The 55,358-nt window shown below is 46.8% G+C and overlaps 2 protein-coding genes across 4 annotated transcripts in view; one reads left to right on the top strand and one right to left on the bottom strand.

Moving 5' to 3' along the window:
• Positions 1-1,332: 1,332 nt before the first annotated feature.
• LOC116840153 (ADP-ribosylation factor 2) lies at positions 1,333-33,383 on the bottom strand. 3 transcript variants are annotated; one of them, XM_032806571.2, is made up of 6 exons: positions 30,804-31,005; positions 29,685-29,826; positions 14,375-14,538; positions 7,070-7,180; positions 5,213-5,337; positions 1,333-3,098 (listed from the first exon to the last, which is right to left on the bottom strand). In XM_032806571.2, the coding sequence occupies exons 3-6, from the start codon at positions 14,520-14,522 to the stop codon at positions 2,937-2,939; spliced, it is 546 nt and encodes a 181-aa protein (XP_032662462.1). In that variant the 5' UTR covers positions 14,523-14,538; positions 29,685-29,826; positions 30,804-31,005; the 3' UTR covers positions 1,333-2,936. The 3 variants fall into 3 exon arrangements, with proteins under 3 accessions (XP_032662462.1, XP_074915672.1, XP_032662461.1); XM_075059571.1 differs by lacking the exons at positions 29,685-29,826; positions 30,804-31,005 and adding an exon at positions 33,200-33,383; XM_032806570.2 differs by lacking the exon at positions 29,685-29,826 and having other exon boundaries at positions 30,804-31,004.
• A 21,814-nt stretch (positions 33,384-55,197) lies between these two features.
• The window catches only part of NSF (N-ethylmaleimide sensitive factor, vesicle fusing ATPase), a 177,736-nt gene continuing 177,575 nt past the window's right edge, over positions 55,198-55,358 (top strand). Inside the window, exon 1 of the mRNA XM_032806572.2 lies at positions 55,198-55,289. Within this exon, the coding sequence (XP_032662463.2) occupies positions 55,213-55,289 (77 nt within the window). The 5' untranslated portion in view covers positions 55,198-55,212. The remainder of the gene's footprint in view (positions 55,290-55,358) is intronic.

Genomic DNA, 55,358 nt, shown 5'->3' with positions numbered 1-55,358 from the left:
AATGCTTGTACTCCTTAGTCCTCCAGCAGCACACCCTCTCACTCCCAGCTCCTCATACACACTTCCTCTCCTCTGGCTCCTCCTCAACTGGCTGGAGTGAGCTCCTTTTTAAAACCAGGTGCCCTAATTAGCCTGCATTGATTGGCTGCAGGTGATCTAATCAGCCTGTCTGCCTTAATTGGTTTAACAGGTTCCTGATTACTCTAGTGCAGTCTCTACTCTGGTTACTCAGAGAACAGAAAACTACTCATCCAGTGACCAGTATATTTGCTCTCTACCAGACTCCTGTACCCCACTGGTCTGGGTTTGTCACACATTTGAAGAAAAAAAAAAATAAAAAAAAAATGAATTCAGACTGGAAACAGGTGCAGAAAAGGGCTACTAGGATGATCCCAGGAATGGGTTTTTGTGTTTTTCCTTCCTTTGCAGCGTGGAGTGTTGTTCACCTGGGAATCTCTCACCTAATCCATTCCCTGTCACTGGCCTTGGGCAGTGGTGGTCTCTTCTGTTCTTGACACAGCTTATCTCCTGAGGACTGAAAAGCTTTAGTTTAATGGAAGTTTTTTGTGCTCAATACAGCAGTTTCAGGGTAAAATGTAATGGCCCATCAGACCCAGGAGGTCAGACTAAATGGTATATTAGTGGCCCCTTCTGGCCTTAAGCTCTGAGAAATAAGATCCAGCAGTGGTCAGCACAGCGTGCAAGCAGGCAGAGTTCTTCAGAGCCCTTCTTGCTGTCTGGCTAGGTCAACAGGTGAACCATCACTACAAACACCAGCTGGAGAAATGGAAAAGGGAGGCAAGAAGGAGCAGAAAGCAGCCATGGTGGAAATGACAGCGTATGCGCTGTATCCTGGCACCACAAAGCAGTTGTCTCCCCTTTGTCCTACAATACTGAAATTGAAGCTCTCCAAGATGAATCCCAGCTCCTCTGCTGGGCACCGAGGGAGCAATCTTTCACAAGGCAGCAGCTTCCTCCAGCCCTCCCAAATGCATTTTCTATTGTCTGTCACACTCCTTGGGCTGGGGCAGTGCAGAGCACAAATGCTCTACTGTACACGCAAACCCCATTTCCAGTCTTGCAGCAGGAACAGACAAGATACCAAAGTTCTAAGATCATGTTTCCAGAGCAAATCTGTGTCATATTCAAGAACTTTGTACCTACTCGCTCCCTTGAGCACAGCATGAGGAGAACAGGACAAGCGGGTGGGGTTTCCTTGATCAGTAGATAAGAAGGAACTGCAGGAATGAGATCGGTGTTCTTAGTTTGGACTGCTGACAGGGATCCATGTGTGCAAAAGCACACAGCTACCATCAGTCACAAGCCCATTCCTTATTCCAAGACAGATTCTCTTTATTACAGTGCACTTCTGAGAAGTTACAACATGGTTCAAAAACCAAATCCACATTTGGCTTGTATCTGATTTACACTTCACTTCCCTCTCCACATTGTATTTTTATAGACATACACTTTTGAACATGAATATATGAAACTTTTCTATTAAAAAGATATTTCTGCTTCATTTTCTCAATAGTCTCAGTAGATTTCAAATGGTTAAAAGACTGACATTTTCCCCTTCCAAGAGCTAGAGGGTTTTAAAAAAAATTTTTTAAAGAGGTAAAAGAGTAACGGGACATTCTGTTCACTGAGCCTGTGCAAAGCATTAGTGTCAATGGCACAAGAAGGGCACCAGCCTTTTCTTCCACAGTGTGACCAAAAGGGGTGAGGGGATAGTGGAGACTGGTAAGAGCACCTTTGACCCCCCCAAATGACAACAGACAGAAGGACTATCCTATACAGAGCAGTGTTTGCCAAATCACATGTTTTGCTGAAACTGGAATGGATTTTTCAGACATGAGAATTGCTTACACAGCACTAGCCCAGGCTGCTCCAGTCTAGTCTCCCAAATCCCTTTTATCATTAGATTCCTTTCTCCCCCTTGACACCAAATTATTGACGTTCACAGACTGATCAGGTTTATCTTCATTGCAGGAACCCTACTGCTTAGTTAGAATAGGTAACCGTACAAGACACCCCTATCCCTTCCCAGAGAGCGTAGGATGTTTTGTACAAAGCAGGAGTGGGAGCAGTGATCTCTGAAGCCTCATTTCCAGCCTGCTGATGGAGATGCTAATGTGATACCAGTAACTAAGGTCTTTTGAGAAATACGTCACTTGGCCTGTCCAGACATCTGATCCCCTCTCTGAAGTCTCACTCCCCAGCAGAGCTCTTGCCATCCCACGAGCGAGGAATTAGCTGGAGGGGTTAATCTATGACTGGAGCTAGGGAAACCTTGATCCAAAGAAGCAACACAACCCCCTAAACAAATTACTTTACAATGAGGTATGTTACACACAGCAGAGTAAATTACACAGTTCCCACCACAGAACACACTGTCTATGCTACTGTTCAACTGAACCAGAAGAGACATCTCGCTCTACACAAGGATGCCTGGGTCAGGGGTTTGAAATACTGAGTAACATGCTGGTATATAGTCCCATGGCAACATTCAAAGAGTAAAATTATGTTTCTACTGAAAAACAATGAAGGAAGGAGATCAAACTGTACATAACAGGCTGCACTGATAAAGGGAAACACAAAACTCGCACAAGACAACTGCAACAACAACTCATTTTACATGCCAGGTTCTCTTGTCCTTCAAGTGCCGAGGCTCCTTTTTCCAATCATGTCCCATAGAATCCCCTAAGTTCCGCTTGCTGGTGTAAAAATGCTATGTTCAGAGCTATGGAAGGTAGTGTTTAAAATATAATACTATTGGTTTTATTTCACAGCATGTTTAAGGCACAGTGTGAGAAAGCTGCTCCCACTCCCAGACGCACACACCTGTGTGATCTCTCTCTCCCTCTGACAGACACACACACACATCCACACACAGCAGAGGCTGGCTGGTTCTGATGAGATGCTCGGGGAATTAATCACTTCTGATTTTTGAGCTGGTTGGAGAGCCAGTCCAATCCCTCGTAAAGCCCATCTCCACTGGTGGCACATGTTGCTTGGATGTACCAGCTCCTCTGACGAAGGGAATGCAAGCCAAGTTTGTCCGTGATCTCTGCAGCATTCATAGCATTGGGAAGGTCCTAAAGAGAAGTTTAATCACATATAATGTTATAACTAAAAATGCTTTGCTGCCACTGAAAAACATATTAAGATTAAACATTTTAACTGAAACAAGGCAGGACATTCCAATGCAGTTCTTTAATTACAGAGCTCTCTGTACACAGTGGAACCCTGTCAAAGCTACTGAATCCTTGCTGGCTAACTAAGGAGTGTGCACATGCACCATAGTGGTGCACCATAAAGACAAGACAGGCTGATCAGGACCAGTGTCCCCTCTAAGCTGTGCATCCGTGCAGCCGCTCAGCAGTCAATCAAGTGCCGTGTACTTCAGGTGCCCCCCCCGCCACACTGCCCCTGCCCTGGAGCTCCTGGCAAGCTGCTCCCGGGAGCCTCCTGTGCAGAGCGGGGGAGGGGGAGGTTTAAGTCAGGGTGTCCCCCCTGACTATGTACCCGATCTCCGCAGAGCAGGGGGGAGGGGATGGGACATGACAGGGCTCAGGAGTAGAATGTGGGATGGAGCTGCTGGCAGCTGCTGCTGTGTTTGTACAAGCAGGCTTCAGACTGGTGAGTGCCAATCTACTTAAAGGGGCAGCATTCGCCTATCTCTGTGTGTGTGCGCACGCACACGCAACACACAGTCTCAGCCTCTCTTCACACACACACAATCTGTCTCTCTTCACACAGTCACTGTCTTAGACAATCTGTCATACACCCCATGTCTGTCTGTCACACCCATCCACCATCTCTCATACAGAGACATCCCCATGCCCAGCCCCACATCCCATCTCTCTCCACACACGTCTCTCCAACCCTCCCCCCGCCCAATATCTCTGTCACACACACACACACACACACTCACCTCCCAACACATACTTGTGGTGGTGTTGTTACTTCTTGGTACTTCCTGCAATGCACATACATTCTCTGTAATTTTATTCTTTCACAGTGCTGTTTTAGTTTTTTGACTGGTCTGTGCATTTCATAATTTTATTTTTCTTATGCTTAAATTTAATTCTTTGAGAGTGAGTTCTAAAATGCCTAACCTGTCCTGACTAGAGTAATTATCCCTATGGTAACCTTTAAAAGTATATATTGTATCTAGGATTTTTGTTTCTACTGGTGGCACACATCTGCACATAACAAAATTCATTCTGCACATGGATGGAAAAAATTAGAGGGAACACTGATTCAGGAAGCCACCTGTCTGCTACCCAATTTACTTGAAGTGTTTTAGGGACATCTGAAAGCTTTAGATGAAAGTGAAGCAAATAACTGAAGTCTGCTATGATGGGGAGATGAGCATATGCCTAACTATGAATTTCAGTATGAACGGGTCTGACTTCTCATTTGAATTTGCTGTGCCTGCCATGCTAATGAACTGTTCACTGATTCCTACACTCCTAAGCAGGTAGGCAAAATGGCTGGAAGAACCAGCGGGAATGTCAGGCAAGTATTGCAAGGCTGGCACGGTTTACAAGCAAATTTTAACTGGAGAGTTGAGTGTAGTTGGAAGAATCTAATCTAGACATTGATAGCAGGAGAGGGGCAGAGTGACAACAGATCAGCCTCGGAAGAACTGAAATTTTACCAGCTCAGGTACAAATACCATTTGCCCACCCTTCTCATGAGGATAATGAGGATGCTAAGAATATTTGCTCCACTAAATTAAGATTTACTCTCCCAGAACAGCAAAATTTTGCAAGGCTGAATTACTAGAAGTCCCAGAACATCAATCTCACACACAGAGTTCTTCCCCCACCCCACCTAATCTCTCCCAGGCAGAGACTGCACTAGCGCTGTGCACTAGCAAGAACTCATTGGGTAGTTCCGGTTTCAGAAGATAAATATTTTTATTTTATTTAGTAAGAACTAGAACATTTCCCACAGCCAGTTCATTGTCTAGCCTGGAACCTTTTCCTAGTTAGGATCGTAGACTTACAGATTCCAAAGCCAGAAGCAACCATTGTAATCATCTAGTCTGACCTCCTGTGTAGTACAGGCCCTGGAACTGTTCCACAATAATTCCTTTTGAACTAGAGCAGATCTTGCAGAAGACTTAAAGACTGCCAATGCTAGCAATCACAAGGGCCACCCATGAAGACCTAGAAACGGCAGGGATCAGGAAACACCTCACCTGTTTGTTTACAAACACTAGTAAAACGGCGTCCCGGAGCTCATCTTCTGCCAACATTCTGGTGAGCTCTTCTCTTGCTTCATTCACTCGCTCCCTATCATTGCTGTCCACTACAAAGATTAAGCCTAAGCAGGAGTCAGAGGAGAGATGCAATCAGTGTTCAGTAATAACTAGGTCACGCAGGAAGGGCCAGACCGAGTCAGACCAACGGCCCATCTAGCCCAGTATCCTCTGACACTGGCCAGACGCTTCAGAGGGAATGAACAGTCAGGGCAATTTCAGGTGATCCACCCCTGCTGACCAGTTTCAACTTCTGGCAGTTGGAAGTTTAGGAACATCTGGACATGGGGTTGTGTCCCTGACCATCTTGGCTAATAATCACTGATGGACTGTCCTCCATGACACTTTGACCTAGTTCTTAGATAAAGAAAAGTTAGCTATCTTGTCCTTTCAATTACATAGCCAAAGATTATGAATTTTCACCTTGTGCAAAGCTAATTCCTCAAGCTTCCACTCCTGATAAAACACAAGTAAAGCTGGAGTATGGATGATAAGTCATCCCAGCCACTCTTATTTAACCAAAGACCTCAACGTCTGAAAGTGTCAAATTGAAACTGGGACAATTTCTACTGCACGCTGCAAGAAAAATTTAACCCTGCTGCCTCTTTGTAGGCCTTTTAAAGTAATGCTTCTTAACCCAGGCCATCGCTATCACAAGCAAAGCTGCAGCATCATATGGTTCTGGGACAGAGTTAAGTTTTGTCAGGACAACCAACCAGCTATTTGGGTCTCCCAATGTTTTTATGGCCTAGTAAGCAGAGAGGCAGTCTAAAACCATCACTGAACTGCCTGTTTTGTCAGCAGTGCATCTTCACGTCAGCTAAGGAGTCAAGTCTCTGTGCACAGGAGTGTACAATCACAGAATCTCAGGGTTGGAAGAGATCTCAGGAGGCATCTAGTCCAACCCCCTGCTCAAAACAGGACCAATCCCCAACTAAATCATCCCAGCCAGGGCTTTGTCAAGCCGGGCCTTAAAAACCTTTAAGGAGGGAGGTTCTACCACCTCCTTAGGGAACCCATTCCACTGCTTCACCACCCTCCTAGTGGGAAAGTTTTTCCTAATATCCAACCTAAACCTCCCCCACTGCAACTTGAGACCATTACTCCTTGTTCAGTCATCTGCTACCACAGAGAAGAGTCTAGATCCATCCTCTTTGGAACCCCCTTTCAGGTAGTTGAAAGCAGCTATCAAATCCCTCCTCATTCTTCTCTTCTGCAGACTAAATAATCCCAGTTCCCTCAGCCACTGTAAAACATGCACGGCTCATGTCCAGCAATTTGCTCTGCAAAGCCAAAAACTAAACTCCAACACTAAGCCTTAGTTTGAGCTTGTTTACAGAGTGAGGTGCTAAAATTCAGAGGGCTTCCAGCAATAACTGCACGTGGATCCTTTCCCAGGCTTCCACCCTCTCAATTTCTTAAATAGGCCATTTTGGAGGTGTGGGCTGTATCTCAGAAAACCGTTCATTAAATTACCTGGGACTTGCACAAAAGGCTCTACTCAGGCTCTGAACTGCCATGTCAGTCGCATTGATCTAACTGTGTGTGTGGCAGGTACGAGTGGTTTCAAAAAGTGTTTAACAGTAACCTTAACTATGGAAACCATAGCAGCCACTCCACAATTAGGTAAAGAGTTAAGGAGTGGCACAGAGGGGGAAGTGGAAGACAAAACATAAGACTGATGTTTGTTGGCTTAGAGAAGCCATGGCTGAGGCCTGAACAGTCACAAGCACAAGGTGGACAGCATTTAGATGCGACATTTACAGTATGTACGAGGTTTAAAATATGTGCACTTACCTTGTGTGTTCTGGAAATAGTGCCGCCAGAGGGGTCTGATTTTGTCCTGGCCACCCACATCCCAGACTGTGAAGCTTATGTTTTTGTATTCCACAGTCTCCACATTGAAACCTGCATGGGGGAGAGAGAACTGGAATTTAAATATAGGCCAAGCCGATAAGGGTGAAGTAGACTTTGCATTGCTATATTGCCTTTCATCTACGGAATTCAGAGCTTTAAGTATTAAGCCTTAACACCTGAGAGCTAGGCAAGGGTCACCATTTAAATGCAGACTCCTTTGAGGTGGAATGTGACAGTTGTTTGATAGCACACAGCAACACTACATTTTCTAATCTGAACTGTGAATATCATAGTCGACTGAAACTGAAAGGAAAGTATGAAAACTAATTCCCCCAAGTTAGAATTTTGCCCACAGTCTGGAGTTAGTGCCTCATGTCTTCTCACAAATGCAATATCATTCTGAGGTGGCAAAATTTGCAGACGATACAAAAAAAGATATTTAAGTCCCAAGCAGACAGTGAAGAGCTACAGAAGGATCTCTCAAAACTGAGTGACTGGGCAATGAAATGGCAAATGAAATTCAATGTTGATAAATGCAAAGTAATGCATACTGGAAACAATCCCAACTATACATATAAAATGATGGGGTCTAAATTAGCTGTTACCACTCAAGAAAGATCTTGGCATCATTGTGGATAGCTCTCTGAAAACATCCACGCAATGTGCAACGGCAGTCAAAAAAGCAAACTGAATTCTCAGGCCTGTGCTATGCAGGAGGTCAGGCTAGATGACCACAATGGTCCCTTCTGGCCTTGGAATCTATGCACAGACTCCTCTACCCAAAGCGACTGTTTAACTAAAGAATTTATGAACAAAGATGGGGCAGGTTGTTCCCATATGTTAAGTTCACGAAAAGGGGAACTTAGCTGGGATCTTAGCTAGATTCCCCAACTTGGGTAACCTTTCCACCTACTGTAGCTCTCTCTGTAGTTTCAACAGAAGATGGTACTCGGCACTTCCTAGAACCAGATTGTCCCTTTTTGTCTTTATCAGCTTCAAGCTTGACTTGCATGACATAGGCAAGAGAATTGCACCTGGTGATTCCTGCATCCAGTTCAACAGCTTCTGTTCTAAACTCATATACAGAGTTGCTTTGTGCTGTTGAGTGGTGGCTGTATTCTGCCCCAGAGGTAGCTGCACTTCAGCAGTGGACAGAGCAACTGATGGCTAGAGTTTGAAGCTTTTCAGGCTAAGTGGAAATGCAAAAGCTGTGTTAGCATACACAGTTTTGGAGTGAATAAATCGAAGAGAAATAAGGGTTTATGATGAGCAGGTCATTAGAAACAACACTACTTAGCACTAACAGCATTTAGAATATCTGGAATATCGTTAACTCAGCTGTGCCAGGCTGGCCTAGAGTTTCACAGTTGACAGAGTTCAAGTTAAGGTTTTTAGGAACTCTCCAAAGGACCCTCATCAGGCGCCTCTACTACACACTCCATACAGGAGGGCCTCATACTTCACCATTCCCCTTCAGTAATCTACACCCAAGTGTATAGAAGACTCCACCACCCAGAAGAGGACAGCTATGGCCTTGCATTCAAACACTTGGCAGAATTATCCTCCTGAGTACATCCAATCAAGAGAAAGCCTTCCTGGTCAGGATGAAGGGGCATGTATTAACCCTCCTCCATGGGACAGACCAACTGCTCAATTTGATTTAAATTCCAGCTACCTGCAGTTTAACTCACAAGGTCACATGATCAGATGCATTATTGCACAGCTCGATGGTTCCAATGCCACTGGGGAAAGTTTTCTGTATCACGTGGCTAAGCAGGTGCATTCCCACCCCTCCCCAAGCCCAATACTCACATGTTATTTCCTGGTGGTAAATAATCCCTGTCCCCAGTCTGTAACATAAGAACTGACCAATGACTTTGCACTGGGACAGCACCTGTCCCCTGCACAGCACCAAGAATTTCACAAGATGTGTTTTTTATACTTCTCCTGCCACGTGTAAAGGGACATGCCCAAGACAGAGCAGCAGGTTTAACACAAACAAAAGGAAGTACATCCTCTCAACACAGCCAACCTGTGGAATTCATTACCAGAGGATGTTGTGGAGGCCAAAAACATAACTGGGTTCAAAAAAGAATTAGCTACGTTTAGGGAGGACAGGTCCATCACTGGATGGTTAAGAATCCCATGCTCCAGGTGTCTCCGAACCTCCGACTGCCGGAAGCTGGGACGACAGGGGATGGAACACTCAAAATTGTCCTGTTCTGTTCACTCCCTCTGAAGCACCTGGCATTGGCCACTTTTGCAAAACAGGATGCTGGGTTAGATGGACCATTGCCCATATTGGGTCAGACCATTCTTATGTTCTTATGATTAAAAAAGTGTTTATTATTTAAAGTTTCTTATTAAAAATCCTGCTTAAAATGAAATCCAAGTAAGATACAGCATACAGTATATACTCATTCATTAGCCCGTTCATTTATATGCCGGCTCCTCAAGATCGTAGGGTCATACAGTTTTTGCTATTTTTACCTTTTCATAAGCCGACTCTATATTTCAGGGGTTGGCAAACTTTGGCTCCTGGCCCATCAGGGTAAGCCGCTAGCAGACCTGGAGGTTTTGTTTACCTGGAGCGTTCACAGGCATGGAGCCCCTCAGCTCCCAGTGTCCACAGTCTGCATTAGCTGGGTTCCCATTGGCTAGGAACAGCGAACCTTGGACACAGGGAGCCGAGGGGCTCCCTGCCTGCAGACGCTCCAGGTAAAAGACAATGTATTAGACTGGAATCATTGATTAGACTTAGAGTTTAAAATCATTAAATTTTGGTGTAGACCTGTTTATAAGCCGACCCCCGCTCTTTGAGGTGTCACTTTTTTACCAAAAATATTCAGCTTATGAACGAGTATATACGGTATGTTAAGACCTAAATTACTTATCTCTCAAAACATTTAAATAAAACAAATATGCTGAATCCATGACTGAGCTCCTATGAAAAGCTGAGTTAAAGGCTGCTTTTCTATCCAAAGAAAGAATCAGAGGGGCGAAAAATCTAACTTTTGAGATCACGAGTTATAAATATGGCATAATAGGTCATGTGTTGTATTAAGGGCTTGATCCTGTGGGAGACCCAAGAGCTGTGCTGGGGGTACAAGAGACTTGCACAGTTGTCACTGGCATTGGGACCCAGTCTCTGACTTCAGAAGATACCATCACGTATCTCATCAGCATCATCCGCTGAGCCACCTGGGTGGTCTCATACTCCTATTTTATAACATCTCCCTACCTGAGCTCTAATTGGCTCAGTTCTCAAGTTATGAATAAGTATGACTTCACCCATCACGGAAGCTTACTCTCCAGGTAATGGAAAAAAAACACTGATCTGCCCAGTCACTAGCAGCCCTTGCTTCTGGATGGTGCTGGGCACTTCCAGTATATGGCTTTGCTGTGTGAATATGTGCACGCGCACACAGAAATCCAGTCACTTCTCAACTGCCTCTCTCTCTCTAAACAAATAAAATACTGGAGTGCAACAGGCATGTGGATTTCCTGAGGACTCTTAGTTAGTTCTTTGGTTTTCTGGGGTAGGCGAGTTATGTGAGAAAGAGCAGAGGGTGCAACTAGAAAGGAACAACTCTGGTTTCAAAGCAGGACACTGGAGAAGAAGGGACAAATGTTCTTCAGAGTGCAGCTTCTAGTGTTGATTTCAATACCTGGGAACTGGACAAAAAGATGCCATGGCTGCAGGTCGTAAGAGGCCCTATTTGAGAATATTTTCAATATTTCCTTCAAAAAAGGAACATGGGCTAAATGTAAACTGCAACAAAAAATCCAAGGCCTTGTTGTCAGAACAAAATGACAATGAAAACGCTCCTCAGAAGGCAATGGCTTTGAAGATGAAGTGGATGTGTCTGAACAATCTGGATCAACTGGTTAGTAAACTTATCTCTGCACCATTCTTATGGAGAGCCAACCTTGTCTTACAGTGCTAGTAAATGATTATTTAGATTGTCATAAGTGTGTTTTTGGTGGCTTATTTATTTATGAATTTCAAAATGTTTGTTGTAGGAGTATTTATCAGTTACATTTTCACTGTCACTGCTGGACTTCTATTGCTCAACATAGTCAACCATCCTAGGGGAAGATTTCCTCTTCGAAAGTACAGTTTTATTAGGACTTTGGGGAAAAAAAATTAAATTTTTTAAAATTCATAATCTGTTTCATATGTTGCTCGAGATAGGGAAAATAACAAATCATAAGGATTATTTAAATCTAATTCCCTCAAGATGGATTATTTAAATCCATCAAGGGGATTAGATTTAAATAATCCTTATGATTTGTTATTTTCCCTAACCCCCTATCAAACTGGGGGTAGAATAAGTTACATCATTTGAACAGTCATACAAATGGCTGTAGTAGGAGGAATCTTGATTTTTTTTTTTTCTTTTAACACATTTTGTTTCAATGGTCCAGGTTAGACGTAAGGGGATTGAACACTCATCATTTGCAATATCTACAGCTTCGCCATCTGCTGGTCCAACCAGCAAAGCTGTAACTAAACACAGACAGATTTCCCGAGTATCCCAAAAGAAGAAGAAAAAAACCCACCACCCAGAAAAACCATGGATGAGTTCATAAGCATGACCAGCAAATTCCAGCCACACTCCATTAAATGAAAAATGTGTTTGGTTAATGGAACAATTTTTCTCTTTAGTCTTGTTTTAGAACAAGCATTTCATTGACATAGTTCAATCATTACGACCAGGGTACACTCCACCTGGCAGAGCTGGAAGGTTGCTGGATACACTGTCTGAAAAGGAAGTGTTCAAAACACATTGATGGGAAATTCGTTAATCTGAGTCTTGATGGGTGGAGCAATGTACACAACGATCTACTAATATGTGTTTGAGTGGCAACAAAAGATGGGGTTGTTTCTATAAGATAAACAACTGATACATCAGGAAGTGCCTGTGTAGCAGATTTCGCAGTGAAAGCTATAAAAAACTGAACAAAAAGTCAAATGTCAAGTGCATAGCTTTGTCATGCTGCAAATGAAGCAAAGAGGACAAGAAATCTAGATGGAGAATGAAGGGAACCTGAAACTTATAATAAAATGAGTACAGTGCTCATTTGATGCATCTTTTAAACTTCATAACAGCTCCAGGAATAAAGGAAAATGTTGTTGAAGTTCAATGAGTGACAGTTTTGAGCTAAAACAACAAGGAATCCTTGTGGCACCTTTGAGACTAACAAATTTATTTGGGCATGAGGTTTCGTGGGCCAGAGCCCACTTCATCAGCTATTTATTAAGAACTGGCTTACTCGGATGATAATTTGTGAAGGAAATGGAGACAAAAAGAGGAAACTATTGCAGCCTAAGTAGTCAACACTGGGCTAAAGAGAAATGCAGAAGATATGCTGAATATCTTGAAACCTATTTCCATAGCCCTGGACAAACTGCAGAACAATTGCTACTCTGCTGCTGATACTGTTGAAATTTGGAAAGAACTTGAAGAGCCAGTGAAGAAAGACAGAGGCACCAACACAGTTACGCAGCAGGCAGTAAAGAAGCGGGTGGATCATGCTTTTGCTCCGCCTCATTTTCTTGCTAATAGTCTCAACCCAGAGGACCAGGGTAGATGCCTCTTTGCTGCAGAAGAACCTGCAGCTATGACATGGGCATCGAATGATCACCTCTGTCATACCGATCATAACAGAGATCAGGGCTGGAGGGGACCATTCAAGGAGTAGGTATTTGCTGATGTTTTAAAAGGTCACTCTACGGAATCGGTGGAAGTCACTAGCTAAGCACCTGGAACCAGAGTTTGTTGAAGGGCTAAACCAGCTTCTGACAGCAGTTGCCTCTTTTGCAGGCACAGAACGATTTTTTTTTTTTTAATTTGGACTAATTAATTCAAAGTTGAGAAATCAATTGGGAGTTGAAAAAACAAGAAAGCTGTGTGTCTCTTCCAGACTACGAATGAAAATAAGGAGGGAGGGGATGAGATCTGGTTGTTTTAAAGTTTGAAGAACAGCCTAAATAACTTAGGAGACTGTTGTCTCATTTCCAAGAGACTTAGGCAAATAGGAAATTAAGCGCCAGTTGCTTTCACTTATGCATATTTAGAATTTTTCCCAGGTTGACCTGAAATAATCAGTTTAATTCACTGACTACAGTTAATCCTCCTGTTCCTTTAATAAATCATGTAGTTGTAAGTGTGAAACATGTTTTGATATGAGAAATGTATGTATCCAAACATTTAATGTTGTTTTGTTTAATAACCTGTTCGTGCTGTTCTAGGTTTAATAAAATTTTAGTTGCCATCCTAATGCAGCTTGACAAAAATCATGAGAAAAGTTAATTATCTAATAAGCAGTATATCATTCACCATTTTCTAACACACTAAAATTGTATAATTAATAAGAAGCTGAAAATATTAAGCTATATAAATTGCTTAAATAAATGCTCCTATGTAGCAAAAAGATTGACCAAATCTAGTGTAAAGGCTCTATTTAGTTGTAAATCAACATGTTTTAATGATTATATAAACCAATGAGACTACACCTTTCTTTGAAAAATAAAAGTACAACTGGAAAAGGTGATTTAAAAAAAAAAATCAATGCTTTCCACTCGGTGATTTAAATTGCCTTGTTTTAAATCAATCCACCCTGGTCCAAGGTAGGGATGTAAATATTGGTTAAAAAAGTTAACTGGTTAAACGATTAAAATTGAATCATTTAACTGGGTAACGGTTAACTGATGTCACTCCCACAGCAGGCCACTGCAGGGCAGTAGGGGCTATGGGTCTGCTGAGGCCCCACCAGGCCACACACCATGGCCTAAGTCACTCTGGCCTGGCCATGCCCTGTGGCCCCCACATGGCCCGCTGCAGGAGATAACGGTTAAGGGCCAGTTAACAGTAAGCCTAATGCTTACTGGTTAACCGCTTACATCTCCAGCCCAAGATTAGAGTGACAGAATTGGGAACAGAATCTGTATCTCCCATTTCCTAATCCCCAGTCTGAACCATTAGACCACATTACCTCTTTGTAAATTTCAGTCCATGCATCCTATTAATCAAACAACCATTTAACAATGGCGTTAGGACAAGGTTTTCTGCTCTTTTTAGAATCAGGGCTCCTCTGGCCACTCTCAGCCCACACTACATGACCAGGGATAAGGCATAACAGTGCTCACAAACTGGTGTGTCAGAAAGTCCTTGTGAATCTCTGCTTACGTTTCCTTACTGCACACATCTCTAATGGAGTCAGTATATTAGTAAAACCTACCTATTGTTGGGATGGTAGTCACAATTTCCCCCAGCTTAAGTTTGTAAAGGATGGTGGTTTTTCCTGCTGCATCCAGACCTACCATGAGAATTCGCATCTCTTTTTTTCCAAAAAGGTTTTTAAACAGTTTTTCAAAGACGTTCCCCATTGTAGTTGGTTATATTCTGTTAAGAAAAAAAAAAGATCAATTTAGCACCTCCCCATGCCTCAGTGTTGTGCAAGAGAATCTCTGCATAGGTGTCCCATCTATGGAGAATTCCTGCTTACAAGCAATCTCAGAATGATTCTTAACCACCACATACAGATTCACAGGATTAATGATTGCATCTCTCCTCCAGTCCCGCTGTATTAGGAAGAGAGCCTGAATAAGCCCTTGTATGAGGCAGGACTTGCTCACAGAATTTGGCAAGAACAGGGCTGATATTGCAGAAATACACATTCCTAAGAAGTGCTAGTCACAGAGTACTTACGCAAACACAGCCTGATATCAAGAGGTACCAGAACACCCTGATATCAAGGGTGGTACAAAATATTCCCCAAGGATAACAGGAACACACTCTGACCTTATAGACTTGAAGGTCAGAAGGGACCATTATGATCGTCTAGTCCAGCGGTCAGCAACCTTTCAGAAGCGGTGTGCCGACTCTTCATTTATTCACTCTCATTTAGGGTTTTGCATGCCAATAATACGTTTTAACATTTTTAAAAGGTCTCTCTCTATAAGTCTATAATATGTAACTAAACTATTGTTGTAGGTAAAGTAAATAAGGTTTCTAAAATGTTTAAGCAGCTTCATTTAAAATTAAATTAAAATGCAGAGCCCCCCAGACTGGTGGCCAGGACCCGNCCCTCGCTGCTTTACGAGTTGTGCAGGCTGATCTAGTCTGACCTCCTGCACAATGCAGGCCACAGAATCTCACCCATCCACTCCTGTAACAAACCCCTAACCTAAGTCTGAGTTATTGAAGTCCTCAAATCATGGTTTAAAGACCTCAAGTGCAGAGAATCCTTCAGCAAGTGACCCGTGCCCCATGCTGCAGAGGAAGGCAAAAAACCTCCAGGGCCTCTGTCAATCTGCCCTGGAGGAAAATTCCTTCCCAACCCCAAATATGGCGATCAGTTAAACCCTGAGCATGTGGTCTTCCCTTTAACCAGTTCCTTATCCACCTTTCCATTTTCATACTGATGCCCATCTTTTCCAATTTGACTAATAATTCCCCAGGTGGAACCATATCAAATGCCTTACTGAAATCGAGGTAAATTAGATCCACTGCGTTTCCTTTGTCTAAAAAAATCTGTTACCTTCTCAAAGAAGATGATCAGGTTGGTTTGGCATGATCTACCTTTCATAAAGCCATGTTGTATTTTGTCCCAATTACCATTGACCTCAATGTCCTTAACTATTTCCTCCTTCAAATTTTTTTCCAAGACTTTGTATACTACAGATGTCAAACTAACAGGCCTATAGTTACTCGGATCACCTTTTTCCCCCGCTTTCTTAAAAATAGGAACTATGTTAGCAGTTCTCCAGTCATACGGTACAACCCTTGAGTTTACTGATTCATTAAAAATTCTTGCTAATGGGCTTGCAATTTCACTGACCCCTCCCAAAAGATAAAGTCAGGATGACAGCACAGAATAGAGATGTTTTGATCGAACCAAGATGTACAAGATGATGGGTGATAACTATTGATGTCAGGGGTCTGTAATTAACTATGGCAACGAGGCAGTACCAACTTGTTTGTATCAGGGTATAAAAATGTATCTTAGAGAGTGTCTTTGGTCAGCTGAGAGGGGCAGTGGAAAGTCCTGCCATTGACTGAGCTGCATCTATGGTCACAGGCAGACAGGTCTTAGTATCCTCGTAAAGTCTGCCAGGTGCTATCATCATACTTCGTCAACAATAAACCTGGCCAGGTGCCTTCGCTTAAAACCTGGTCTGTGAATTTAACAGGCAGTTTAACTGAGTTCTGCTATCTCCGTTATCTGTGTAGAGCTGAGACAGCACCCCGAATGAACACACTCGCAGCCAACATCTAACCACACCCGTAATGAGTCTCCTCTTTGCCCTATTAGATTTAAAACAGGTCCACAGTGCCGTGCCTGTAAAGCAGTGAACTACAGCATACAGACACTGTATTCAACTAACTACCATAACGAAAAAGCTGAGCAAATGCAGGGTTTTAATTGCCGGATGACTTCAACACAGTTTTTGCTCAACCAAGTGAGAGCGTGTGCGTGTGTGTGTGTTTAATTTATAACAGAATAAGGGGGCAGACATAAGGTTCCTGTTGAGTGATCAGCAGAGACTTCTGTGTTGCAAAATGTAGGTGTGCCTTGGAATTAAACATCTCCCTTTCCCCTGTTGCACCACAGAGTATGCTGTAACCCTATTTGCATATATGTTTTCAGAGTAAAAAAATTTAAACTATATTCCTACTCATTGTAATACTGCAAGAGTCAACTTTGGGAGTCCCAGTGGAGAGGGGGTTCCAAGAATCATGAATTTCCCCACTATGTATTCAGACAAGATCATTAGCTGTCCCAAGCAGTCCGAGTAGTAACCAACATTCCTGAGTTCTAATTAAACAGATTTTTTATTAAAACTAAACCCCTTGGTAACTCTATGCATAGCAGCTTGGTATGATAGGCTACAACATTAACACTCATTCCCTGAAAGCTGTGATTTCCAGGCCTTCACAGGTAGCTCACAGCTAGTATTTCTGAACTCTGGAGTCAATGTAAGAGCACTCTTCGGGGACTGAGAAAGGACAATGGTGAATGAAACCAAAGGCAGGTGACTCGGTTTCTACAGAGCCAGAATCCAGTGGTTTAGTCTGCCACAGAAGGAGGGTCCTGCAGTATTCAGAAAAATCAAGCACGGGATGGCAGGAGAGGTGTAAGGCTTAGTAGATTTGCTAGTTTCCCCATCTTCTGTTTGGGATGCTATTGATTCTGAAGGTAGAAAGGGAGAAAGCAAGAAAAGAGAAGAGGTAGATCCTCAGCAAGCTTCCAACTTGGCTGTTAGCTCAAACTAAACTAAACCTCATGTTACATTTTGGAGTGCACGTCACCTGAGACTGTGGTAGAAAGTACAAAATCCTCCAGGTACAAATTAAAACCCTGACAAAAACATGACCCATAGGAGAAAGAGCAGCCAGGGGAAACTGTCAGGCAATTGACAGTGGGACTAGAGCCTCTCACCATTACATAGTTTAGCCAAATACAAACTGAAATTATCACCCAACTGAAGCACTGATCATTCAGCCCAATTCCTAGGTCAAGTGCCCATGTCACAAGCAGCCCCCACAAGTGGAACTCTGGGCAGGCTCAGCCTAAAATCCAATCAGCAAATGATCAGGGAGGCAAATCACTGCAGCTCTTAATGATCATCCCCTCTTGGTTTAGGAGACAGCACAATGCAGGGCAGTTACTGCCAGTGTTGTTCCTGGTTTGGTGCATGGAGGGCACCAGACTTCTGTTTTATAAAACAAACAACTCTCCATAGGAGACTAAAGTCAGCATCCGTCTGACAAGTGTCACTGACTGGAGTCTAAGAGAAACTGAAAAGTAGCACAAGCAGATGCTGTAGGTGGGACTGTAAGTCTGAGATTTAGATCTCATGCAAGGGGAAAGATAGCAATTCAGTTATGATGAATCATAGAATATCAGGGTTGGAAGGGACCTCAGGAGGTCATCTAGTCCAACCCCCTGCTCAAAGCAGGACCAATCCTCAACTAAATCATCTCAGCCAGAGCTCAAGCCAGGCCTTAAAAACCTGTAAGGAAGGAGATTCCACCACCTCCCTAGGGAACCCATTCCAGTGCTTCACCACTCTGAGTGAAAAAGTTTTTCCTATATCCAACCTAAACCTCCCCCACTGCAACTTGCGACCATTACTCCTTGTTTTGTCATCAGGTACCACTGAGAACAGTATAGATCCATCCTCTTTGGAAGCCCCTTTCAGGTAGTTGAAAGCAGCTATCAAATCTGCCCCCCTCATTCTTTTCTTCTGCAGAAGAAAACAATCCCAGTTCCCTCAGCCTCTCCTCATAAGTCATGTGCTCCAGCCCCCTAATCATTTTTGTTGCCCTCCGCTGGACTCTTTTCAAGTTTTCCACATCCTTCTTGTACCGTGGGGCCCAAAACTGGACACAGTACTCCAGATGAGGCCTCACCAACGTCGAATAGAGGGGAATGATCACATCCCTCGATCTGCTGACAATGCCCCTACTATACTGCCCAAAATGCCATTAGCCTTCTTGGCAGCAAGGGCACACTTAACTCATATCCAGCTTCTCGTCCACTGTAACCCCTAGGTCCTTTTCTGCAGAACTGCTTCCTAGCCATTCGGTCCCTAATCTGTAACAGTGAATTTGATTCTTCCGTCCTAAGTGCAGGACTCTGCATTTGTCCTTGTTGAACCTTATCAGGTTTCTTTGGGTGTCCATGCTTTACAAAGGAGGCTGTCAAACTTTGTACAAATTCTATTCCTTAGCTGACCTGGAGATGAACCCCTGACAAAACAGGCGGTTTGTTCCCCATGATGGTTTTGGACTGGCCCTCTGCTTACAAAACCATAACCAGATTAGGACCCAAATAGCTGGTTGGTTCTCCAGTTGATTGTCCTCAATGACATGTGGCAATGAGTTCTATGTCCTAACGTATGGTGTGGAAAATTGTCCTTTGACAGATTCATGATTTCTAAGGCCAGCAGGGACCCATTATGATTATCTAGTCCAGGGGTTCTCAAACTGGGGGTTGGGAGGTTATTACATGGGGAGTCACGAGCTGTCAGCCTCCACCCCAAACTCTGCTTTGCCTCCAGCATATATAATTATGTTAAACATATATAAAAGTGTTTTTAATTTATAAAGGGTTGGGGGTTGCACTCTGGGGCTTGCTATGTGAAAGGGGTCACCGGTACAAAAGTTTGAGAACTACTGATCGTCCAACCCTCCTGCTCGACAAAGGCTGTAAAACTTCCTACAGTAATTCCTGCATCAAGCCAATTTGAAAATTAAGAGTGCCCCAAAATGAACCCATAGCTATTCCCCTTGACCAGACACTTGCAGGAAGGCTGCAGCAGCAGCCAGTGAGACAGAAAGTGCTAATAAATGAACAGCAGCTGTTGCTGAGAAGAGCAAGCAAGTGAAGGAGAGTTTCTCTGGAGGAAAAAGACTTTCCTCTACTTCTCCAGCAACTTTGTAGGAGCAGCAGAGCTTGAGTGCGAGTTACTGGCAGCTTCCATTTTGGTTTGTAGTTCACAGCTTTCGAGTACATCCCAACCCCGGGACTCTGCATTCCTCCTCCACAGCTCATGCTGGGCCCTTATGGGGGAAAAATTCCTCTTCACACAAGCAGAAGTTAGGACTATATCTATCAGGCCAAAGACCAATACCCATTTATCCCCAGCAGCTGACTCAACAAGGAAGAGTAGCAGAGACTATTTAATACTTTTAAGAAAGTTAGGATGAGCCAAAAAGCATTAAAGTTTTTGATTTTCTACAAAGACACTTTTTGGTGGAACCCATTCTTTAAAAGGAGCATGGAGTTACTGTCTCGAATTAGTAAGACCTCAGACTCTGGAGTGCTATATTCTGTACCACCAAAATCCCACTGTGATCTATGCACAACGTAAGGTCTTTTGTAACTGTTCTTCGAGATGTGTTGCTCATGTGCATTCCAAGTAGGTGTGTGCGGGCCGCATGCACAGTGGCCAGAAGGTTTTTCCCCTAGTGGTATCTGTCTTATCGGTCCAGCTACCTCTGGAGTTGCACCTTCATGGCACTGCATATAGGGCCCTGGCGACTTGCCGCCACCTCAGTTCCTTCTTGCTGGCACTACTCCGACAAAGAGTTTGGCGGGTGGGTCTTGGAATGGACATGAACACATCTTGAACAACAGTTACCAAAGGCAGGTAACCATCTTTTCTTTGAGTGCTTGCTCATGTTGATTCCAAGTATGTGACTCCCAAGCAGACCATAGGAGGGGAGATTGGAGCACAGTGAATCGCTTGACTGAAGCACTGCTCTGCCAAATGCTGTATCATCCCAGGTCTGTTAAGTGATGGCATAATGCGAGATGAACATATGGATCGACAACCGTGTCATGGCCCTGCAAATCTCCTGTATAGGGACATGTGCCAGGAATGCAGCCGAGGAGGCCTGCACCCTCGTGCACTTACAACATAGGGCTGGCACATAGAAAATTCAAATGCAACACATGATCCACAATGAAATTCTCTGCGATGAAACCAGGAAGCCCTTCATCCTGTCCACTATTGCGATAAAGAGTTGATTTGATTTAATTTATGAAATGGTTTTGTCCTTTTGATATAGAAAGCCAATGCCCATCTGATGTCTAGGAAATGGAGCCTTTGCTCCCAGCAGTCGGCACGTGGCTTAGGGTAGAACACAGGGAAGAAAACATCCTGGCTCGTACGAAACTGATACGACCTTAGGCAGAAAGGCTGGATGAGGCCACAACTGGGCCTTGTCCTTACAGAAAACCGTATATGGAGGTTCAGGTGTCAAGGCCTTGAGCTCAGACACCCTCCTGGCTGAAGTTATCGTGACTAGGAATGCCACATACATGAGAGGTAGGAGCGAGCATGTTGTAAGGTTAAGGTCCTGTGCTGGTATTGGATGGTGAACGTGAGGGTATAACATGTCTAGCCCCTTGGGAAAGCGGACCACTATTGTACTAGCAAAGACTGATCGACCGTCAATCCCTGGGTGGAATGCAGAGATTGCTGCCAGGTGAACCTTTAAGGACAACACTGCCAGATCTAGCTTCTTTAAGTGCAACAGATAGTCCAAGATGAAGGGCATTGATGCTTGCATCACAGATGTACCCTTTGCATTGCCCAAATTGAAAATCTCTTCCAATTGGCCAAATATGCAGCTTTAGTGGATGGTTTTCTGCTGCCAAGGAAGACCTCTTGAATGGGTTCAGAGCATGCCCACTCCATGGGGTTTAGCCAAAAAGCTTCCATGCCATAAAGGGGAGAGACTCAAGGCTGGGATGCTGGAGGTGGCTGTGGTCCTGAGTGACTAGGTCCAGCACCAGTGCCAGGGTGATCAGAGTGACTACTGACAGTTCTAGGAGCATTGTATACCAGTGCTGGTAGGGCCGGGCTGGAGTTATCAGTATGATGGACACTCTTTCCCTTCTGACCTTGAGCAGGAAGGGCAGGAACACATAATAGGTGGCCCTTCTAGAGAATGAGAAATGCATCTGCGATTGAGCCCGGGCTGTGACTCAGGAAGGAACAAAACTGCTGACACTTCCTGTTGAGTCTCATTGTGAATAGGGGACTCCCCACTGCTGGAAGATGCTGTTCATGATGTCCAGACGAATGGACCACTTGTGGCTGAGGCAGATCTGCTGAGATGGTCTGCCAGCTCATTCTGGGATCCCGGAAGGTAAGATGCCTCTAGGTGTATTGAAGGGGCTATGCAGAAGTCCCACAGCTTGAGGGCTTCCTGACATAGGAGAAGAGTGTGCTCCACCCTGTCTGTTTATATAAAACCTCACTATTGTGTTGTCCATCAACACTGATACACATCTGCCATCCAGATAGGGTTGGAAAGTTTAGCAGGCTAGGTGAACCACTCTCGGCTCCTTGACATTGATGTGAAGTGAGAACTCTACTTAGGACCAGAGACCTTGAGTTCTGAGGGCCCTTAGATGTGATCCCCACCCCAACACTGATGTGTCCGTGACTTGAGACATTGAGGGCTGAGGTCTTGAGGACACTCCTGTGGTGGCTCAACCCTCAAACAGTATATGGAAAAGAGACTCAAATACCAGAGGAGGAAGTGAAACTAAACTTGTCCAGGCTCTCTCTGTTTGGCCAGTATACGGATGCCAGCCAAGCCTGGAGAGGTCTGAGCTGCAGCCTTGCATGCTGAACCATGTACGTGCACGTGGCCATATCTGTGCTAACACAGTGGGAAACCACCTGAGGTCTTTTATGACGGAGCAAATGGCTTGGAAGCGACTCTGGCAGGAATGACCTGGTGTGAGTGAAGTCCAGGATTGCTCCTATAAATTCTATCCTCGGGTTGTGGATAGGGTTGACTTTGGTACATTTAGCAATAGACCCACCCGGTTAAAGGCTGACAATTTTACATGCGCCTCTACCTGCACCCTGGAGTGGCCTTGACAAGCCAATTGTTGAGATACAGAAACGCCTGCATCTGTCGTCTTCTCAGGAAGGCAGCGACGACTGCCAAGCACTTGGTAAACACACAAGGGGCTGCTGACAGGCTGAAGGGGAGGACTGTAGACTGATGAGTGTGGTTCAACATGAAGCTGAGGAACCTCCTGTGAGATGGGATAATCAATATGTGGAAGTAAGCATCCAAGTTAAGGGCAGCATACCAGTCCCCTGGATCCAGGGAGGGAATCATGGTGGCCAAAGACATCATGAAGAAGCTGAAGTTTTGCATGAATCTGTTGAGGTTTTGCAGATTGAGAATGGGTCTGAGACCCCCTTTGGCTTTCAGGATTAGGAAATATTGGGAGTAGAATCCCTTTCCCCATAGCTCCTGGGGAACCACCTCTACTGCTCCTGCTCTTAGGAGCATTTCCATCTCCTATATAAGAAGTTCATAGAATATCAGGGTTGGATGGGACCTCAGGAGGTCTAGTCCAATTCCCTGCTCAAAGCAAGACCAATCCCCAAACAGATTTTTGCCCCAGATCCCTAAATGGCCCCCTCAAGGACTGAACTCACAAACCTGGGTTTAGCAGGCCAATGCTCAAACCACTGAGCTATCCGTCCCCCCGCTCCCAAGTTGCTCATGAGAGTGGTCCCTGAGGAGGGATGGGAGTAACAGAATTGGAGAGAATATCCCAATTCTACTATGCACAGCACCCAGCAGTCTGAGGTTACGACAGTTCAGGAACCAAGGAGAAGGATCCAGGATCTGGTCTGGTGCACTGCTCCTGGGCGCACCCTCAAAAGGTGGGGTCGGCACCAGAAGACTGCCTAGTGGAGCCCTGGCCTTGGTTGGATGAGGGGCTGGGGTGGCCTACATCTGTTGTTCCTGCTATGTTTCCCAAAGTAGCCCTGCCTAGGCTGTGCCAGGTAAAAATGCAGGGGAGGTTGGGGCTTAAAGTGCTTTCTTTGTGGGACTGGTGTACGCAGCCTCAATAATTTCAATGTTGCCCTTGAATTTTTCAGACTATGGAGTTTGGAGTCTGTCTGCTTCGAAAAGAACCCCGAGCCTTCAAAGGGCAAGTCCTGTATTGTTTGTTGGATTTCTGCGGGGAGGGCCAACATGCAGCCACAAACAACTCCTCATGGCAACAGCTGATGACATGGTTTGCGTGGCCGAGTCTGCCGCATCCAGGGCTGCCTGCAATGAGGTCCTCACCAGTGCCTTGCCCTCCTCCACAATCGCTGCAAACTCAATTTAGAGTCAGCGGGAAGCAACTCCTTGACCTGTGTCATGGTATCCCATGAGCTGAAGTTGTAACAGCTCAAGACTCCTTGCTGGTTTGCAATACGGAGCTGAAGCCTCCCAATGGAGTGCACCTTTCTGCAGAAGAGCTCCAGCTTCAAGTCCTTCGATTTGGGTGTTGGGCTCTGCTTGACCTTGCCTTTCCCTCTCATTCGCAGCTGCTACCACCACTGACCCCAGCTGCAGATAGGTGAAGAGGTACTCATACCCCTTTGAGGGTACAAAGTACTTACTTTATCCTCCCTACAGCTAAGGGGATAGAGAGGCAGGCATCTGCCACAGAGTTTTGGTGGCAGCCTGGATAGTCTTTATGAGAGGCAATGCCTCATTTGATGGGCCCTCTGATGGCTAAAATGTCCACCATGGAGTCCACTGACTCCATCACCTCCTCCACTTGGAGGCCAAGGTTCTGGACCATGCTTCGCAACAGCTCCTGGTGAGCCCTGCTGTCCATGGGGGGCAGAGTGGTTGACATCCCTGCCACTGCCTCATCGGGGAGGAAAATGAGGATGCTCTTGGAGATACAGGGCCCTCCTGACACTCTGGCTTGAGAGTTTCACCCTACGCGGTGTCCTCATGCTTGGTGCTGAGCTCTGTAGTGGCCTCAGCATCAATCTCAGTATCCACTTTGGCGTGGGACGGTGCTAAACGGTCCCCGGATAGTGGAGGAGCCCATCCTTCTGATGTGACGGGCTGGGAGCTTCTGGAACAGGACCCCTGGGCCTGGTAGTATGCCCATGGGGTCCAAAAGGGCCATGCACTGGCCAAGGCACCATGGGAGGAGCTCGCGCTGTCTCCTGCCTGCAGCGGTGCCACTCTGACCAGTGCTGGCTATACTTGGAGATTACGACTCCACCTCTGAGTCTGATGACTGCAACTCTGAGTGCGGAGACCATGGCGGTGCGGATACAGATGGCGCTGGAGAGCAGTGCTGCGGTGAAGGCGACCGGTGCTGCATCGTGTCCAGCTTGCCTCTGGTAGGTGCTGCACTACATTGCAGTGCCAGAGGTTTGTGTCCAGCACTCTCTCTTGCCTTGTGGGGAACTATGGTGGCATCATGGCTATCAGGTCCCTGGCTGCCTCAAACGTGTCTAGGGAGTGGAAAGGAGAGCCTATTCCTCTACCTGGCATTCCCTTACGGGGAAGTCCACCGGCACTGGCCCATAGTCGATGGTGCTGCCTCCAGTGCGATAGGCGCTGGGTGTCCCAGCTTGGGAAACACTCTGCTAGAGCTCTCTTCCCCAGCTGGTCTCACCGTGGGTGAGCACCCTCTATCAGTTTTCTTATGTCTCTTGTGAGGCACCAGTGAATGGGAGTGGTGCCAGGCTGCCACAGAAGACGTGACTTAGTTACCAGGGAATGACAGTGCTAGGGAGTCTCTAGGCACAGAGTTCTTCCTCAGCACTGTAGCCTCTCTAACTGAGACTGGTGCACTCCACACTGAGGTGCTGGGTGCCAGATCCAATTGGCCTGGGGCCAAAGGGCTGCCTCCATGAAGAGCTGTTCAAGTCTGAAGTCCCTCTCCTTTTTGTTCCTAGGACAGAATCCCTTGCAAATCCTACAATGATCTGTCTGATGGGATTCACTGGGGCATTTTAAACAGGATTTGTGGGGATCACCCTTTGGCATGGGTTTGTGGCAAGGCCTGCACGGCTTGAATCCTTGAGAATGAGGCATACCCCAATCCCTGGGGAGAGAAAAACTTAATTGGGGGGGAAATACCCCCCAAACAGAAACTTAACTCTTTACTACTACTAGAACTCTAACTCTAAACTAACTATTTACAGGTTTCACCAACAGAAACCTAGAGGAAGGCTTGCTGAAACAAGGGAAGAGACATGCAGCTCCAATAACTGTCATAGGTGGTAAGAAGGAACTGAAGAGTAGTGGGTTGGCAGGGCCCTTTATATGGCGCAACTCCAGGGGGTGCCTGGACCTACACAACAGGTATCGCTAGGGGAAAAACCTTCTGGCAACTGTGCACACAGTGCACACACCGTGTCTACTTGGAATCGACATGAGCAAGCACTCGAAGAAACTCGCGATTCCTACAATGCATGGCATTTATTCTCCCCTGCTCTCAGGCATTTCTCTGGAAACCAACCCCCCTAAAAGCAAATAAATCCAGGAAAGTTTTAGTAAGTGAATGATACATAGCTATTTATTCTGTCTACATTATTTCTAACCTTACATCTAAAGAATGGGAATAATATTTAACATGTGTAGCACTTACATTTTCAGAGCTCTGCACAAACATAAGCCAATTAGTCCTCACAGTAATCTGAGGTACATAACCCCATTTTACAGCTCTGGGAAGTGAGGCAGAAAGAGACTAAGCAGTTTACCTAAAGCCACACAGTGAGTCATTAACAAAGCTGGTCTTAGAAGCTAGAGAGATTTTGGCTCCTGAAGTGTGGTCTTTGCCAACACATTCCAGCAGCACAATGTTAATAAAAACAAACCAACCATTTTTGTGACAGTTAAGGCTGAAGCAGGACATAGCTTCTTATTTCTATGCTTTTGGGGGTGGAGGTAACAGGACAATACAGCGAATCCCTGGTGAGATGCAGGGGTCCCAGGACATACAAAGGAGTCCTGAAATGGATAAGACAGTCTGTAACTCAAAAGGAGACACTGCCTGAGGACCTGGCTGAGACTGAGTGAAACAGCCTGCATGCTGGGGAAGCCTGAGCCAACTGGGACCTACCTAAACTTGCAAGCTCTAGGTACGAGAATATACATATAGGCTTTGTTCTTTCACCCTCTTCTCAGTTCTACTATGGATAAAAACCACTTTGTTTTGAAGAGGCTGTTCCGTCACTGCATTTTCACTACTCACAAGAGAAGTGTACAGCCAGGGCCAAAATCCAGTTGGATCTGCTCAGGGCATATGGATGGTGAATGGGGAGACTCAGTCTGAGGGGGGGTGAAATGCAGAATTCAAGGCCGAGAGGAAAAAAAACAACAAAAAAAAACAGGCAAAGGGCTGTGCAGGGGTGCCATGAGGAGACACAGTGTGGGGTCAAAGGTACTGAACCATGCACTTCAACTTCATCAAACTCGCATTCTATTGCATAACTTTACTTGTGACCTCATGCTATTCAATCAGATTAGCGCATCTGACTGTCAGATAGTCCTCGCACTGCTGAGCTCATTGGTAGGCTTCCCCCCCACCCAACTTATTTTCAAGCTTTTACAGTTTTGGGTGGATGGGCAGTCCTGCTGCAGCCTTACCTGGCACTGAACACTGGTGTACCTCAGTGCACAGCACCCCAAATCAGGGAAGAGAGGAGTATGGGCATCAGAGGGAGAAACCACACAGCTGAGGCTAGTCCTGAAGGGGGATGAGGCTGGGGTGCGTCTCAGTATGCTGATGGTGTCTAACATTTCAATGCCCATTTAAAGTTCTTGCTGTATTTAGTTTCAATAGCAGCACCCCCTGGCTGACCGTCATTACATAGCCATGCAGTTGGAGGGAGCCTCTATGAAGGAGTCTGTCTGATCACTCCCTTCCCAGAGCATTCAAGTAATCTCTGACGGAATTCCAGAGAGCTGCCTTTTTGGCCAACACCAGGGAACAAACCAAATTTACCAGCTAAGGCCTGGTCTGCACTGAAGAGTTAGGTTGACATAAGCCGCATTGCATAAAACTAGTTGTGCATGTGTCTACACTGAAATGTGTCTTCCACCGATGTAAGCACCCCTATAGCGACACAATAAACACCTCCCCCCAAGCAGCACTGAGCCATGGTCCATGTACTAAGTTAACACAGTGCAAGCACAGACACTGCATTACCTATATCAACCCTAACAGTCCTCCAGCAGGTGTCCCACAATGCCTGCTACTGACCGCTCTGGTCACAGTCGTGAACTGCAAGGAGACCAGAAGCCCTCCCCCCAACCCTTTGAAACCCTACAAATTTTTGAAATCCCTTGTCCTGATTGTCCAGCTCAGCAAGCACATCTAGCTGCTCTCTGCTGTTGTGTGCAACTGCCAGACTGACCATGCCAGCCACACACTCCAGCCTGGATCTTCTGGGACCATGGGGAGAAGAGGCTCTGCAAGCACAGCTATGGATCAGCTGCAGAAATGTGGACATCTACGAGATGATTGCAGGAGAAGGGGTATGACAGGGAGCAGCAGCAATGCTGCATGAAAGCGAAGGAGCTGCGGCAGGCAGACCAGAACACCACGGAGACCAACAGTCAATCTAGCATCAAGATGAAGAACTGCAACTTTTACAAAGAGCTGCCTGCCATACTTGGTGGACTCACCACCATCCTACACACCAGCGTAGATACCGCCAAGGAGTCTGAGACACAGACATGCGACAAGGCAGGACCTGTTTGCAGCTCTACCTCAGTCCAGTCATTTGAGAATGGGTGAGCCCAATGCAGGGGAAGGAACGTGTGAGTGCATTTCCCATTACAATGATGTATTGATGGTGCCCCAAACTTAGCAGGACAGAGTTATTACCTTTTCACTAGTTTACTCACACTGGAAGAGATAGTGGTACAAAGAGAGAATTGTTCTCTGCTTTTCATTCCTCTAGAGAGCTGGAGGGCTGAGTGGGGAGAGGAAGTCATGAAGAACAGTTTATGTACACAGGACTATATATCCCTTGAATCCTCCTGAGACATCTCAATGAAACTTTCATGGAGGTACTGCGCAATCCTCTGCTGAAGGTTTCTAGGAATGGCAGCCTTATTTCTTCCTCTACGGTGTATCACTTTCCCACATCAATTGGTGATAATGTCAGCAGCACCATTGCAGTAAACAGGTTAGCAGTGTACAGGGCCCAGTCGGCTTCAGGACACCAGCAGCAGCTGTGCCCTGTCCCTTTGTTACCCTGAGGAGTGAGATATCAGCTAAAACCACCACTGCCTGTGGAACAGAGTGCTCGTATTCAGTGCATTGCCCTACACTCAATTTCATGCAACTGAGCAATTCTCTCATTTCCCTCACCCCTAGTGGGCCATAATAACCATGGCTGGCGCGGTGCACAAGCACTCCGAAGTACAAGCAAGTCTTGTTAAAAACTTCAGAGGAACAATGGGAGGGAGTTCTGAACCTTAGCTTTTGCCTTCCGTTGTGACTATACTGACAATAGTACCTCTGGGTATTTTATCTGCCACTACTCCTGTTGTGACCTTGAGGGGGTCTCAATCTACACCTACAGAACACTTGAGCCAGATAAGGAGAAGAAAGAAGAGGACTTGGGATGATATATTGAGTGAGATACCACAAGCCAGTGCTACATCAGACCATGAGCAGAGAGCCTGGAGAGTGAATATTGGACACTGTATGGAGAAGGAAAGTGGTTTGAGAATTGGCCTGTTAACCCCAGGGTTGTGAGTTCAATCCCTGAGGGGACCACTTATGGCTCTGGGGCAAAAATCTGTCGGGAACTGGTCCTGCTTTAAGCAGGGGGCTGGACTACATGATCTCCTGAGGTCCCTTCCAACCCTGATATTCTATGATTCTATAATGGGTCTTCTCTGGCAGCAAGCACAGATGTTGCATACTCTTGTGGACCTACAGGTTCAACAATCCTGAGCTCACCTCCCTTCGCAGTCCATGGAGAACTTCATGTTAGCACCTCACAACAGCCATGTCCTCCCACAACATTCTACATGGAATACAGGGCTGCATTTCTACCACTCCATGCAGGGGAACATACAGCAACCATAGCTCTCCCAGGTCAGTGTATGTGTAGTCAAAATGGACACAAATATTTGTTCCCCTTGTTAAGTTACATGTCTTTGTATCCTCATAGAGTCTGACAGGTGTTATTACCGTGCTTCATCAACAATAAACCTGGGGGGTGCCTTCGTACCTTAACAGATCTTGTGGTGATTGGGCAGTTCACTCAAAGTTTGCTGTGCCAACTGTCTGCGCAGAGCTGGGACAGCACACAGGGGGAAAACATACACCCAGCCAAACATCTGACCACAGTCCTCTTCAGGCTGTACCCATAACTACCAGCAGTAACAAAGTAAGTTTAAACAGACTTCTGCGGTACAGAGATTCACATGTGAAGCCAGCTTCTACCACAGCAAGTGCTTTGCTAGGGCCACTTTCGCAATACTTTAGTCATATGTGCCTCTCCCTAGTTTCAATGGGCTACTCTCGGAACCTCTCTGCCTTAAAATTAAAGTAGCTAGCGATAGGAAAGATCGGCTATTAAGTCCAGCCCCTGGACGCTAACGTAGGATTGTTGTTCCTAACACCACAACTTATCAAATTTATGAAACTTGGGTACTCCAGGAAGTCTCAAGGTCTATGCAAACCTGAAGAGAGACGGCATTAGAAGAGAAACCAGAGACGGTCCAGGGAAGATTAGGCTTGCTACATAGTTTCCCCATGTTTTCTAAAAAGTAAAAACAGATTATGTGCAGCTGTAACGTTAGCTATACTGGGCCAAATTCAAACCCCTAAGTTAGCTGGGTTGCAAGGCCAAGCACTCAAAAATTAGGAACTGCCAGTTTTCCTGTCAGCCGTGGCATCCTGACTGCCAGCCACAGAGTCTGCACAATGCCAGAGTCTCGTTACACGGTTCCACACGTCCCACGGGGACCCCGGGCTCCTGCCGGGCCCAGGGGTAACACGCGCGTGAGCAGAACGAAGGTTGCACACACAAGTGTGAGCCGGGCCCTGAACTTGCACGAGCTCGACTGTGCAACGGCGGTCCCTTCACAGAGCGAACAGAAACCGGGATCCCGGGAACCCGCCTCGCGCAGCGGGAACTGAAACCGGCCTCGGAAAGGGGCGGCGCCCTCAGGGCAGGGGCGAGGCGGGAACTGGCCCGGGGAGCTAACGGCAGGTGTCCGCGAGGAGACCCCGCGGGGGTCCAGCGGCCCGGCGAGCCCCAACCTGGCCCCGGTCCCCGCACGGCCCCCGCAGCGCCCAACCGGCGGGACCCAACCGGGCCCCGCCCCCCCTCCGCCGCGCTTACCTCACGAGCCCCGGCTCCGGCTGCTCCAGCAACGAAATGGCGACTCAGGGGGGCAGGGCAATGGGTGGCTAGTCCCCGCCTACTTCCTCCATTGGACCAATGGAAAGCGAGAGACGGCAAGATAGACCAATCAGAGAAGCGCCAGCAGCTAGGGGCGGAGCAGAAAGAGCCAGGAAGGGAAAGGCCGCTATTTCCACGTGACTCCCTCCCTGCTTCACGTTTTTAAGTCGTCACCGCGGCGAGAGCGCCGCGATTTAACCAATGGACACGCAGCAGCGGAGGAGGTTCCAACCAATGTCGGCTGCGTTCCGAGCGGATTGGCCAATCCCCGGGGCCGGCGGGCGGGGCCAGGCGCGGGCTGTATTTAAGGCACTCGCCAGGCGCTGCTCTGCTATAATTAGAACCTCGGGTGCGAGCGGGAAGTGGTACCCGCGCTGGCGGGGCTCGTGTCCCGCCTGGCCTCGACCCCGCAGCCACAGCGGGTGGGGCCACGGCAGTGCAGGGGTGGGGCTGGGTGCATGGGCAGGGCACCGTGCTGGGCTCAGTGGGTGGCAGTGCCGGGGTATGGGGCTGCCCCTCCCTCGGACCCGTGGCTCCTGGGGAGGCTGGACCCTGCAGTGCCAAGCTGAACTGTGGTCTATGCAGTGGCCTTTGACCACTTTCGATCCCAGCAGCTTAGCCAGGGTGCACCACAACACTTGACGTGATAGGATAGGCTGCCTAATGCCAAATGAGACCAAGCAATGGCCTACAGAGACTTCAAACTGCACTGCACGGGGCTGGATCTTGCCTGAAGGGCCCCGTCTCCTGAAGACAACGGTTCCCAGCTTGCAGTACTGTGCCTTGAGAGGAGCAGCAGCTTCCACCCAGACGTGGAGCCCAGCTGTATTAATAGCCAAGATGCTCAAGCTGGAGTATCCGTATAATTAACTGTGTGTGTGTGGCTTACACTTTAAGCAACCAGTCTCTCTTGTTACTCTCATGGAGCCAGAGTTATTCCTGTTGTGCTAAGGGATGTTGGGCTCTAAACTGAATTATGGATGTATCGTGCTAATGTGCATAGCCAAGATATGTTGGGAAGGTTAGACTGGCTAGCAGCTATTGATGGGAAGTGTAAAAAGTATTAAGGCTTTTAACATTTTAGGATTGTGTAAAGATTGTTTAAACACACAATCAGAAGGCCTCCTCTCTCTGAAAGGACTGCCCTGTACTTGTTAAAGCAGAGGAGCCTAATTTATTGTGTGCTTTTTGGGCAAACCACTTAAAGGTGATTTGCAAAAGAGAAAATGAGGTTGTTTAAACTTTGTATTACAGTAGTGCATAGGAGTCTGTGTATGTGTGTGTGTGTGTATATATATGTGTGTGTGTGTGTGTGTGTGTGTGTGTATATATATATATATATATATATATATATATATATATATATATATATAAATATAATGGTTAGGAGCAGCCAGGACAGGTTGCCACTTGCAAGGAGCCACACAGAGCCAGGTTGGGAGCCTGCGGGCCCTGTGCCAACCAGACTATAAACCAAACTTTCTATGAAGATGAGAAATGCAGATTTGTAGAGCTTTCTAGTTGGTACAGGACTGAATAACACTGCTTTTACTCTGTTTTTTCCTGTAATATTTTACAACTTTGATCTTAATGTTAACTGAACCATCCACATGCATATTATAATACAATTAAGAGAATTAGCATCCGCAAGCTGGTTACGTTTTTAACTTCTAACAAGATATAAACACAAACAAATACAATTAGTATCTATTTTTAATCCTCTAACAATACAGGCCTATATTTTAAGAACTCTAGTCTATTTTACATGGCTCTGATAACTATCTACAAGGAATGGCCCTGTTTACCATTTCAATACTTTTCTAACATGTCCTTGTGGGTTACTTTCAGTTCAATCAGACTGCTAGTTGCTTAACCCTCACTGGCTCAGTGTCACAAAAGCAGAGTCAAATATAGTAAAAATCTAAAATAAATCAAACTGTAAGATAGAATCTCTATGGCTAGAAATTCCATGCTTGAATTAAGAGAGAGGATAGCAGTAGGAATATATTTCTGGCCACCTGATTAGGATGATGAGTTCGATTGTGAAATGCAGGGCCATCCTAAGGCATATGCAACTACCTAAGGCACCATGAAATTTGGGGCACCAAATTGCCCCAAATTTCATGTTGCCCTAGGCAGCTGCATGCCATGTATGTGGGAGCACCAGCCCTATCCCCTGGCCTGCCCCCGCTCCGTGGGCTGTGCCCACTGCAAGGGGCAGGGCCATCCCTTGGAGGGGGGGGCAGATAACTCCCTCTGCCCTTCCTTTTACTCTTACTCCCTGCTCTGCCTGAGCCCCCTCCCCTTTACTCTTCCCCCAGTGACCCTGCACTCACCAGCAGTGGTGGGAAGTGAAGCAACCCGATCCCAGCCTGCTCCACTCCGCCAGCTCCCAGGTGCGGTGCTCTGCTTCCTGCTGGCGGGGAGTTTGGGGAAAAGTTTGCCCCCCGCACTCAGTGGCGGTGGGAAATGGAGTGACAGGCCCCAGCCTGTGCTGCTTTCTTTGCCCCAGCCATGTTGCTTGGGGAGGGGACGGGGAGGGAAAGGTCCCCTGGTGGCAGGAAGTGGAGCACCGTGGCTAGGATCTGGTGGAGTAGAGTGGGCTAGGGCCAGGGTGCTCCGCTTCCTGCTGCTGCCAGTGAGTGCAGGGGGTGGAGGGAATCCTTTTCTCCCAAATCCCCTCCCCTGAGTGACATGGCCGGGTGAGGGAAGCGGAGTGGGCTGCTCCTGGATCTCGGCTAATCCCCTGTGCCACTCTGGGGCCCCCAAAAGTGGCCCCCCACAGCTCGTGCCTCCCAGACCATGGCGGAAGGGCTGTGTAGGGCACCCAAAAGTCTAGAGACAGCCCTGGTGAAATGCTCAGGGAGATTAGAGAGACTACAGAAACAGAAAACCCAATAATAATGGGGGATTTCAGCTATTCCCATGTTGACTGGGTACGTCACCTCAGAAAGAAATGCAGAGATAAAATGTCTAGACACCATTAATGACTGTAGGATAAATATGAAATTGAAGTAGAGTTACATAAGTATGGTTAAGGAAAAATATCTCTTGTAAAGAAAGAGTGACTAGGAAGTAAAAGGAAGGCCTTGAAAGTAATAGAATCATATTTTTCCTCTGGAGTGATTTTTTTTTTTTTTTTTTAATACTCATCATTTTACAAGGGAACCAAAGCTGGACTCGATGGCTGCTAGATGCCAGGATTTCTTCCCACCCACCCCAATTTTTTTTTAAGATCAGTATTTGCTTTTCAACTCTTGTAAGATAAGGGACAGCTGGATAGAATCAGAAGTGCTAGGAACCAGACAGAAAAGAGTACCACTTATAAGTTTAATCAGAAGGAACAAATATGTATCACTTTAGGTTAGTTGTGATTTATCTTAGAATCATAGAAGATGAGGGTTGGAAAAACCTCAGGAGGTCATCTAGTCCACCCCCCTGCTCAGGGCAGGGCCAACCCCACCTAAATCATCCCAGCCAGGGCTTTGTCAAGCCAGGCCTTAAAAACCTCTAAGGAAGGAGATTCCACCACCTCCCTAGGTAACCCATTCCAGGGCTTCACCACCCTCCTAGTGAGCTAGTTTTTTCTAATATCCAGCCTAAACCTCCTCCATTGCAACTTGAGACCATTGCTCCTTGTTCTGTCATCTGCTACCACTGAGAACAGCTGAGGTCCATCCTCTTTGGAACCTCCCCTTCAGGTAATTGAAGGCTGCTATCAAATCCCCCCTCACTCTCTTCTGCAGACTAAATAATCCCAGTTCCCTCAGACTCTCCTCATAAATCATGTGCCCCAGCCTCTTAATCCAACCAGGACTAGCCCTTTGGAAAATGCCCTGAAGTATTTCATTAGTACAAGCAGTCAAGACTTTGCTTCTATGACTCATCTGAAAAATGGCACATCTAGCAGCACAGCGCCCTCTATAGCATCAGTCTGGACTCTAACACCACTTCTTGAAACACTCGATTTTCCTTGGAGGTCTCCCATCTGTATGTTGAACAGGCCCAACCCTGCTTAAGTTTGGAGGGGAAAAAATTGATTCTTTAGAATAAATTATTACTCTCTCTGCTGTGTGATTCCATCTTTTCTTGGAAAAAAAAGGCTATTTTATGAGCACAAAGCTGTTTATCACCTTAGACCCTTCCTAATGCAGAAGAAGTGATGAAATTCACAAATGACTATGTGAGAAGTCATTGTTAGCACTGACACACATGCCTGATATGAACACCAGCTCACTGTGTTCTGTTAACTGCAGTATCCTGTTGACTGCATAGGGAGTGTGTGACTGGTTAGACTCCCCTACCCGGGATGCCACCTGATGTGCTGGGGTTTCACTAAGCCTGCCTCCTCCAGCAGCCTGGGCTTCCTCACCCTTTTTGGCTGAATCAGGCTTTCCAGCCTCTGGTAGCATGTGCAGAAGCACACACACACACAGAGTCTGCAGGCAGCTCTCTATGGGAAGGTTCAGCTAGGAAACTGCCCAGCACTCAAGTTCACACCCCTTTTGGGGGATAAACCCAAAATAATATTGTCTTGTGCTGTATAGAAAAGTCTGCACAGTGCGAGCTCATAAAAATTCGCCCTCTCCCTCAATGTGGAGAGAGAGATGCACAGCCTCTTGCTCCCCTCCAGATATGAATTACACAAACTGGGTTATGTTATAAACAAGAAATCTGTTTATGGACTATAAAAGGTAAATTCTAAGTGATTATAAGGGACAGCAAACAGAACACAGCAGATTACTAAGCAAATAAAACAAAACGCGCCAACTAAGCTTAAAATCTTAAAGAGACTGGTTTCAAGAAGTAATTTCTCACCCTAATTGCTGCGCTTGGGGCAGGCTGCAGAAATTCTTGAAGGTTAGCTCCCCTGCTTGCAGATTAAATTTCCAGATATCTTATTCACAGACTAGATCCCGTTTCCAGCCTGAGTTCAATACTCCTCCCCCTTTCTTTGGTCCTTGTTCCTTGAGTGTTTGCAGCTGCCATTTTGGGTGAGGATTCAGTGAAGAGTGAACCGAGATCACATTACTCCCTAGCTTTAAATAAGATTTACATAAGGTGGGAATTTTGTTTCCCAGTCTTGACTTCCCTCTACTTTTAGTGGAAAATTACTGGAAGTCCAAGATGATGTTTAGTACTAGGTAACAGGACTACCTGACCTAGTAGTGTCACAGCTACATGCAAGGATGCCTCTCAGGAAGGGGAGAGATTAGTATCTTCAAAGTTTTATTGTTTCTTCCTAATGGCCCATCAAATCTGATGGCCTGTTGTCTGGTGGGTGTTTCCCAAGTATGCACCCAGTTGTAATTGTTACATAGCCAATATTCCTAACTTTAGATACAGAAATGATACATGCATACAAATTGGATAATCATATTTAGTAAATTATAACCTTTCCAATGATACCTTACAAGACCCATCTTGCATAAAATATATCTCAGTTATGCAATATCTATACCATAAGCATATGTCCATGCAAAATATGGGGTGTAACATCACAAAGTGATTTTGTATTCTGATTTTAACTGTGGCTTGCCAGGGTTAATTATGCACAAGGTGCTAATGGCAAATTTCATAGTAATTTAATTCCTCTTTGATGAGTGAAAAAATTCTGATGGTTGGGGCATTTAGTGGAAACTGGTTTGCAAGGACCTGCAGCATTAACCAGAATGACTTTCGCTTGAGAGTGACACTGCTCTGCTTAGAATGTCAGCACGTGAGCTGAATATCAAAACCCAGAAATAACTGCATGGAACTTGCTGCAGAAACAGCTGAGCAAGGTCAAATAAGGACAGATTTTTGTGACTGGTTGTATCTAGAGACTTACTCATGCAAAAATTCACTCACTTAAGATAACAAGTGATACAGCATTTGTCTGCATTGTTTGCAACACCTTCTGTCATGCTGTGTGGAGTGGCTCAGAACTGTGAGTGCCTACCTCAGGGCAGACTGCCAGAAAACAAGAGCAGTGTGACTGTGGTCCCAGGGGGGCCTCACTGAGATTGCTCAATCAGGGCCAAGTGGAAAGAATGGGGCACACAATCCCCAAAACTGGTTGCTATTTCTAATAATTAGATTTACCAAGCCAGCAACAAAACAACTTCTATGATACTTGACTGGTTACCTAGAAGCCAGTAACACAGTTCTCTTAAAACAATCCAGACTTGGGTTCTCACCCAGATAGCCAAGTCAAATATGATGAGGTTTATTAAAAATCTTGTTCATCATATAAAAAGTTCTACCAATCCCAAAGGATCGGACACATTACTCACCAGGTCAAATAATATTTCAGATCATACCCAAATATACCCTTACAGCTAATTCTTATTAATTAAACTAACATTTATTAAAAAAGAAATTGGTTAAAAGATCATTATACATACAGTTATGAATAAAGTTCCTATGTCAGTTTCATAGTAGAGAAAGTGAGCTTCAGAATTGCAAAAAGTTCTTTTGGAATTAGTTCCATAGATTATAATCCAATGTCCAATATCAGGGTGATCCAGAGTGGAGCTGGAGATCTCAGTCCTGTGACTCAAAACTTCCCCTCATGAAGCTTAAGTAGATCTGAGATAACAGGATCAGGGCCCAAGAGTTCCTTTTATAGGTCTCTGGCTGCCTCTTGACAGTAAGTGAAGCATTATGGCTTTGAAGTAGACCTCCTGTCTCCTAGCATCACTCATAATTAGCTACATGGATTAGCATAAGGCAACTGCCCATCTCCCACCATTTACAGGTAGTTTTTACCACATACTTCAAAGAAAGAAAAAAACAATGATACTACCACATTCACAGTTCATCTAAATGTTAACATCTCCTTTTTATCTCTGACTGAACAGAATACAGTGACAGACAGGAACCATTTGGTTACATTGTTAACCTCTAACAACATATATGTAAACACACAAAAATACAACCGTTATCTCCTAATATGTCTCTAAAGGTTGAATCTGGGTCAATTAGCCTGCTAGTAAGGAACCATTTTTGGTCCTGTGTCACAGGCAGACACCCCAAACTGGTGGTATGTTCTGTAAGTTGATTTCACCAAGCCAGTAACAAATACGAACTCCTGGATCACTATACCAGTCTTACCATGGAGTCACAGACAGTGATAAAAGATTATTTCATCAACAACAACAATCTATCTATCTATAGAGATAGATAGATAGATAGATATCACACCACATTAGGTTGCTCCCAGTTCCAAGAGACCAGTCACTTACCCCAGATCAATTGGTACTCCAGATCTTACACCAGAGACAATGCTGGCAGCCAATTCTATAGTAATCTGACTCTAGGTTTACTAGCTAAGAAAAAAGAATGAGCGTTATTGAGACGTTAAAGCAGGTAAAATATTGTGGCAGTGATGTGATAAAGTGCCAGTTTCCCAAAAGTCCTTCATGGTACCCAGGTTGTCTCTAGGGATCTCCACTTTGCATCCAGTATGCTTCCCTGTAAGAGTCACAGAATGTCAGGGTTGGAAGGGACCTCAGGAGGTCATCTAGTCCAACCCCCTGCTCAGAGGAGGACCAATCCCCAAACAGATTTTTGCCCCAGATCCCTAAATGGCCCCCTCAAGGATTGAACTCACAACCCTGGGTTTAGCAGGCCAGTGCTCAAACCACTACAGTTCAGAGATGAAGAATCTTTCTTTGAATCAATTTTTATATCTCCTTTTGACAGAAGACAAGCTGATAATTTCTACCCACATGAGCTTTTCCTTTGATGATGCAGAGTGTAGACTCTGTGGTGATTACGGCGCTGCGATTGGCCTCCAGCAGGTGTCCCACAATGCCTGTTCTCACCTCTCTGGCCATCGGTTTGAACTCTACTGCCCTGCCCTCAGGTGACCAACCATCAGCCCCACCCTGAACATTCCTTTGCAAATTTGAAAGTCCCCTTCCTGTTTGCTTGGTAATGCATGCACATCTTTCCAGGTGACCATGCCTGCTCCATGCACCAGGCGATCCCCCGCTTGGAGCAATGCTGAGCTGCGGGACCTCATCAGCATTTGGGGAGAGGAGGCAGTGCAGTCACAGCTGCGCTCCAGCCGTGCAGGGTCAAAGTGAAGGCGCTGCAGAACACCTACCACAAGGCGCAGGAGGCAAACCACCATTCCAGTCCTGTGCCCACAAGCTGCCGGTTCTACAAAGAGCTGGATGTGATACTCGGTGGCAAACCCACCTCTACTGCGAAAGACCCTGTGGATACTTCGTTGGCTTGCGTGCCAGTCAAGAGTGGATCGAGCCAGGAGGAGGCAATCTTGAATGAAGAGGGGGAAGGGGACCCAGAGGCAGAGGATGACTCAGAGGTCAGAGATACATGCAGCCAGGAGCTCTTCTGTACCCTGCAGAAGCCTAGCCAGTCACAGCAGTTGGAGTTTGGCGAAGCGCAAACAGGAGAGGAGCCCCTTGGTAAGCGGATCTGATTTTGGGAATTGCTGAAAAGAGTTGTTTGGGGCAGGAGGATTGCAGAAAGCAGGCTTGTCTCCCACCTCATGCCTAGCCTGAGCGGCAGAACAGGCGGTTGATACACTTCCTCACTTCACGGGAATCTCCCTCAGAGATCTCCAGGAAACTCTCGTGGAGATACTGAGCAATCCGCTGCCTCAGGTTCCTTGGCAGAGCTGCTTTTGTTTCTTGCCCCATTAACAGTAACTTTCCCTCCCCTGCAGCCGCTATCACAAAACTCTTTCCCATGCCCCTCACGCACACACACTCACTGCCAAGACACTGTTATCAACCTCCTGGCTCCACTCTCTAGCCACAGCATTCCACTCCTCCCTCCTCACAGTCCAGCAGTGTGGACTCCCACTACCCACTGCACTCAACACCCATCTCTCTGCAGTTTGGCCCTGCTGAAGTACAGCACCCGCTGCATTGTACTCCAAAGGAGAAGGCTAGGTATGATCCCTGGACATACACAAATCTGTAGCAGTCCTGGAATCCCTCCTCCTCTTGAGACCCTCCCTTTGCCCATCCCCCTCTCTGCTGATGATTTTTTTCGTTTGAATCTCTTCTCTGGTTGTTGTCTTTCAATAAAAGAATTGTGTTTGTTTGAAAGCAATCTTTATTCTATTAAGTGAAAGCAAAAAGCACTGCAAAGCAATATACAATTATGTTAAGTCCCCTTCTTGCATTATGTGCACCAATCACCTCCTAGCATTACTAGCACTGCACTCCCATGCATAGCAACAAATATTAGTGGCTTTCAGCTTCAAATTGCTGCCTCAAAGCATCCCTGATCCTAATGGCCCCGTGCTGTGTCCCTCTAATAGCCCTGGTCTCTGGCTGTTCAAACTCAGACTCCAGGTGCTGAGCCTCTGCGGTCCAGCCCTGAGTGAAGCTTTCACCCTTCACAAATATTATGGGACGTACAGCATGTGGCTATATGCATAAAAATATTGTCATCGGCCAGGTCCAGCTGAGCGTACAGGCATCGCCAACATGCCTTTAAACGGCCAAATACACACTCCACAGTCATTCTACACTTGCTCAGCCTGTTGTTGAACTGCTTCTTGCTGCTGTCAAGGTGCCCCATGTATGGCTTCATGAGCCATGGCATTAAGGGGTATGCAGGATCTCCCAGGATCACAATGGGCATTTCAACTTCCCCTACGGTGATCTTCTGGTCAGGGAAGAAAGTCCCTGCTTGCAGCTTCTTGAACAGGCCAGTGTTCTGAAAGATGCGTGTGTCATGCACCTTTCCAGACCAGCCTGCGTTAATATCTGTGAAACACCCACGGTGATCCACAAGCACCTGGAGAACCATTGAGAAATACCCCTTGTGATTAATGTACTCGGTGGCTAGGTGGTCTGGTGCCAGAATTGGAATGTGTGTGCCATCGATCGCCCCTCCGCAGTTAGGGAAGCCCATTTGTGCAAAGCCATCCACAATGTCACGCATGTTGCCAAGAGTAATGGCAGGAGCAGGATGCGATTAATGGCCCTGCACACTTCCATCAACATGACTCCAATGGTCGAATCTCCCATTCCAAACTAGTTAGCAATCGATTGGTAGCAGTCTGGAGTACCCAGCTTCCACAGTGCAATTGGCACGCGCTTCTCCAGCGACAGGGCAGCTCTCATTCTCGTGTTCTTGTGCCACAAGGTCGGGGCAAGCTCATCACACAGTCCCATGAATGTGGCTTTCCTCAGCCAAAAGTTCTGCAGCCACTGCTCGTCATCCCAGACATGCATCACAATGTGATCCCACCACTCAGTGCTTGTTTCCTGAGCCTGAAAGCGGCGTTCTACTGTGGTCAGCACCGCCATGAATGCCACAAGCATTCTCGTGTCACAGCTACCTCGCGTGGCAAGATCAATGTCAAACTCCTCTTGCCTTTGTAGTTTAAGAAATAACTCCACTGCCATTCGTGACGTATTGGTCCGTGCGAGCAGCATACTGGTCAGCAGTGCGGCATCCATTCCTGCAGCCCAAAGAGGCAGGGTGCACAGAACACAAACCATTGAAAGACGGCGTCAAATACAGACGGAAGCATAGGGATTGCTGAGATGCGAAGCAATGCATGATGTGGCATTGGGACAGGACCCAGGAAGCCCTGCAACCCCTTCTGCCTTCCCACAAGTCTTAGCGGCAAAAGAGAAAGAGGTGCTCTGCGGGATAGCTGCCCAGAGCGCACTGCTCTGAATAGCGCCGCAAGTGCCGCAAGTGTGAACACGCTATTGCGCAGACATCTGACAGTGTGAACACACAACAGCGGTTTTGATAGCTCTGTGATACATGTTACTGCTATATAATGTTGAAGTGATCATATTCATACTGCAGATTTGTCCGGTCTCTCTCAATATCTGTGTTGTTTGTACTAACTTCTTAGCTTGTGTACTTTCCTTGGTATTCTGATTGTAATTTACATTGTTTTAGTGAAAATATGATCATGCCATTGTATAATTTTAATCTGGCTTTGCTTGATTGCAATTTCATTTTTTTCTCTCGCATGACGCTGAGAAAGTCCTTGTATTCCAGCAGAGTCACTGATGCTCCACGGTCTATTTGGCATTCAGCTTCCTATTTGTTTGCATGCTGCTGTCTTGTCTTTGCATCTGGTGTAGGTCTGAGCTTTATAAAGCATTTTCATTGTTTTGCACATTGTTAATGTCATAGATATGCCAGATCTCATTCCCCCAAGTCATTGCTTGCTTCTTCGATATGGTACATTTTTTCCTCACAGTTATTGCATATGACCCTATATGTGTAACCCACACACCTCCTGGGTGTGGTGTTCTGTCCCATCTAGTGGCACTGAGACCACTTAGAGCGAGAGAGATATAAAATGAGTCTGCTCTACACCCATGTGCTAACAGCTATGTGGCTTTTAGTTCATGCGGTAGAGGCTCATGCACTAAGCTCTAGAGGCCTCAGGTTCAAGCCAGCCCGCCGATGACCGGGGTCTGTTGAGGTTACATATGCAAGACGGTTTCCATTATGTTTTTCTTCACTGTACCCACAGCTCTCCTTCTGCATTTTGTTTATCTCCTCTGCATTGTATTTGTGCATTTGCTTTTGCACAATTGATGATGTACTTTATTTGTGTTTTCATGCTTTCCCTATGTTATGTGGTGAATTATCTGTGTGTCAGCTCCACTTATGCTCTGCATTTGGATGTGAGTTTATTCAACATTTTTGAAGATACTTATAAAACCCTTGGAAGAGTTAGTGTGTGGGCTTCCTAAGCAGTCTCCTTTGAGATCCTGGATCTTTTGTCCCTATTATTAGTCTGTCATGAATTAGTCTGAAGAGTTGATAACTGAATGAGTCAGCCCTTTTGTGCACTGAGCTGTTATTTCTCCAGGTTTTTGATTGCAACTGTTGCATACAATATTTTTTTGTGCATTGAAAATGCTTTTGGAGCATTACTAGGATTTTACATGCATCCTCCCAATCTGCTGCTGACATATCCAGATGCTGTTGGAGTATGTGGCAGCCTTTGCTTGTTGCAGCTAGTAGTGTGCTGCTCTCTGTTGTCATTGCAACTGTGTAGTTTCCTGTTGTGGTCTAAAGAATATCCAGTTGCAAAATACGTCCCGTTCATGTCCCTCTGCTCAGGGACAGGAATCTGCTGCTGTCTTGATTGTTTTCTTTTTGGGGTCCCCCCCTTCTTAGTTTTCAGTTTCACGCTCCGAACTCACGTCTGACATGTTCGATGTTCAAACATCAGAAAGAGCGAGCCAAGACAGTGCAGCAATTAGGCTTTGTTCCTTCCTGCGCACGTGCTGACCTCTCTCAAGCACGTCCTGACAGTAGACTTGCTAGACATTACCCTACACAAAAGCATAATATCATCCTCCCTATGGGGAAGCTATCTATTATAACAGAGATGCTGGACATCACAGACTCCAGCAGAAATCAATGAGCTACATGTGCCTGGCACCCCTGGAAAATCATATGCACGATATCTCAGGCTGGGCACCCAAGAACAGTGGCCATTTGTGAAAGGATGGGCCTAAAGCCATATCCTTGGCAGTGGGAATACAGGTGTGAATCCAAATTTTCCTACAGTTCCCTGCAAAGCCCTATTGTCTAACATCAGCCCACTGTCCTAATAGCTCTGTACTTCCAATTGCCTTCCAGTGAGAGTGAGCGCTTTACAACCCCCTGTGAAGCAGCAGTACCATCCCCACTCCACAAATGGGCACCGAGAGGGGTAGTGACAGGCCCAGTGTCATCCCCAGAGCCTGCAGCCTAGCAAGGGCTGGAGTGCAGCTCTCCTGTCTCCAGGCTTGTGGTTTCCCCGCTGCGGTTTGCATTTTGTTTCATCTGGCGAGGCCATAGTGGGGAACAACTATAAAAAGCCAGTTGAAGACGTCTGACCCCTGAGGAACTGTGACTCATACTGTATGTAGCCTGGTTGTAGCTTTGTTTCATTTCATCTCCAAGGGGCTTTTGTACTGTCAGGGACACAAAGGAGGTCACTTTCTTGCAGAGGAGCCACTACTAACAGGAGGCCAAGTTCAAATGTTGATTTTGAAATTCATTTCAGTGCATATGGGGTAGAGACCTTTGCTTCAAACTCGCCCCTCCCCTCCCAACTTGCAAATCCATCTACAACACCAATTGTGCTACTTCCCATTCTCACCTCATTGCACCTGAAACCGGTGCAGGCAGAGTGGGCTTTAGGGCGATTCCCCTCATTCCTGGAAATCGGGCCCTGCAGCGTCTGGAAGACGGCCCCCGCACCCTCCGCCGAAGTGCCGCTGGAAACAGCAGCAACCGATCGAGCTGCCGCTGAATTGCCACCGCTATCTTTGGCGGCAGCTCAATTGCTGCCACTGCCTTCAGTGGCATTTCGGTGGCTGCTCTTTCAAATCGGGCCTAGCACATCCTAAAGCTGGTTCTGGGTGGGGGAATCAGTGCAGGATGAGTGAAGTTGCCAAGTCCTGAGTCCTAGCAGACAGTGCAGTCAGCAAGAGCCATGCAGGCTCTGAGCTTGGGAGCATTACACAAGGAACTGCAAGGCAGCAGTGCTGAGTGAAAACAAAGATGAAAGTGGGGTCAGAGCTGCTCAAGGTTTGAAGAGTTTCTGTGGTGGAGGAGTCAGCCTGCACCTACAAACACACAGCAAAGCCGGTCCCCTGAGAACCTGGTGCAAACGCCAAGGGTCCTGGATTAACCCATTCCCTGCCAACCACCATTATTTTCCCTTCTGCTTTAAGTGAGATATTTTCCTAGGTTACAATAGGGAGCCCAGTCTCCTGCAGTAGCTGCCTAGTGAACACACTGGCAAGATCCTGTGCTGGGTCTGAGTTGTACCCACTGGAGCTGGGGATAGGGAGGCTGGGGCAGTCTGGCTCCTGGGGAAGTCTGGTGCCAGGAGGCTCTGAAGGGACATTCTGGCAGCTGGGGATCACTGGGTCTCAGGTACATCTTTCAGGTACTGGGAGGCTGGTACGAGGAGAGCAAAGGGGCTGCTATAGCCAAAGGAGGATTGCCGCTAGGCAGGAGTAATCCTCGCCTGCCCAGACCCACCAAGTTCGAGCAGACTTTGCAGTGGTGGACTGGCATAAAGCAGCCTCTATCTGGCCACTGTCCAGTTCCCCATCTATTTGGCAGGAGTCTCTGGGGAGGAGAGTCGTAACTGTCGTTTAGGGGCTGGAGGAGGAGAGTGCCACCTCTCTGTGCAGCTGAGCAGTCCTGCGTTCAGGTAGGTTGAGAGGGGGCAGAGAAGGAGGAGTATATATGCTACAGCATACACTGCTCCGTGATCAGTGCTCTCCCCAGTGCACTTGGAAAATGCAGGGCTAGAAGAGAATTCAGTTTAACTGGAACACTTCCCATCTTTGGCAGCTTCCCAGGAGTCCAAGGGCCACACTTAATTTGCACATAAATGTACATCCCTTAACGTACCATCCTTCTGTAGCACCCTCCATCAGAGGGATCCAACTTGGCTATGAGTTTAGCCCACTCAGCTGGAGGAAGGTCGTCATCCCCATTGTACTGGTGGGGGACACGGGCACAGAGCGGCACAGTGACTTATGCTCTAGGAATTATTCTGGGGCAGTTCTCTGGTCTGTGTGACACAAGGGGTCAGACAAGATGGCCACAGGGGTCCCTGCCGGCCTTGGAGTCTTGGAATTATTCCAAGTCAGACAGCAAGTCAGTGACAGGCTGGAGAGTGGGACTCATGACTGCTGTCTGCCAGTCCTGTGCCTTCACCACAAAGACAATCTTTCTTCAGGTGCGATAGCAGCATTTTCTGTGACCAAGAACATACATTCCATGTGCCTGTTTCAGTATTTGATCATTTTTCTGTCTCTTGTAGTTCAGAGGGGTGGCCACAGGCCATGTTTTAGAACCCCAGCGCTGTCTCTGAGCCTGGGTGACATTTTGAAAGACCCTGATTCAACAGAATGTATAAGCCAGCAGCTGTCCAATAAGATCCGTTTACAATGTGGTACCCATCCACACTGGCGCACAGTTTCAGGCACTAGGGGATTTTTTGAGAAAAAGGGGGTGAAAGTAGGAAAGCTTCCTCTGTCTCAGTGTGGAGTCACAGACACGATTGAAGGATGTGTACCAGGAGCCCAGGGTTCAGCTTGTGGCTACATCACAGTGTGGCTTCTTCCTTAGGGAAATGGCTTCAGCGTGGCTTTCCCACAGTAAGTCTCTCTCACCCCCCCAGCCCCAAGCCTTAAATTCTAATCAAGCATGGACTCCTGTCTTCTGCAAAGGGAGAGAGAGACTGTTGTCATTTGTAAATACTTGGGAGATAGTCAGATACTCCCACGAGGAGTGCCAGTTTGAGAACCTATGCAGAAGTTGCTTTTAATACATTTCTTTGCAACAAATGACAAATATTGTTTTTCAGAAGCATTTTTTATAAGCCAGGGATAAAAGCCACAGTGGCTGGCATGATTATCCAGTATTAGGAAAATCATAGAACCATAGAATATCAGGGTTGGAAAGGACCTCAGGAGGTATCTAGTCCAACCCCCTGCTCAAAGCAGGATCAATTCGCAACTAAATCATCCCAGCCAGGGCTTTGTCAAGCCTGACCTTAAAAACCTCTAAGGAAGAGATTCCACCACCTCCCTAGGGAACCCATTCCAGTGCTTCACCATCCTCCTAGTGAAATAGTGTTTCCTAATATTCAACCTAAACCTCCCCCACTGCAACTTGAGACCATTACTCCCTGTTCTGTCATCTACTACCACTGAGAACAGTCTGATCCATCCTTTGGAACCCCCTTTCAGGTAGTGAAAACAGCTATCAAATCCCCCCTCATCTCTCCTTCTGCAGACTAAACCAAATCCCAGTTCCCTCAGGCCTCTCAGTCATAAATCGTGTGCTCCGGGCCCCTAATCATTTTTGTTGCCCTCCGCTGGACTCTTTCCAATTTTCCACATCTTTCTGTTAATGTGGAGCCCAAAATTGGACACAGTACTCCAGATGAGGCCTCACCAATGTCGAATAGAGGGAATACCATGTCCCTCGATCTGTCGGCAATGCTCCTATTTATACAGCCCAAAATGCGTCGCCTTCCTGGCAACAAGGCACACTGTTGACATCATATCCAGCTTCTCGTCAATGTAATTCCTAGGTCTTTTCTGCAGAACTGCTGCCTAGCCGCTTGGTCTCTATCTGTAGCAGTTAATGGGATTCTTCCGTCTAAGTGCAGACTCTGCACTTGTCCTTGTTGAACTTTATCAGGTTCTTTTGGCCCAATCCTCAATCTTCTAAGTCCCTCTGTATCCATCTTACCCTCCAGCGTATCTACCACTCCTCCCAGTTTTAGTGTCATCTGCAAACTTGCTGAGGGTCTCCACGCCGTCCTCCAGATGGTTAATGAAGATTTGAACAAAACCAGCCAGAAATCCTTGGGGCACTCCACTTGCTACTGGCTGCAACTAGACATGAATGAGCCGTTGATCATACCCATTGAGCCCGATGATCTAGCCAGCTTTCTACCACTCTATAGTCCATTCATCCAGCCCCATACTTCTTTAACTTGCTGGCAAGAATACTGTGGGAGACCGTATCAAAAGCGATCCACTGCTTCCCCTCATCCACAGAAGCCTAGTTATCTCATCACAGAAGACAATAGGTTAGTCAGGCCTGACTTGGCCCTTGTGAATCCAGCTGACTGTTCCGATCATATTTCCTCTCTCTAAGTGCTTCAGAATCGACTCCTTGAGGACCTCTCGCCATGATTTTTTCAGGGACTGAGGTGAGGCTGACAGGCCTGTAGTTCCCTGGATCCTCCTTCTTCATTTTTAAAGATGGCACTACTTAGCCTTTTCCTAGTCATCCGGGACCTCCCCCGATCACGTGAGTTTTCCAAGATAATGGCCAATGGCTCTGCAATCACATCCGCCAATCTCTTAGCACCCCCGGATGCACGGCATCCGGCCCCATGGACTTGTGCTCGTCCAGTTTTTCTAATAGTCCCGAACCTTCTTACTCCACAGAGGGCTGGTCACCTTCTGCCCATTCTGTGCTGCCCAGTGCACGCAGTTTGGAGCTGAGCTTATTTGTGAAGACAGAGGAAAAAAAGCATCGAGTACATTAGCTTTTTCCACATCCTCTGTCACTAGGGTTGCCTTCCTCATTCATCAGGGGCCCACACTTTCTTGCCTTCTTCTTGTTGCTAACATCTGAAGAAACCCTTCTTGTTAACTCTTAAATATCTGCTTGCTAGCTGCAACTCCAAGTTTGATTTGCCTTCCTGATTTCACTCTTCATGCCGTAGCAATATATTTTATACTCCTCCTCGTGGTCATTTGTCCTAATCTTCCACTTCTTGAAGCTTCTTTTTGTGTTTAGATCAGCAAGGATTTCACTGTTAAGCCAAGCTGGTCACCTGCCAATTATATTCTTCCTACACTTTTGGGATGGTTTGTTTCCTGCCACCTCGCAGTAAGTGATTCTTTTAAAATTACCAGCCGCTCTTCCTGATTCCTTTCCCCTTCATGTTATTCTCCCAGGGGATCCTGCCCATCAGTTCCCTGAGGGAGTAAAAGTCTGCTTTTCTGAAGTCCAGGGTCCATATTCTGCTGCTCTCCTTTCTTCCTTGTGCCAGGATCCTCAACTCGACCATCTCATGGTCACTGCTGCCCAGGTTCCCATCCACTTTTGCTTCCCCTACTAATTCTTCTCTGCTTGTGAGCAGCAGGTCAAGAAGAGTTCTGCCCCTAGTTGGTTCCTCCAGCACTTGCACCAGGAAATTGTCCCCTACACTTTCCAAAAAACTTCCAAACAAACAACACCAGAGGCAAAGAAATCCTCCACGTTCTCTCCTTACATTCCAACACTGTTAGGCTTTGCACTGTATCAGAAACAAGGGGCAACCATCTCATCCATCTACATTAGCTGCAATAACTTTTAATAGAGACCTTTCTATAGGCCAGTGTTCCTGTTACTCTCTGCAACTTTACCTTCATTCCAGGAGCTTTTTGCTGTCCCATTTTCCCCAAGGATTCTGTCTCTGTGCATGTTTGTTTGGATACATTTCTATCAATGGAAAACTGGCTTTGAGAATTAACATGAAAAATATGGATGTCTTCTAAAACTGGGCCCAAGAACAAGCAATGACTATTAGAGACTCATAAAATCCTGGAGGGAAAATCTTTAATCAAAGGATTTCTAGAGGGGAATTAAAATGTAGCATTAATGTTCATCAGAAAACCAGCAATAATGCACAGTACAAGGTATTTTTAATTGCTGGTTTTACAGTCAGGCTTTCACCGTGAAACCTACTTTATGTGACCCTACAAACAAACAACAAAAAAGGTCATCTAGGTAGGTCTTTAACTAGAAGGATATTTGTTGTATGTGTAAATTGGGTGCTGATGAGGGGTGTTGGATTCACAGCCCTGGAGGATGAAGCCTTCTGTCCTCAGAATGTGTACAGAACATTTACTGCTATGTATTTAGCTGGAGGAAGCATCCAGAATGTGCTGGGCCCAGTCCCCATCTCAAAGAGCACACACAGCATCCCTAGCATGGGTACTGGCCTGGCAAGGTTCCCTTCACTGTCCTGCCCATGTGGCTCAGCTATGATCTGGAGGAGTCACTTCTATAGGCAAGTTATTTCCTCATGGTTGTCACAGAGTTGTTTGAACGCCCCCTGTTGGGCACTCAGACTGCCGTGAGGGATCCATGGCTGAATCCCACACGCTCTCAGCTGGCTGGGGCAGGCAGGCCTAGGCCCTGTCGCTGGCTTTGGGGCTTTAGGCACCCGTCCAGGTGCTGACTTCGTCTGACACCCCTCTTGGCAGTGTGGACTCCTCCTTTGATCCAGTTGCCTTGCCCCTGAAATGAGTGCTGTGTTCCCCTAGCCTCCCACTACCTCTTGCACATTCCTCAGAATCCCAGAGAAGGTGCAACCTTCTGGCTTACGGTTTGCCTCTTCCAGGGCGCACAACACTGGCAACCAACCGACACAGAGACAAACTTTGCACAGGATTCTAAAACACTTAAGAAAGAAGCCACAAGAGAGCACAGGTAATTTAGCAAATAACACCATGAAGCAACACCCCTCATTCTAGCTCACCCTTCCCTGGGGGGTCCTTGGAGGACCATCAGAGTTCAGGTAGGCAGGGTTCCCCTGACCTCAGGCTCCTGCAGCACCTGGTCTCTGCTTGAGCTGGTGAAAGTGGCCAGAGACCCAGAGAAGGCAGCTCCTGCCCTTTTATAACCTTCCAGTCTCCTCTGCCAGGTCACTCCCTGATCAGCCTCGCCAGGTGATCACAGATCCCTACTAGATGCCAGGCAACCTCTCCTCTCACAAACCAGTTCTCCTAGCTAGGATCCAGCCTTTGGTCTAAGGCAGTGTTTCTCAACCTATTTACATTGTTGGCCACATCTGCAGCCCGATATATGTTGCGTGGGCTGCAGCCACTCTGTCTCTCTCTGTGTATATACTACCTGTACATCTAAAATAAAAAAAAGGTTTAGTATTAGTTCTCTGACAGTAATACGATTCAAATTGATACGGTACCTTTAATTTCAACACTGGCAAACACCTATCAAGAGCATTTTAAATTAGCAAAATAAGTCAAAACCTTAATGGCTACAATGTATTTGGTCTCACATTATATTAGTGGGAGATCTGGCGACTTCCTTTGTTCGAGGCAGTAATTGCATCACAGTCAGGTTGAAGATGGGTGACAACACACCGCAGCTGGGCATGAAGAGTTGCATAGTCAAGTGTGCAGGCTATTGGGACTTAACCCGGCCCATGGCTGAGAATGTACGTTCACAAATGTGAGCCCATCCAAATACAGGCCGCATTTTGACAGTCAAAAGATGCAAATTTTGTCCAGCACACATTTCCATAATTCCTGAACAGACGTTGCATGCTGTGCTGCATAAGTTGCTCCCTGTCCCTACAAATCTGACAGCTCCTCTTCCAGTTCCTGCCAGGGAACATTCAACGTTGTTGCAAGATCTTTATGTTCTAAAATAGGGAAGGTGTAAGGATCCCATGGAAAAGCACTAGCAGACTCTATTTTCACAAAATTGCCAAAACTTGATAAACTTTTCTTGCAGCTGCTGTATCAAAGCAACAACTATTTCCCTTTTGTCACTTTCCAGAGCACCTTCATATGCTGTGTTTAACACTGGGAAATGTGTGAGGTCTCCTTTAATTTGAATGATGTACATTTCAAGTTTGATCTTAAAACAAGCAACAGCGCACATTAACTCATTAACTACTTTTCCTTCACTCTGTAGTTGTACATTCAGCTTGTTTAGATGCCCAGTGAGACCGGCAAGGAATACCAAGTCTCTTTTCCTGCTCTCATATTTTAATTTGAGAGATTTATCTTCCTCTCTGATTTCTGAGGAAATCACACAATTTCTGGCAGTAATGCAACAAATCTCTGAAGAACCTCAGTTTAGCCATCTTACTTAGGGTTTAACAGTATATCGCCATAAGAAGACTCCATTTCCTGAAGCAAAGAAACAAAGTGGTGATGTAGTAAATGTCTGGCATGAATGAAGTTCATTACTTTAACAACTGTGCATATTATTCCCTTCATACAGCCATCTCCTGAGTTGTTGCATAGAGTCAGTTAATGCACAATAGAGTGAAATGCCAACAAATTGGCCTGGTTCTTTGTCATTTCAGTAACTAATTCCTGATGTTAACCAGTCATACTTAGAGCTCCATCTGTTGTAACAGAAACAGTGGAATTTAGTGGAACATTCATTTAACTGCAGGCTTGGCAAACAGCAATGTACATATCCTCCCCACAAGTATGATCGTGTAGTGACTGGAGCAAAACCAAGTCTCCGATAATTTTATAGTTGACTGTATCAATGCATCAAATCCAAATGCAAAGTTGTGCTATGTTCCCTATGTCTGTTGATTCATAAACTGCTAAATTTAAACGTCAGCAAAGGCAATCTTTGATTTAAATTGGATAGCCAGAATTCCTGAAAGATCTGAGATCTGTCAACATACTGTGTCATTGCTTAACTGCAGATTTTTTATCCTTATGACTTCATTTTTGTTTTTCAAATAATTAAAGAGACAGACCACGGTTTGATTAAAGAGGAATATACTGTCAGTAAAAATATTAAGTGATTAAAATCATTAGAGATATTAATAATACTAAAGGCTTTTGTCAGCAAACACACTAGGTCACGTGACCACACACTCTTCATACTCCTAACCTGAAGTGTCTCCCCCCTCGGTTCTGTCTGTCACCCCCATCTCAAGCACTCAGGTAGTGCATGTGGAGACATGTTGGAGGTCCATAAGGAGATGCTGTTAGAAATGCACTTTATTATATGGGAAAGTGGTCTCGATGATCCAGGTAGATGAAAGTCCTTTCACAGATGCAATGTGCCTTAATGGTGCAAGATCAAACCCTACCCACCGATTTAACTGTAATAGAAGGAACTCACTCAGGCATAGGTGCCAACTCCGTGAGTGCTCCAGGGCTGGAGCACTCATGGAAAAATAATAGAGGGTGCTCAGCACCCTTGCGCAGCCCCACCGATCAGTTCCTCCCCATCCCCCTCAGTGCCTCCTACCTGCCAGCAGATCCCAATCAGTTTCTCCCCCCAATGCCTCCCTCCCACCAGTGATCAGCTGCTCAGCGGCATGCAGGAGGTGCTGGAGGCTGGGCGCACTTGGGGGAGTGGGCGGAATGGAGTGGGAAGAGGTGGGGTGGGAATAGGAAAGAGGCACGGGTTTGGGGCAAGGGGTGGAGTGGGGGCAAGGCCTGGGGTGGAGTGGGAGTTGAGCACCCTCTCGGGAAATCACAAAATCGGCACTCAGGTTCCTTTTCTGACTGAGTGGTCAGGAGCCTGGTGCAGGCAAGCAATTCCTCCTTGGGGATCGCTGGAGCGGGATTAACTGTCCTCTCCCTTCTGGAACTGTGTTGACAGTCTTTAAAGCTTGGAACCCAGGGCTTCAGATGCAAGCGAGTTGAGTCAATGGAACCCAAATCCCGGATCCAATATGCAGCGGTGGATTAGCCCTGGCCAATTGGGGCCCCAGAAAAATGGGCGCTCCCTTGCCCCAACCTACTCCACTCACTCAGTGCTCCTGGCGGGGAGGTAGGCAAGCCCCTATGCCCTGACCCTGCTCTCTGGCAGGAGCACCGGGTGGGCAGAGCTGGGCAAGCCCCCGCGCCCTGACCCCGCTCCCCAGGTGGGCAAGAGCATGGGGGGGAGAGTGGGGGCAACTACAGGTGGAAGGGAGGGGTGGGGCCCCCACTTGCTCTGGCCCAGGGCCCCACAAATCTGTAATCCGCCTCTGCCAATATGGACAGCTGCATGGCACATAGGTGCCAACTTTTCCTGTGTCAGTGGGTGCTTGCCCCTGGCCCCGCCCTGACTCTACACTTGCTCCACCTCCTCCCGCCCCGCCCCATCTCCGTTCCAACTCCTTCCCCAAAGTCTCCGCCCCAACTCTGCCCCCTCCCTGCCCATATTGGATTCCTACCCAAATCCCCGCCCCGGCCCCGATCTTCCCAGAGCGTGCTGCATTCCCCCTCCTCTTCCTCCCTCCCTCCCAGCGCTTGCCGCCGTGAAAAAGGGGAAGAAGTGGGAACATGGCGCGCTCAGGAGAGGAGGCAGAGGCGGAGGTGGAGGTGAGCTGGGGCGGAGCAGGGAGCTGCTGGATTTTTCCCCATGAGTGCTCCAGCCCTGAAGCTCATGGAGTCGGCGCCTATGGCCTGGCAAGCAGGCTACAGGCAGCAGCAGGAACGAGGAGCTGTCTCCTCCTGAGGCTTTTCTGCAGCTATACAGGGAGACCGTCTCTCTCCTTTGCTTCCAGCTGGTCTCTGCCATGTGGAGGGAACCTGGGCTAGCCACAACCTCTCTCCTGGGACTCTGGGGCTCTGCATGGTGGGGTCAGAAACTGCTTCCATTCTGCCTGACTGTTTTCAGTCCTCTAATTGGCTGCTGGTGACGGCTGTGGTCTCCCCAAATCCCACTGGTTGTCAGGGTGACTGGGTGGGAGTCACAGCCCCATCCTCTTCCCTTCAGCTGCCAGGGGAAATCAACAGTGCAGGACTCTGTCAACCCCATGGGGCCCAAAAGGGGTGTCTCTTCCCTAGTGACACAGACCCTTTGCTAAGGGGGGGCGGGTGGGAGACTACTCATAAACTCAAAGGTCAGAAGGGACCATTGTGATAATCTAGTCTGACCTCCTGCACAACGCAGGCCACAGAATCTCACCCACCCACTCCTGTATCAAACCCCTAACCTACGTCTGAGTTATTGAAGTCCTCAAATTGTGGTTTGAAGACCTCAAGCTGCAGAGAATCCTCCAGCAAGTGACCCGTGCCCCACGCTGCAGAGGAAGGCGAAAAACCTCCAGGGCCTCTGCCAATCTGCCCTGGAGGAAAATTCCTTCCTGACCCCAAATATGGCAATCAGCTAAACCCTGAGCATGTGGGCAAGACTCACCAGCCAGCACCCAGGAAAGAATTCTCTGTAGTAACTCAGATCCCTCCCCATCTAACATCCCATCACAGACCACTGGGCATACTTACCTGCTGATAATCACAGATCAATTGCCAAATTAATTGCCAGAATTAGTCTATCCCATCACATCATCCCCTCCATAAGCTTAGTCTCAAAGCCAGTTATGTCTTTTGCCCCCACTACTCCCCTTGGAAGGCTGTTCCAGAACTTCACTCTTCTAATGGTTAGAAACCTTCGTCTAATTTCAAGTCTAAACTTGCTCGTGTCCAGTTTATATCCATTTGTTTTTGTGTCCACATCGGTACTAAGCTTAAATAATTCCTCTCCCTCCCTAATATTAATCCCTCTGATATATTTATAAAGAGCAATCATATCCCCCCTCAGCCTTCTTTTGGTTAGGCTAAACAAGCCAAGCTCTTTGAGGCTCCTTTCATAAGACAGGTTTTCCATTCCTCGGATCATTCTAGTAGCCCATCTCTGCACCTGTTCCAGTTGGGTGGCAAGTCCGTGCTGTGTCGTTACACAGCTATTTCAGTGTGCTGGCTCAACCAGCGCTCGTGCATGTAAGTCTATCTGGCTGGAAATTACACCTCCAGCTTCCATATGATTGGGCAAAAAAGGAGACTGTGGTGATACAGTGGTGTACTGCCTGGTGCAGCAATGACAACGCCAACTGCTCGAAAATGGTGCATGCTGGACCCAGCCCCTGAGGCTGCTTCGAAAACCATCTACACTGCCAAGTCCTGGGGCTGCAGAGCCCAGCTTGCCACACACCTGCCCAGACTCAGACCCACTCTGCAGGCCTTGGCCTGGTGACGTCACGTTGTTGGAATGATGTCATGGCGTGGTGACGTCACCCGCGGAGCCTGGGGCGCGCAGCGCTGCCCTCTGCCGGGGGATCGGCGGCGCGTCGCTCCGAACGCGGTGCAGCAGGGCCGCAGTGCGCATGCGCAGCCGCCTTACCCGCTGGCATTCGCCTGGCGGGCGGTGTCTGCAGGGAGCCGCGGCGAGATGGCGGGGCGGGTGAGTGCGCGTGAGGGGCGTCCCCCGAGCCCCGGTTCCGGGTCCTCCCCCCGCCTGGCGTGTCCCCTC

Source organism: Chelonoidis abingdonii, chromosome 21 (assembly GCF_003597395.2).
Source record: "Chelonoidis abingdonii isolate Lonesome George chromosome 21, CheloAbing_2.0, whole genome shotgun sequence".
Taxonomy (NCBI): Eukaryota; Metazoa; Chordata; order Testudines; family Testudinidae; genus Chelonoidis; species Chelonoidis abingdonii.
Note: the sequence above shows the minus strand (reverse complement) of the source record. Positions and strands in the feature narration are given on the sequence as shown.

Coding starts and splice junctions, on each gene's coding strand:
- LOC116840153 (XM_075059571.1), bottom strand. CDS start 14,522: ATGGGGAACGTCTTTGAAAAACTGTTTAAAAACCTTTTTGGAAAAAAA. Junction 7,181..14,374: donor GACTACCATCCCAACAATAG/GTAGGTTTTACT, acceptor TCCCCCATGCAG/GTTTCAATGTGGAGACTGTG. Junction 3,099..5,212: donor TAGTGTTTGTAAACAAACAG/GTGAGGTGTTTC, acceptor ACTTCTCTTTAG/GACCTTCCCAATGCTATGAA.